The sequence below is a fragment of the Rutidosis leptorrhynchoides genome, chromosome 5, assembly GCF_046630445.1.
Source record: "Rutidosis leptorrhynchoides isolate AG116_Rl617_1_P2 chromosome 5, CSIRO_AGI_Rlap_v1, whole genome shotgun sequence".
In the NCBI taxonomy this organism is placed as follows: Eukaryota; Viridiplantae; Streptophyta; class Magnoliopsida; order Asterales; family Asteraceae; genus Rutidosis; species Rutidosis leptorrhynchoides.
In genome coordinates, this window is record NC_092337.1 from 109,023,080 (window position 1) to 109,095,168 (window position 72,089).

General features: G+C 33.4%; 4 protein-coding genes across 4 annotated transcripts; all 4 read left to right on the top strand.

Annotated features, from left to right (window-relative positions):
* Positions 1–25,788: 25,788 nt before the first annotated feature.
* Positions 25,789–27,385, top strand: LOC139848920 (uncharacterized). The gene is made up of 3 exons (XM_071838600.1): positions 25,789–25,960; positions 26,131–26,935; positions 27,052–27,385. Exons 1-3 carry the CDS (start codon positions 25,789–25,791, stop codon positions 27,383–27,385), a joined length of 1,311 nt encoding a protein of 436 aa, XP_071694701.1.
* A 2,081-nt stretch (positions 27,386–29,466) lies between these two features.
* Positions 29,467–29,778, top strand: LOC139848921 (uncharacterized). Its single transcript, XM_071838602.1, has one exon. It carries the CDS (start codon positions 29,467–29,469, stop codon positions 29,776–29,778), a length of 312 nt encoding a protein of 103 aa, XP_071694703.1.
* A 484-nt stretch (positions 29,779–30,262) lies between these two features.
* Positions 30,263–33,584, top strand: LOC139847510 (putative methylesterase 11, chloroplastic). The gene is made up of 5 exons (XM_071837180.1): positions 30,263–30,641; positions 31,712–31,948; positions 32,210–32,353; positions 32,435–32,566; positions 33,018–33,584. The coding sequence occupies exons 1-5, from the start codon at positions 30,297–30,299 to the stop codon at positions 33,327–33,329; spliced, it is 1,170 nt and encodes a 389-aa protein (XP_071693281.1). The 5' UTR covers positions 30,263–30,296; the 3' UTR covers positions 33,330–33,584.
* Positions 33,585–34,972: 1,388 nt separating this feature from the next.
* LOC139847524 (uncharacterized) lies at positions 34,973–43,854 on the top strand. The gene is made up of 10 exons (XM_071837205.1): positions 34,973–35,153; positions 35,236–35,365; positions 40,986–41,124; positions 41,204–41,416; positions 41,541–41,679; positions 42,382–42,532; positions 42,632–42,741; positions 42,834–42,931; positions 43,217–43,286; positions 43,422–43,854. Exons 1-10 carry the CDS (start codon positions 35,061–35,063, stop codon positions 43,515–43,517), a joined length of 1,239 nt encoding a protein of 412 aa, XP_071693306.1. The 5' UTR covers positions 34,973–35,060; the 3' UTR covers positions 43,518–43,854.
* The last annotated feature ends 28,235 nt before the right edge of the window (positions 43,855–72,089 follow it).

A 72,089-nucleotide genomic window follows, 5' to 3' on the forward strand; every position in this document is an offset into this window, starting at 1 on the left:
ATGATCATGCATATTTTAACCATAGAAGTAATATGCCTGCTCAACGCGTAAAGTTAGGTTTAAGGATCTTAGAACAAGGCTCTCCGGTCCGGCTACCGTGAATAACCCTGGCCGACATGATGATGTCAGCGGGGTGGCCAAGTGATTAAGTCCACCTTTAATGACGATCGTCGATTAGAAGGCCCCAAATAAGGTCGTAGGTACTAGTTAATCAAGAAACTAACCTGTTAACCGTTGGAAGATGCTCGGCAATGTTGGTTATGTAAGACGTGTATTAGATGATGATTACGTAAGGTGATTGTGTTTAGAATGATAGTTAGAGTTTGTATATATAGGCAAACCCTAATTCTAGAACCATCCGAGATAATGGCAATCCTTTCCATAACGAACTCCCCCAAATCACGGATGTAATTATGGAAAAGATATTTACTTGATAGCCAAGTAATCGCTGTATCGGGAACAAAGGCATTAGATACGAATCCGCATACCGCATAACGCACATGAGCACACGCATACGCACACTAGTGGGTGCCCGCATACATATGGGGTGCGCATGCGGGTTGCGGTATCATTATGTCCCCCCAGTTTGATGTTATATGGTACAAGACATATGATATCAAACTATTAAGCGGAAAAAACAAGAAAACGGCTAGCATTCTATGTTCCGCGTGCGTTTCGAGGTCATTTAATGCCTGTCACTGTCGCAGAAGCCCATTTGGCTGACCAGACGTAAAGTGGCAGTTGGCAGGCGCGTGTCAGCCACGTGCTCATAGGTAACAATACCCAACTGACATCCACGCGCGCACTGAAAATGCAACCCGTTGATCGCGTAACACGTGTACAGCCACGATCACACCATTCCACCCCATGACTCCAAATCTTCACTATAAATAGCCCCAATTCACACACATTTCCATTTTTCTGCTTCAATCTTTCCCAATACGCTGCTATATTCAATTACGATCAAATCCTAAATACTCCGGCCACCGTCTAAAGGTTAGTAATTCTCCAATCACTCTATAGAAAATGACTAAGGCTAACGAGACCTATGTAGATAGTGTTAGATCGATTATAGAGCAGAAACACATTGATCACTTAGTTAAACAATACCCACCATTAGCAAAGTACAATCCGGTGCCACCCCTGCCCAATCAACGTGCTCACGAGCTACCGGAGAAGAAGGTGGCCATCTACGAACATGCGTTCAAGCATGGCAACTTTAGGGTTCCCCCCTCCAACTTCTTCCTAGGCGTACTAGATCACTTCAGAGTGGGATTAGGGCAACTACACCCTTATGCCATAGGTAAAATAGTACTGTTTGAGATGTGGTGCGCCGCACTCAACAAGGTACCGTTGGTGAAAGTTTTCTGTCATCTATACCGCTTAGCCAATCACCACAAATCCTGGTTCACCTTCTTCGCTCGACAAAATTTCACCAAGACCCCAAAGTCGAATGCGGGTAACTGGAAAGAAACTTTCTTTTACATTGACCAAACTGTAGTTGGTACCAATTTTCCGCAAACGCTTATATGGTGCGAGAAGGTGGAGAAGGATGTGAACAAAACCCCGGTCCTCGATGACGAGGAAACAAAACTATTGGCGGAGGCGACTGCGGCGGAAACAAAAACCGCCCTGATTTTGACCCTTAACCGCACTTCGCGAAGAAAAATTTATTTCATGCTCCCCTAACTCAACAGCCCATTTAGCCATTCGGCCAGAGATTTCAGGTTTATACAGCACCTGAAACATAAGATGATTGCGTTAGTCAATGCGGTATTCCCAGTCATTACCGCAAATTAGGTTTTTACCAACCTTCTTGATCGGCTGATCAGTTAGAACCACAACTGGTTGTGCTTGAAAATATCGGCGCAAACGCCGCGCCGTGTGGACTAGCGCATATACTAGCTTTTCTATTGGCGCATAGTTTACTTCGATTGCTGTCAGCATCTTACTTACAAAGTAGACCGGCATTTGCATCTAAGAAAACCTCAGCATTAATTGTATACGAAATAAATAATTCATAAGCAAAAGGAAATGGATTACCTTTCCGCGATCTGCGATAAGAACCGAGCTGATAGCTTCTTTGATGCCGCAAGGTACAGCGTAAGCGTTTCTCCTGTTACTGATGCGGTAAGTGTTGGTAATTCAGCGAGCACCTTCTTCATCTCCTGAAAGGCTAATTCTGCTTCCTGAGTCCATACAAAGTCTTTTTTCTTTAAACAATTCTTCAAAGTATTGAAGAATGGCAATTGCCACTCTGCGGCCTTCGACAAAAACTGCGTGATTGCCGCAAGCTTTCCGGTGAGACTCTGCACGTCTTTCTTTGTCTTCGAAGATGGCAAACTATCAATGGCTTCAATCTTTTTGGGATTTGCCTTGATTCCCCGCGCTGTCACCACATGACCTAAAAACTTGCCTTCCTCTTCCCCAAAACTACATTTGAGCGGGTTAAGCTTCATGTTTATCCTGCGTAGAGACGCACACGTTTCTAGGATGTCCGCGAGCATTTCTTCTTCAGTGTTGCTCTTAATTACCAAGTCGTCAACGTACGCTTCAAGATTCCTACCAATTTGGTGTTTGAATGCCGCATCAATTACGCGCTGATAGGTTGCGCCAGCATTTTTTAATTCGAAGGGCATCTTCGTATAACAGTAAATACCCTGCGGCGTATGGAAAGCAGTATTGTCCTCATCTTCCGCAGCCATTAAGATTTGGTGATAACCCTTGTACGCATCTAGAAAACACTTGTACCGGAACCCTGACAGTGATTCCACCTTCCAGTCTATTTCCAGGAGAGGGTAGTTGTCCTTAGGACACGCTTTATTAATGTCTTTAAAATCAACGCACATCCGCCAATTGCCATCAGCCTTTTTGACTAACATAGGATTAGAAACCCATGTCTGATACCGCACCTCCCGCAGGATGTTTGCTTTGACAAGATTATCTACTTCTGCGCATAACCAATCACTGCGCTCAAGAGCCATATGCTGCTTCTTTTGTCTAACGGGCGTGAGTGATGGGTTAACATTCAATTTATGTTCCGCAATGTCTCGCGGTACCCCCGTCATGTCTGATTCACGCCACGCGAAAACATCTGCGTTGGCGATCAATATTCCGTGCAATTTGGCCTTTGTTTCGGCTGACAAGCCTGCGCCAATTTTAATCCGCTTATCCGAATGTAAACAATTTGCTATGACCGTACTGCTTGCGAGTTGTTCTCCCATGCTGGAAATGTTTACAGGCACAACAGAACCACACAACTCGGTTGTTTGATGTGACGCAATTGTGGCAACCCCTCCCTTCGTAGGAAACTTAATCAAACCATGCACCACCGACAGTATAATGTTAAAACGCCGTATGAAATTTCTCCTAAGCAGCGCGTTGTACAGCGAAGTTGAACGAACCACATAAAAGTCAACTAACTCATGTCTGACCAACTGCGGATTATTATCATCTACGAGTTCTATCATTAGCTCTATCCGGCCTAGCGGCCATGAGCTTTTTACAGAGAACCCAGATAACGTAATATCTAACTGACGTAGCTGCGTTTTGACTTCTGCAGGGAGAAAATGATAGCAATGCTCGTACATAATGTCGACACCACTCCCGGTGTCAACATGCATGCGTTTAATTTGTACACCGCAAGCAGGGATGTGACACTTGATGATAATGGGCTCGTTAACTGCGTCGATGGACATTACAGGAGGAAATGCGATCGAGAGAAGTTCCCAGTCATGGTGATCATTGTACTTTCTCCGCTGGCTAACTTTCTCTGCGTCGACCATATTAATGGTTAAGTCGGATTTTTTTGTTTTATCGACCTTTTGCCATGCAAAAGTTTTAGCCTTCGACCCTTCCTCTGTGGATTTTCCCTTGTCCTTCTTAGGTGGCTTTAGGTGATCCAATTTACCTGCGCGTAGCGCTTCAAGTACTCTTTCCATCAAGTTTTTGCATCGATTAGTGTCATGCCCGTAATCGTCATGGAATTCGCAATACTTTGTTTTATCCCGCTTACCAAATTCTGTAAGCGGAGTTGGAACCGCAAAGGTCGCGCACACTGGTTCGGTTGCCAAAATTTCTTTTGGCATTTTAGACAAACTTTTAAGCAGCGCATAGTTCTGATTATTGATGCCGCGCTGATTATTGTTTCGATAATTGCCACTTGATTTCCCTTTATCATTCCTGATAGGACCACCGCTAGGATACCTTCCGCGAGAGTTGTTGCCACGATTTTGATCACGCGAACGATCATCATCGTCTTTCCTCTCGTTGCGTGAACTAGCTGTTGGAATATCATTATCTTCGCCACTCCGCATATAGTCATGGCATTCATTAAGCGCTTCAGCATAAGTTGTTGGGACCGTATGGCGCAGACGCCTTACCAGTGTTGGATGACGTTCTGAGTTTATACCATGTATGAGTCTGTAAATCTGTTACTCTGGCTTGAGATCTGGTATGTGCAGACACTCATTAGTATATCTTGTGAGAAATTCACCCAAAGATTCCTTGGATTTCTGCACAATATCATGACATTCGATATGAGTGCGTTTGCGTGGCCTCTGATTCTGATATTGCAGCAAGAATTTCATCCGCAGATCCATAAACCATGCTATACTACCCGCCGACAGTTTATTAAACCATTCACGAGCAATACCCTGCAGTGTCATTGGAAATATCTGACACGCAACCGGATCCACCCAACCTTGAGTGCGCATTGCGCCTTCAAAACGCTGTAAGAAGTCATCTGGATTAGTTAAGCCATTGTAAGTACCTAACGTATGAGGTATCTTTGGCGCAGATGGAAACGGATATGCGGTTATATGCGGAGGAAACTTATCAAAAGTAGTTGGTAGCTCAAAAGGTGGTTTAACAGGGTCACCTTTAAGCCCTGCGAAGAAACGCCTCATCATATCCTGAACAAAATTAGGTTGTGAAAATAGGTGGACCATGTCAGGAGGTGCCGCCTACATAAATTGGCTTGCGAGATTCGCCTGCCCCTGGATATTTTTCCAGGGCTGCTCTGGCGTCTGCGGATACAACCAAGGCTGATGCGTTGGAAAAGAGGGCAGACTTACCGGCGTAGAGTATACGGGTAGCTGAAAAGGTGCCGAAACCTGTGGCGCAGATGCCTGCGAGACCTGAGGATATGCCGCTATAAGCCCAACCGTATGCGCAGTGCTTTTCTGTTCTGCGGTTATCGGCGTCCAATGAGAATTGGCATCCGGAATGACACCGAACCCCCAACTATTTGTAGTGACCCAAAATTTTCCATGTTTATATATATATTAAATGAAATTGTTATTTACATGATTAAGTGTTTCCAACATGTTAAGCAATCAAACTTGTTAAGACTTGATTAATTGAAATAGGTTTCATATAGACAATTGACCACCCAAGTTGACCGGTGATTCACGAACGTTAAAACTTGTAAAAACTATACGATGACATATATATGGTTATATATATAGTTAACATGATTTTATTATAAGTATGTATCTCATTAGGTATTTTAACAATGAGTTATATACATAAAAATGAGACTATTAATTTAAGAAACTCGAAAACGATATATATAACGATTATCGTTATAACAACGTCTTACTAGGTACATATGAATCATATTAAGATATTGATACACTTGGTTAATTATGTTAAATGATAAGTAAATATATTATTAAGTGTATTAACAATGAAATACATATGTAAAAATAAGACTACTAACTTAATGATTTCGAAACAAGACATATATGTAACGATTATCGTTGTAATGACATTTAACTGTATATATATCATACTAAGATATATTATATATCATAATATCATGATAATATAATAATTTAACATTTCATTTGTTATAATAAACAATGGGTTAACAACATTCAACAAGATCGTTAACCTAAAGGTTTCAAAACAACATTTACATGTAACGACTAACGATGACTTAACGACTCAGTTAAAATGTATATACATGTAGTGTTTTAATATGTATTCATACACTTTTGAAAGACTTCAAGACACTTATCAAAATACTTCTACTTAACAAAAATGCTTACAATTACATTCTCGTTCAGTTTCATCAACAATTCTACTCGTATGCACCCGTTTTCGTACTCGTACAATACACAGCTTTTAGATGTATGTACTATTGGTATATACACTCCAATGATCAGCTCTTAGCAGTCCATGTGAGTCACCTAACACATGTGGGAACCATCATTTGGCAACTAGCATGAAATATCTCATAAAATTACAAAAATATGAGTAATCATTCATGACTTATTTACATGAAAACAAAATTACATATCCTTTATATCTAATCCATACACCAACAACCAAAAACACCTACAAACACTTTCATTCTTCAATTTTCTTCATCTAATTGATCTCTCTCAAGTTCTATCTTCAAGTTCTAAGTATTCTTCATAAATTCCAAAAGTTCTAGTTTCATAAAATCAAGAATACTTCCAAGATTGCAAGTTTACTTCCAAGTTTTCTAAATCCATTCCAAGTAATCATCCAAGATCAAGAAACCTTTGTTACTTACAGTAGGTTATCTTTCTAATACAAGGTAATAATCATATTCAAACTTTAATTCAATTTCTATAACTATAACAATCTTATTTCGAGTGGAAATCTTACTTGAAATTGTTTTCGTGTCATGATTCTGCTTCAAGAACTTTCAAGCCATCCAAGGATCCTTTGAAGCTAGATATATTTTTCTTATTTCCAGTAGGTTTATCCAAGGAACTTGAGGTAGTAATGATGTTCATAACATCATTCGATTCATACATATAAAGCTATCTTATTCGAAGGTTTAAACATGTAATCACTAGAACATAGTTTAGTTAATTCTAAACTTGTTCGCAAATAAAAGTTAATCCTTCTAACTTGACTTTTAAAATCAACTAAACACATGTTCTATATCTATATGATATGCTAACTTAATGATTTAAAACCTGGAAACACGAAAAATACCGTAAAACCGGATTTACGCCGTCGTAGTAACACCGCGGGCTGTTTTGGGTTAGTTAATTAAAAACTATGATAAACTTTGATTTAAATGTTGTTATTCTGGGAAAAATGATTTTTATTATGAACATGAAACTATATCCAAAAATTATGGTTAAACTCAAAGTGGAAGTATGTTTTCTAAAATGGTCATCTAGACGTCGTTCTTTCGACTGAAATGACTACCTTTACAAAAATGACTTGTAACTTATTTTTCCGACTATAAACCTATACTTTTTCTGTTTATTTTCATAAAATAGAGTTCAATATGAAACCATAGCAATTTGATTCACTCAAAACGGATTTAAAATGAAGAAGTTATGGGTAAAACAAGATTGGATAATTTTTCTCATTTTAGCTACGTGAAAATTGGTAACAAATCTATTCCAACCATAACTTAATCAACTTGTATTGTATATTATGTAATCTTGAGATACCATAGACACGCATACAATGTTTCGACCTATCATGTCGACACATCTATATATATTTCGGAACAACCATAGACACTCTATATGTGAATGTTGGAGTTAGCTATACAGGGTTGAGGTTGATTCCAAAATATATATAGTTTGAGTTGTGATCAATACTGAGATACGTATACACTGGGTTGTGGATTGATTCAAGATAATATTTATCGATTTATTTCTGTACATCTAACTGTGGACAACTAGTTGTAGGTTACTAACGAGGACAGCTGACTTAATAAACTTAAAACATCAAAATATATTAAAAGTGTTGTAAATATATTTTGAACATACTTTGATATATATGTATATATTGTTATAGGTTCGTGAATCAACCAGTGGCCAAGTCTTACTTCCCGACGAAGTAAAAATCTGTGAAAGTGAGTTATAGTCCCACTTTTAAAATCTAATATTTTTGGGATGAGAATACATGCAGGTTTTATAAATGATTTACAAAATAGACACAAGTACGTGAAACTACATTCTATGGTTGAATTATCGAAATCGAATATGCCCCTTTTTATTAAGTCTAGTAATCTAAGAATTAGGGAACAGACACCCTAATTGACGCGAATCCTAAAGATAGATCTATTGGGCCTAACAAACCCCATCCAAAGTACCGGATGCTTTAGTACTTCGAAATTTATATCATATTCGAAGGGTGTCCCGGAATGATGGGGATATTCTTATATATGCGTCTTGTTAATGTCGGTTACCAGGTGTTCACCATATGAATGATTTTTATCTCTATGTATGGGATGTGTATTGAAATATGAAATCTTGTGGTCTATTTTTACGATTTGATATATATAGGTTAAACCTATAACTCACCAAAATTTTTGTTGACGTTTAAAGCATGTTTATTCTCAGGTGAATACTAAGAGCTTCCGCTGTTGCATACTAAAATAAGGACAAGATTTGGAGTCCATGTTTGTATGATATTGTGTAAAAACTGCATTCAAGAAACTGATTTCGATGTAACATATTTGTATTGTAAACCATTATGTAATGGTCGTGTGTAAACAGGATATTTTAGATTATCATTATTTGATAATCTACATAAAGCTTTTTAAACCTTTATTTATGAAATAAAGGTTATGGTTTGTTTTAAAAATGAATGCAGTCTTTGAAAAACGTCTCATATAGAGGTCAAAACCTCGCAACGAAATCAATTAATATGGAACGTTTTTAATCAATAAGAACGGGACATTTCAGTTGGTATCTGAGCGTTGGTCTTAGAGAACCAGAAAATTTGCATTAGTGTATCTTATCGAGTTTGTTAGGATGCATTAGTGAGTCTGGACTTCGACCGTGTTTTCTTTAAAAATGATTGCTTAACATTTTTGTTGGAAACTATATATTATTAACATGTATATATTATGTGATATATAAATCTCTTAACATGTTTGATATTGTGTGATAGATATCTACCTCTAGCACAAATCCCATTGACTCACCTAATGATAACGAAGAGTCGAATATATATTGGACTGATTCACAAGTTCCCGAAGAAGAACCGGAAGAAGAATCAGAACCGGAAGAAGAATCAGAACCGGAAGAGGAGGAACCGGAGGAGGAAATAGAACCGGTGGGGGAAATAATAAAACGGTTAAGTAAAAGAAAATCCTCAACCAACCGACCAAGGTTAATTATGGTCAATGGTGTTTTCGCCAAGGAAGCAAAATATTGGGAGGATTACCAATTCTCCGATGAATCGGATTCCGACGAGAATTCCGATGATGTTATAGAAATTACCCCAACTGAATTTAAAAAGGCAAAATAAAATAATAAGGGAAAGGGCATAAAAATAGAGAAATCTAATTCCAACCCCGATGAACTTTATATGTATCGTCAACCCCCGAAGCCCTTAAGTTGTAACAATGACCCGGGAACCTCTAAACCACCAGGTTTTTCTAAACCGTTGTGGAAAACCACAGTTCGTATTAGGGGAACATCATATATCCCTAGAAACTTGGCAAAACGAACCAAAACCGAAGAAGAAGAAATGAGCGAGTCAGAATAAGATAGTTGTATTCATGTGGTGTAATATATGTAATATAGTGTGCTTATGCTTTATGATATATGTAAAAATTGCTTGTATTAATAAGTATTTTTTTTATGAATCTAACTCTTGTCTATTTTACAGTATAATAACACAAAATGGATAGACAACCCAATATTTTAAGAGACCTACCCGGAGACATGATTGATGAAATCTTTTCTAGAGTCGGTCAGAATTCTTCGGCACAACTATTTACGGTGAAATCAGTTTGTAAGACATTCGAAGAACGTTCCAAGAATATCTTGGTTTATAAGAGACTTTCGTTTGAAAGATGGGGGATATCACATTGGGAAACCCATAAGTTACGATGTGTTTACTTTGACGCATATATTGCGGGGAACCCAAATGCTATTTTACGCAACAGGTTAAGAAATTATTTTGACTCAATGTATCCGAATATAGGACTTCATGATTTAGAAAAAGCGGCTAACATGCAACATAAAGAAGCATGCTATGCTTACGGGTTAGTAATGTTCGCTTCTCACCAAAGTGAGAAAAAGAACATCGCGCTACAACTATTAAACAAAACGTTCCCACAAGTGACGGAGTCGGTAATTGGGGTAAGAAATGAGGTTTTTAGGTTATTACGAGACTTTTGGTCATTACGTAACCCTCGTCCCTTTGATGACGTTACAACACGCTGTCTTATCAACGGCCATAACGGTTATGTTCCACAAGACCAAGGATGGGAAGTAGTCCTAGTAAAACCAGAATGCATGACTTGTTTCTGGACGTATGAATTACATGTCTTTATTGCCTTTACTGAACGACTTGTGTACTAGCTAGAATTATCTTCACAACTATCTTGTATCAAAGTTATTGTGTGCTATATTTCATGCTTTATGTAAAATAAGCGGTATTGTAAGTTTGTAAAATATTGTATAAAAGTTTGAACGCGAAATATTATTACAATCAGTTTTTCATATAGAATTGTAGTAGTTGAATTGTATATTAGCTACTAAGTATGAACTTAACGGGTAGGTACTACCCGAATTTAAACTTATAAAACGCTAATATGAAGAAAAAGCTTTTATAAATGAGTTCATATTATGCTACAAAATACTATTAACTACTCTTAATATTCTGTATGATTAACTTGTTCCATTTGACTATTTTGAAGGAAATGGCACCGACTACTCCACACACCGTGAATATGAATGAAGAGGAATTCTGTACTTTTCTAGCTTCAAACATAGCTGCAGTACAGGCTGCGCTACATACCAACAATAACCTTGGATCTAGCAGTACAGGAAATCGTGTAGGATGCACCTACAAAGAATTCACTGCCTGCAAACCTTTGGAATTTGATGGAACCGAAGGACCGATCGGATTGAAACGGTGGACCGAGAAGGTCGAATCGGTGTTTGCCATAAGTAAGTGTACTGAAGAAGACAAAGTGAAGTACGCTACGCATACCTTCACAGGTTCTGCGTTAACATGGTGGAATACCTATCTAGAGCAAGTGGGACAAGATGATGCGTACGCACTACCGTGGTCAGCATTCAAGCACTTGATGAACGAGAAGTACCGTCCCAGAACCGAGGTCAATAAGCTCAAGACAGAACTTAGAGGGTTACGAACCCAAGGATTTGATATTACCACGTACGAAAGACGATTCACAGAATTGTGCCTATTGTGTCCGGGAGCGTTCGAAGATGAGGAAGAGAAGATCGACGCGTTTGTGAAAGGATTACCGGAAAGAATCCAAGAAGATATAAGTTCACACGAGCCCGCCTCCATACAACAGGCATGTAGAATGGCTCACAAATTAGTGAACCAGATTGAGGAAAGAATTAAAGAACAGACTGCTGAAGAGGCCAATGTGAAGCAAGTCAAAAGAAAGTGGGAGGAAAACGGTGATAAGAATCACCAATACAACAACAACAGCAATTAAAATAATAATCGCAACAATTATCCCAACAATCGCAACATCAATCGCAACTACAACAAACGGCCCAACAACAACAACAACAACAACAACAACAACAACAACAACAACAACAACAACAACAACAACAACAACAACAACAACAGCAACTACAACAATCATCCCAACAACAATAACAACCGCAACAACAACAACAATCAGAAGCAGCTATGCCAAAGGTGTGAAAAGTATCACTCGGGGTTCTGCACCAAATTTTGCAACAAGTGTAAAAGAAATGGTCATTGCACGGTGAAGTGTGAGGTCTACGGACCAGGGGTTAACAGAACGAAAGGAACAAATGGTGTCGGAACGAGTAATGGCGGAGCAAGTAGTGTCGGAGCAAGTTATGCCAATGTAGTTTGTTATAAATGTGGAAAACCATGCCACATTATTAGAAATTGCCCGAACCAGGAGAACACGAATGGACAAGGCAGCGAAAGAGTTTTCAATATTAATGCGGCAGAGGCACAGGAAGACCCGGAGCTTGTTACGGGTACGTTTCTTATTGACAATAAATTTGCTTACGTTTTATTTGATTCGGGTGCGGATAGAAGCTATATGAGTAGAGATTTTTGTGCTAAATTAAGTTGTCCATTGACGCCGTTGGATAGTAAATTTTTACTCGAATTAGCAAACGGTAAATTAATTTCAGCAGATAATATATGCCGGAATCGAGAAATTAAACTGGGTAGCGAAATATTTAAGATTGATTTGATACCAGTAGAGTTAGGGAGTTTTGATGTAATAGTTGGCATGGACTGGCTGAAGAAGGTGAAAGCAGAGATCGTATGTTATAAAAATGCAATTCGCATTGTACGAGAAGAAGGAGAACCCTTAATGGTGTACGGAGAAAAGGGCAACATGAAGCTACATCTTATTAGTAATTTGAAGGCATAAAAACTAATAAGAAAAGGTTGCTACGCTGTTCTAGCACACGTCGAGAAAGTACAAACTGAAGAAAAGAGCATCAATGATGTTCCCTTCGCAAAAGAATTTCCCGATGTATTTTCGAAAAGAATTACCGGGACTACCTCCACATCGATCTGTTGAATTTCAAATAGATCTGGTACCAGGAGCTGCACCAATAGCTCGTGCTCCTTATAGACTCGCACCCAGCGAGATGAAAGAACTGCAAAGCCAACTGCAAGAACTATTAGAACGTGGTTTCATTCAACCAAGCACATCACCATGGGGAGCTCCTGTTTTGTTTGTCAAGAAGAAGGATGGTACATTTAGGTTGTGTATTGACTACAGAGAGTTGAACAAACTTACCATCAAAAACCGTTATCCACTGCCGAGAATTGACGACTTATTTGATCAACTACAAGGCTCGTCGGTTTATTCGAAGATCGATTTATGTTCTGTATATCATCAAATGCGAGTAAAGGAGGATGATATTCCAAAAACTGCTTTTAGGACGCGTTATGGTCATTACGAGTTTATGGTTATGCCGTTTGGATTGACTAACGCACCAGCTGTGTTCATGGACCTTATGAACCGAGTGTGTAGGCCATATCTTGACAAGTTTGTCATTGTTTTCATCGATGACATACTTATTTACTCAAAGAATGATCAAGAGCACGAAGAATATTTGAGAAAAGTGCTAGAAGTATTGAGGAAAGAAAAACTATACGCTAAGTTTTCAAAGTGTGCATTTTGGTTGGAAGAAGTTCAATTCCTCGGTCACATAGTAAACAAAGAAGGTATCCAGGTGGACCCGGCAAAGATCGAAACCGTTGAAAAGTGGAAAACCCCAAAAACTCCGAAGCATATACGTTAATTTTTAGGATTGGCTGGTTACTACAGAAGATTCATCCAAGATTTCTCCAAAATAGCAAAACCCTTGACTGCATTAACGCATAAAGGGAAGAAATTTGAATGGAAGGATGAACAAGAGAAGGCGTTTCAATTATTGAAGAAAAAGCTAACTACGGCACCTATATTGTCATTGCCTTAAGGGAATGATGATTTTGTGATTTATTGTGACGCATCAAAGCAAGGTCTCGGTTGTGTATTAATGCAACGAAGGAAGGTGATTGCTTATGCGTCTAGACAATTGAAGATTCACGAACAAAATTATACGACGCATGATTTAGAATTAGGCGCGGTTGTTTTTGCATTAAATACTTGGAGGCACTACTTATATGGGGTCAAAAGTATTATATATACCGACCACAAAAGTCTTCAACACATATTTAATCAGAAACAACTGAATATGAGGCAGCGTAGGTGGATTGAATTGTTGAATGATTACGACTTTGAGATTCGTTACCACCCGGGGAAGGCAAATGTGGTAGCCGACGTCTTGAGCAGGAAGGATAGAGAACCCATTTCTAGTAAAATCTATGAATATAATGATTCACACTAACCTTACTACTCAAATAAAGGAGGCGCAACAAGGAGTTTTAAAAGAGGGAAATTTAAAGGATGAAATACCCAAAGGATCGGAGAAGCATCTTAATATTCGGGAAGACGGAACCCGGTATAGGGCTGAAAGGATTTGGGTACCAAAATTTGGAGATATGAGAGAAATGGTACTTAGAGAAGCTCATAAAACCAGATACTCAATACATCCTGGAACGGGGAAGATGTACAAGGATCTCAATAAACATTTTTAGTGACTGGGTATGAAAGCCGATGTTGCTAAATACGTAGGAGAATATTTGACGTGTTCTAAGGTCAAAGCTGAGCATCAGAAACCATCAGGTCTACTTCAACAACCCGAAATCCCGGAATGGAAATGGGAAAACATTACCATGGATTTCATCACCAATTTGCCAAGGACTGCAAGTGGTTTTGATACTATTTGGGTAATAGTTGATCATCTCACCAAATCAGCACACTTCCTGTCAATAAGAGAAGATGACAAGATGGATAAGTTAGCACGACTGTATTTGAAGGAAGTCATCTCCAGACATGGAATACCAATCTCTATTATCTCTGATAGGGATGGCAGATTTATTTCAAGATTCTGGCAGACATTACAGCAAGCATTAGGAACTCGTCTAGACATGATTACTGCCTATCATCCACAAACTGATGGGCAGAGCGAAAGGACGATACAAACGCTTGAAGACATGCTACGAGCATGTGTTATTGATTTCGGAAACAGTTGGGATCGACACCTACCGTTAGCAGAATTTTTCTACAACAACAGTTATCATTCTAGTATTGAGATGGTGCCATTTGAGGCACTTTATGGTAGAAAGTGCAGGTCTCCGATTTGTTGGAATGAAGTGGGGGATAGACAGATTACGGGTCTGGAGATAATACAAGAAACTACCGAGAAAATCATCCAAATTCAACAAAGATTGAAAACCGCCCAGAATCGACAAAAGAGCTACGCGGACAGTAAAAGAAAAGATATAGAGTTTGAAATTGGAGAAATGGTCATGCTTAAGGTTTCACCTTGGAAAGGCGTTGTTCGATTTGGTAAACGGGGGAAACTAAATCCAAGGTACATTGGACCATTCAAGATTATAGATCGTGTCGGACCAGTAGCTTACCAACTGGAGCTACCTCAACAACTCGCAGCTGTACATAACACTTTCCACATCTCAAATTTGAAGAAATGTTTTGCTAAAGAAGATCTCACTATTCCGTTGGACGAAATCCAAATCAATGAAAAACTTCAATTCATTGAAGAATCCGTCGAAATAATGGATCGTGAGGTTAAGAGACTTAAACAAAATAAGATACCGATTGTTAAGGTTCGATGGAATGCTCGTAGAGGACCCGAGTTCACCTAGGAGCGTGAAGATCAGATGAAGAAGAAATACCCGCATTTATTTCCAGAAGATACGTCCACACCTCCAACTGCTTAAAATTTCGGGACGAAATTTATTTAACGGGTAGGTACTGTAGTGACCCGAACTTTTCCATGTTTATATATATATTAAATGAAATTGTTATTTACATGATTAAGTGTTTCCAACATGTTAAGCAATCAAACTTGTTAAGACTTGATTAATTGAAATACGTTTCATATAGACAATTGACCACCCAAGTTGACCGGTGATTCACGAACGTTAAAACTTGTAAAAACTATACGATGATATATATATGGTTATATATATAGTTAACATGATTTTATTATAAGTATGTATCTCATTAGGTATTTTAACAATGAGTTATATACATAAAAATGAGACTATTAATTTAAGAAACTCGAAAACGATATATATAACGATTATCGTTATAACAACGTCTTACTAGGTACATATGAATCATATTAAGATATTGATACACTTGGTTAATTATGTTAAATGATAAGTAAATATATTATTAAGTGTATTAACAATGAAATACATATGTAAAAATAAGACTACTAACTTAATGATTTCGAAACGAGACATATATGTAACGATTATCGTTGTAACGACATTTAACTGTATATATATCATACTAAGATATATTATATATCATAATATCATGATAATATAACAATTTAACATCTCATTTGTTATAATAAACAATGGGTTAACAACATTCAACAAGATCGTTAACCTAAAGGTTTCAAAACAACATTTACATGTAACGACTAACGATGACTTAACGACTCAGTTAAAATGTATATACATGTAGTGTTTTAATATGTATTCATACACTTTTGAAAGACTTCAAGACACTTATTAAAATACTTCTACTTAACAAAAATGCTTACAATTACATCCTCGTTTAGTTTCATCAACAATTCTACTCGTATGCACCCGTATTCGTACTCGTACAATACACAGCTTTTAGATGTATGTACTATTGGTATATACACTCCAATGATCAGCTCTTAGCAGCCCATTTGAGTCACCTAACACATGTGGGAACCATCATTTGGCAACTAGTATGAAATATCTCATAAAATTACAAAAATATGAGTAATCATTCATGACTTATTTACATGAAAACAAAATTACATATCCTTTATATCTAATCCATACACCAACGACCAAAAACACCTACAAACACTTTCATTCTTCAATTTTCTTCATCTAATTGATCTCTCTCAAGTTCTATCTTCAAGTTCTAAGTATTCTTCATAAATTCCAAAAGTTCTAGTTTCATAAAATCAAGAATACTTCCAAGATTGCAAGTTTACTTCCAAGTTTTCTAAATCCATTCCAAGTAATCATCCAAGATCAAGAAACCTTTGTTACTTACAGTAGGTTATCTTTCTAATACAAGGTAATAATCATATTCAAACTTTAATTCAATTTCTATAACTATAACAATCTTATTTCAAGTGGAAATCTTACTTGAAATTGTTTTCGTGTCATGATTCTTCTTCAAGAACTTTCAAGCCATCCAAGGATCCTTTGAAGCTAGATATATTTTTCTCATTTCCAGTAGGTTTATCCAAGGAACTTGAGGTATTAATGATGTTCATAACATCATTCGATTCATACATATAAAGCTATCTTATTCGAAGGTTTAAACATGTAATCACTAGAACATAGTTTAGTTAATTCTAAACTTGTTCGCAAATAAAAGTTAATCCTTCTAACTTGACTTTTAAAATCAACTAAACACATGTTCTATATCTATATGATATGCTAACTTAATGATTTAAAACCTGGAAACACGAAAAACACCGTAAAACCGGATTTACGCCGTCGTAGTAACACCGCGGGCTGTTTTGGGTTAGTTAATTAAAAACTATGATAAAATTTGATTTAAAAGTTGTTATTCTGGGAAAATGATTTTTATTATGAACATGAAACTATATCCAAAAATTATGGTTAAACTCAAAGTGGAAGTATGTTTTCTAAAATGGTCATCTAGACGTCGTTCTTTCGACTGAAATGACTACCTTTACAAAAACGACTTGTAACTTATTTTTCCGACTATAAACCTATAATTTTTCTGTTTAGATTCATAAAATAGAGTTCAATATGAAACCATATCAATTTGATTCACTCAAAACGGATTTAAAATGAAGAAGTTATGGGTAAAACAAGATTGGATAATTTTTCTCATTTTAGCTACGTGAAAATTGGTAACAAATCTATTCCAACCATAACTTAATCAACTTGTATTGTATATTATGTAATCTTGAGATACCATAGACACGTATACAATATTTCGACCTATCATGTCGACACATCTATATATATTTCGGAACAACCATAGACACTCTATATGTGAATGTTGGAGTTAGCTATACAGGGTTGAGGTTGATTCCAAAATATATATAGTTTGAGTTGTGATCAATACTGAGATACGTATACACTGGGTCGTGAATTGATTCAAGATAATATTTATCGATTTATTTCTGTACATCTAACTGTGGACAACTAGTTGTAGGTTACTAACGAGGACAGCTGACTTAATAAACTTAAAACATCAAAATATATTAAAAGTGTTGTAAATATATTTTGAACATACTTTGATATATATGTATATTTTGTTATAGGTTCATGAATCAACCAGTGGCCAAGTCTTACTTCCCGACAAAGTAAAAATCTGTGAAAGTGAGTTATAGTCCCACTTTTAAAATCTAATATTTTTGGGATGAGAATACATGCAGGTTTTATAAATGATTTACAAAATAGACACAAGTACGTGAAACTACATTCTATGGTTGAATTATCGAAATCGAATATGCCCCTTTTTATTAAGTCTGGTAATCTAAGAATTAGGGAACAGACACCCTAATTGACGCGAATCCTAAAGATAGATCTTTTGGGCCTAACAAACCCCATCCAAAGTACCGGATGCTTTAGTACTTCGAAATTTATATCATATCCGAAGGGTGTCCCGGAATGATGGGGATATTCTTATATATGCATCTTGTTAATGTCGGTTACCAGGTATTCACCATATGAATGATTTTTATCTCTATGTATGGGATGTGTATTGAAATATGAAATCTTGTGGTCTATTGTTACGATTTGATATATATATGTTAAACCTATAACTCACCAACATTTTTGTTGACGTTTAAAGCATGTTTATTCTCAGTTGAATACTAAGAGCTTCCGCTGTTGCATACTAAAATAAGGACAAGATTTGGAGTCTATGTTTGTATGATATTGTGTAAAAACTGCATTCAAGAAACTGATTTCGATGTAACATATTTGTATTGTAAACCATTATGTAATGGTCGTGTGTAAACAGGATATTTTAGATTATCATTATTTGATAATGTACGTAAAGCTTTTTAAACCTTTATTTATGAAATAAAGGTTATGGTTTGTTTTAAAAATGAATGCAGTCTTTGAAAAACGTCTCATATAGAGGTTAAAACCTCGCAACGAAATCAATTAATATGGAACGTTTTTAATCAATAAGAACGGGACATTTCACTATTAAGTAATGCCTGCGCATCTGCAGGAGTCAAAAACTGCGAAATTGGACGCGGTGGTTGCCAAGGTTGCAACGGTGTAAACGATGAATTCTGCTGAACACTCTGCGTCTGCAGAGGGATTGAAACCGTGGTACTATAAATAGGTACCTGGCCGCAGCATACCACGTGTGGGCCTACTGTTTCACCGCTAGTGCCTACCAAGATGACCCTTGGATCCACCACGGAAAATTCTAACCGCGTGATGGTAACTGGCGAGTTTGCCCTTGGCGGTGTAATCCCATCTGGATATATCGGCTTATACCTCTGAAAAGGCTCGCCGGATACAGGTGGAAGATATGGCGCGTATCCCGCCCCCGTAGTCATAGCTTGCGTCTGCTGATTACCAGACGGCGTGTTTTGATTATCTGTTTGAGTACGTTTCGATGATTCCCCGGAAGTCATGTTACTGTTAAAGAAAAAATTCAAAAAATTTTGTGAACAATAAGCCTTATAATTCAAAACTTTAAAAGAAAAAACAAATAAACATGTCTTGAATTAGTTCAGCTCTCAATGAAAGCACCACTTGATCATGCATATTTTAACCATAGAAGTAATATGCCTATTCAACGCGTAAAGTGAGGTTTAAGGATCTTAGAATAAGCCTCTCCGGTCCGGCTACCGTGAATAACCCTGGCCGACATGATGATGTCGGCGGGGTGGCCAAGTGATTAAGTCCACCTTTAATGACGGTCGTCGATTAGAAGGCTCCAAATAAGGTCGTAGGTACTAGTTAATCAAGAAACTAACCTGTTAACCTTTGGAAGATGCTCGGCAATGTTGGTTACGTAAGACGTGTATTAGATGATGATTACGTAAGGTGATTGTGTTTAGAATGATAGTTAGGGTTTGTATATATAGGCAAACCCTAATTCTAGAACCATCCGAGATAATGGCAATCTTTTCCATAACGAACTCCCCCGAATCACGGATGTAATTATGGAAAAGATATTTACTTGATAGCCAAGTAATCGCTGTATCGGGAACAAAGGCATTAGATACGAATCCGCATACCGCATAACGCATATGAGCACATGCATACGCACACTAATGGGTGCCCGCATACATATGGGGTGCGCATGCGGGTTGCGGTATCATTAAATAATATGTTATAATTCAGTAGGCTTATAACTACCTTTAGTGGTTTGATTATGTTATAATTCAGTAGGCTTATAACTACCTTTAGTGGTTTGATTCTTGATTAAGAATACTAATAATGAAGTGTAAGAACAAAGATGATAATGGAGAGAAAGAAAGAAACACTTTGTAAATGTGAGAAATGGTGCAAGTTTAATGTTTGCATTCAAGAGTATTTATATCCTAAAATTTCAATATAAAAATACATACTTTATGTACCAAAATTGACTATATGTATACTAGTTTATAATTTTATTTTTAGTCAACATAAGGATGTACTAGTTTATATTTTCCTTTTTATTTATTTATTTATTTTTAGTCAACATAAGGATGTATTTGTTTAGGATTCTTTTTAGTCTCATTATTATTATTATTATTATTATTATTATTATTATTATTATTATTATTATTATTATTATTATTATTATTATTATTATTATTATTATTACATTTACTACATGATAAGTATTATTTTCTTTTTACTAATTCATTACATTGAAATATATATATATATATATATATATATATATATATATATATATATATATATATATATATATATATATATATATATATATTCATTTCGAAATATATATTTGAAATATTTATTTAATATTTAGTTTTTTTTTTCAAAATCAATTATATTTTAAAGTTTATTTTAAAATCGTTTAAATAATAGAAATTATTATAACACGTAACATTTTTAATTAATATATATATATATATATATATATATATATATATATATATATATATATATATATATATATATATATATATATATATATATACACACATAAAATTGTTCGTGAATCATCGGAATCATATAAAAGTTAGGTTTAAATTTAGTCGGAAATTTCCGGGTTGTCATAGCTCTCCACCGTAAGCCCTATACATAACCTCAAAAGACATAACATTCTTCGAGGCCAAAGGATGAAAGACAGAGATACTCACCTTAAAGTAATCTAAGACACTAGGGAAAAAAGAAGAGATATTAACCCTAACATTACATTCTGTAAACAATTGGGTGTACACACCAACATAACCCTTAGGAGGTTGTAAAATATGCTTGTCACTAGCAGGAATAAGCATATCAACAGGTTTCAAACCAAGCATTTGAAGTAGATACGATAGCAAAGAGGGTTTAACATCGCTAAAAGAAGCCTCAATACCACGTTTTGACATGGTAAAAATAACAAAAAGGAGAAGAAAGAAAATAATTGATAGAAATCTGTAAGTACCTTAGTGTGCGAGGATGAAAGATTTCTAGAAAGACTAAGTTTTTGAAAAAAGACGGGTGAAAACAGAGGGAGAAGATGCAAGTTTTTACCCTTAAGATAGATGAAGGGGTAGCCGTCAAATCAAATATGCACAAAACCCTTAGTAACCGGAATTTATTGGACGATCGTACCCTTGGCAGCAAAGAGCAAAAGATTCCATCATTAAGGGTGTAACGGTAATATTTATCGACAAGAGCTTTAACTGGCGCAGTTAAACGTCAAATCAAAGTGGCAAAAATGATTACTAATAAGTTTAACTTCACGAAGCTTATATGTCGATAGTAATGCTTCGTCAAATTAAACTGGGGGGCTTGATAGTGTACCTCACCTCCGGTTCGTACATAATAGCTTCGCAGTTTACTTCGGTGGAATTTGCCACAATATATAGTACGAAGGAAACATCATCTACAATTAACGAGGTTCAGAAACCAGAGCAAGAATAGTGATCTTGGAGCCCAAAAACCTCGGTCAATTACAAAGTCAAGCTAGCTGAACTATTCCTAGCTCGGCTGCACGCTCGTACAGCAAAGGAAAGGGACAGGGTTGCTTTCCTCTGCAGGCATACGAATAAGGAAAGGTCAACTAGTATTCCAAAAGCATTGGGAACTAGTGAGCCGGTATGGGAAGCCGCTCCAATTCGCATATAAATAGAAAAAAATGCATGATACACTCCTCATTCAACATTCACTCTCATTCTAACATCACATGTTACATTACTTACCTCGGTGACGTAAAACAATCACTTGATTGTTACCTTCGAGGAATCGCCAGCGAACAAAGCAAAAACCATAATCACTCCATTCCACATCTTAGTGACTTGGATATCCCCATATCAATATAAGATCGCCGGTTATTGTATAAACACTAATCAACTGTTGCCCTCATCTATTATGATCAAGGATGATGATGGTCACCTAATGAATCAAATAATCAATCAATTCACTTGTTTAAGACTGAATATTAGTGACGTAAATGAATGAATGATACATATGAATATTGAATGAATATAAATGATTTGTTGATTGAATATGAATAATAACTTAAAGGACGTGTATGGTTTCAAAAGAAAAAATATAGTTTTACTTTTATAGTTATAAATATAAATATAAATATAAATATAATTATAAATATAAATATAAATATAAATATACTATATATATATATATATATATATATATATATATATATATATATATATATCATTATTAAATATGGGTAATAAAATTAAATATAACTTTTAATATACTTTATATTATATTATTTATATTTATATTTATATTTATATTTATATTTATATTTATATTTATATTTATATTTATATTTATATTTATATTTATATTTATATTTATATTTATACTATATATTAAAAGAAATGCTTAATAGAACAATTATTTATTTTAGAAACTTTTAATTATTGGATTGGGCAAATTACAATCGATACTCTTATAATATAGCCATCTAATTAAAAAATTTAAATTTATAGTGCTATAACAAAAATTTACAATTAATCTATCAAAAATGCTTTTATAAACAATTAATTTCCTTATAAAACGTAGTATTAAGTTTGGAAAATATATTACATCATCATGATGTATATCCTACGAAACTTTAAAATATACAAAATCTATATTCAATTAGTTAAAAGCTTTAATTAATACACCGTAAATCTTTTTATCTATATCAAAATACATACATACATACATACATACATACATATCTATAAGTTAGCAAAAACTTCTATACTAATTTTCAAATTTTAATTAAATATTAACAAAAACGATAATTCTTTGAAAATATGAGAAGAATACGATGGATTTTTTAATTTAGAATTATTTAATTACTTTTAGCTACATAAAAATAAAAATAATAAATTAGTCATTTAAAAAAATATAAGAATAATGTATACGGTATACACATATTCAATTGTATCTCTACACAAAAGCTGCATATGGACTCTTCTATTCATAGTCATCAATAAAATGTAAAACAACATTATAATAAGTGAATTTGTAATTGATCGTTTTGTCATACAGCTATCGTATGTAATACGTTTTTGTTGCGATAAATTTTGTAATTAGTTAAATAGTATATAATATTTACAACATGAGGGTTTGTTCACCGATTGTGGTATTCGCGGGTCACGGACAATGCCAAAAAGTTAAATCATTGAAGGTTACACGAATAAGGAAAAAATTAATGTGGACGTGCTGCAAATATAAGTGTTCGTACCAGACGCGGAGCCAAAAATTCAAGATAAAGGAGGCTTGAATTATTTATATATCGTAACTTATAACAAAGGAACATGGTCACATCTTTTGAACAATAGTAAATATTGTATGTTACTGAATAAAAGAAGCAAAAATCATAACAATTACCGATTATTTTTTTCATATTACAGAGTATTTTTTTAACATTAAATCATCCCAAACTAATATAACTTGTACTAAAATTATGGATTAATAATAGTTAAACTTTGGTTGTTGAGGGTGGCGGAGCACCACCCTGTCCCCCCTGTCTCCGCCTGTCCCCCCTGTCTCCGCCATTGGTCCGTACCCATTACACACAAATGTCACTCATATACACAATTAATAACAACGTATAATGGATTGTTATATTTTATAAACGTAATATAAACACTTTAGGGAGGTGAGAGAAAATGAGGAGAGAGAAAGTGAGGAGTGAGGAGTTTGCAGGCTATGGCGGAGCTACAACGATGCGAACAAGGTACAACGGGCGACTACAGGATCGTTTAACAAGATTATTCGAATTCAATTGACTTCGTACATGTTTTTCAACTTCCCAAAATGTTGGAATGTTGAGGAACTGTGGAAATGTTTCACAACGTTCGGTGACTTAAGAGACATTTGTGTGGCGGGAAAAAGGCTAAAAAATGGGTGCAGGTTTGCGTTCGTGAGATTCGGTAATGTTAGATGTTCTAATCGTCTACTTGAAGAATTGGAAAAAATCTCGTTCAATGGCAATCCTATCAAGATATTCAAAGCCAAAGATAGAGAAGATGAGAACCATAATCAGATGTACCAGAAGAGAGTGTTCAGGAATGAAAATCAAAGTTACAATAATGCCTTCGTAGACAACCGGCGGTTCTGTGAAGTTGCACAAAATCAAAACCACCAACAAGACCTGAGGGATAAACTCAACTCCAAAAAAGAAGATCTGTGAACGAAGATTTCGAAAACTTTGAATCGAAGCAGGAGCTTAAGTATACTGGCCAAAGAACGGTCACTGCCAGAACGCAAAATCATAATCTAATGGGTAAATCCATTATATGCGAACTGAAAGGTGTAGACCTATTCTTGCAACTTGAAGAACTTTGCATGCAGAAGGTCTTAACAATGTTCAAATCAAATATTTAGGAGACCCATCAGTCCTTTTGATTTGTGATTCGCAAGAGGTAGCAAACAACTTGATCAATCATACAAGTCACTCCATTCACAAATGTTGTAGCGATATAAGAACCCTTGCTAATACTTATCGAGCTCCGGGAAGGTTAATATGGGTTAACATTAGTGGGGTCCCTGTTATTTGCTGGAATGAAGACACTTTCAAGTTAATTGCAGGATGGTGGGGCAGAATATTGGATATGGAGAATTGTAGTATTGAAGAAGGCAACCAAAATCTTCTTCATGGAAGAGTGTTAATTCATACCCGAAACAACACAGTCCAATATGATGGTTGGGTCAATATATTCGATTGAAATACAATATATTATGTAAGTATTAAGGAAGATATGAATAGAACAATACAATTTGATTTTGGTTCAATGAAAAAAAGCGAATGGAGCAATTCTGAAAAATTAGACTGACGAGTACGTGGATGACTCCTTTGAAGTCTCTAATGACGAAAACTTCTTTAACTTCGATCATAAAAATGAACAAGGAAACGCGGGGTTAGATGGAACTGCTGGAAGAGATCATAACCATAGCCAAAATGGAGAAAATCAGATTGAAGAAGATGAAAATTCAGGTAACGGAGGAAACTCCGGCAATCATACAGGTTACCGAGAAAATCCTATAACCGAAGACGAGGAGTCTGGGTGCTGCAGTGTCAATCATCAGTCTCGAGACAACAATTATGACGCGTGCATTGAAGAAAATGAAAACCCTACTCCCAAAAATCTAAGCGGGCAATTAGATGGGTCCCAAGGTACGGCGCCGTATAATAATGATGCTACTTTTAATGAAGAAAAATTGGACAGTCCAACATCACTTGGACAACTGCAAAGTGAACGAAACAAGTTGGGCCAGACTAGCCCATTGCCCAACAGCCCAAATTCGGGAAATAATAAAAAGGATCTAACTGGGCTGGAGTCTTCTAAATCTGCTAAATCTAAGATAATGGATCATGGTGAATTGGGCAAGCGAACCTCAAGACCCATTGACACATTATCTGATCCTATCAATGGGGCCAAGATCTGCAAATCCAAATCATCAACAAAAGTCAAGCCGCAAAAGAAACAATTGGGAGAAAAAAATGGCACAAGCACAAAAGGAAAACCTAAAAAAGATTGTTGTTGGACGGGGATTTAGAGCTGGAAGTCATCTTCAAGGATGATGAATATCAAGTACAATGCTAGGAAACCCAGAACAGAGAACAACCATATACGTTCCAATTGCACCTCCTGCGTGAATAACCTGAACCAAGCGTGCTCTTCTAACACAGAAACCCAGACTTCGAAGCAAAACAAGAGGCTAGATGAGGGTACAAGTAATATTAAAGATTTAGGTACTAATTCATATGCGTCAAAAAAATTTAATACTGATGGGGTGTACGAATTTGGTTGTCAGCTGGGTTTAAAATGGCAGAGGAAGCAACCTGCCAAGTAAGTTTGTTGTTTCCATTCCCTTTCAATATGTTTGTTTTAATGATTAAGATTTTATCATATAACATCATAGGGTTCGGAATCGGGAAGGAGAGTAAATTTGGGCCAACAAAAAGGTTAATTTTGAAAGAGAAACCAATTGTTTTAGCGTTACACAAAGCTAAACTTCACACAGTGAGTAATACGTGGATACACAATTTATGGGGTTCTGTGGATTGCGAATTCATTCAACGGGAGATGGTCGGGAAATCGGGGGGACAACTCCTAATTTGGGACATTAACTATTTTGAGGCAACTGATGTAATCTCTTTTGATTGTGTTCTTGGTATTCGAGGGAAATGGAAGAGCAATGGAGAATCTCTTAACGTTGTCAACGTCTATGGCCCCCATGATGACGTGAGAAAACAAAAATTATGGGATTCTCTAGCTAAACTAGTAGAGGATCTGGAAGAAGCTTGGGTGTTGTGCGGGGATTTTAATGAAGTCAGAAATCAAGCGGAGTGTTTCAATTGTAACTACATTGATAGTAGGGCAAAAAGGTTCAATGACTTCATCCTTTCAAACAATATGATAGATATCTCAATCGGAGGCAGGTTTTTTACACGTGTTAGTGACGATGGCACAAAATTCAGCAAATTAGACCGCTTTTTGGTCTCAGAAAAATTCCACGCTTCTTGGGGCATTTTGACAGCCATAGCCATGGAACGCACAAGTTCTGACCACTGCCCAATTGTACTAAAAAATGAGAATAAATATTTCGGGCCTAAACCTTTCAAAGTTTTTGACGTTTGGTTAGATGTAAATGGTACTGAGCAGGTCATTTCGGAGGCATGGAATAAGCCGGTTACGGTTGGTCATCGCAAAGACTGTGCATTCATGTATAAATTTAAAAAAATGTGAAAATGCACTCAGAGATTGGAGCAAGAAGAATTACGGGCAGCTGGACAATGACATAGAGTTGCTCAAACACAAAGCGACATCTCTGGAACTAAAGGTTGAGACAGTTGTACATCCACATCAGAGTTAGACGAATGGAAAAATGCGAGGAAAAATGGTTAGAATTGGAATCGTCTAAATCTAGAATGCTAAAGCAAAAGGCTAGGCTTAAATGGTGTCTTGAGGGAGATGAGAATTCGAGATTTTTTCATCCGGTTATACGTGATAAATACAACAGATGCAATATAAGAGGTTTGGACATTAACGGAAGCTGGAACGAAAATCCCAAGGATATCAAAGACGAAGCTTTCAACCACTTAAATTTTTTTTTCCAAGAACCTGATGCTATGCGGCCATCCTTGGAAGACCTTTTTTTACCCCAGTATTACTGAGAACGAGGTAGCACTCTTGGAGAGTCGTATTTTAGAAGATAAAATTCGAGAGGCTATAAATGATTGTGGGAGCACGAAAGCACCTGGACCGGATGACTTCAATATGCGGTTCTTCAAAAAAAATTGGGATATAGTAAAGTTTGATCTTACCGAGGCAATAAATTGGTTTTGAGAAAATGGAGAAATTTCGAAGGATGCAATGCATCTTTTGTTACTTTAGTGCCAAAAAAGGACTCGTTGGGTTTAAGTGATTACAGGCCGATAAGCTTAATTGGTAGTTATTACAAATTTTTGTCAAAAATTCTATCAAATCGATTACGAAAGGTCATTCCATCGTTAATTGGGTCGGAGCAAAGTGCATTCGTCAAAGGGCGTTTTATCTTAGACGGTGCGCTAATCGCAAATGAAACCATTGATTTTCTTGAAAACAATCGAAAAAAGGTATTGTGTTTAAAGTAGATTTTGAAAAGGCTTTTGATAGTCTCAATTGGAACTTCTTATCGGATGTGATGAAATGCATGGGGTTCGGGTGTAAATGGAGAAAATAGATCTCTACATGTCTTCAATCGGCTTCAATTTCCATCCTAGTTAATGGAAGCCCAACAAATGAGTTTTCACTTGGTAGAGGCGTGTGACAAGGGGATCCACTATCCCCGTTTCTTTTTATTTTGGCGGCCGAAGGTTTAAACATCCTCACAAAAGGGGCATTGGATAAAGGGCTAATTAAAGGGATAGAAGTAGGCACTGATAAGGTTATAGTTTCACACTTGCAATATGCGGATGACACTATATTATTCGGGGAATGGAGCCGTCTAAATGCCTTAAATCTAAGAAACCTTCTTAAGTGTTTTGAGTTAGCGTCGGGTTTGAAAGTTAATTTCAAAAAAGCTACATTTTCGGAGTTGGGGTTGCTCATGAGGAAGTTAGTCTTCTAGCTAACTACTTGAATTGCCAAGTGGGTAAATTCCCCTTCACTTATCTCGGTCTACCTATCGGTTTAAAAATGAACAAACTAAAAGATTGGCAACCGGTGATTGACAAATTCAACTCAAGACTTTCGGGGTGGAAAATGCGTTCGTTATCTTTTGGAGGAAGATTAGTGCTTATTAAATCGGTTCTATCTAGTCTCCCGTTGTACTTTTTTTCACTCTACCGTGCTCCGCCATGCGTACTTAAAACTCTCGAGTGTGTAAGAAAATCTTTCTTTTGGGCAGCTCGGGTTCGGGTTCAAAAATTTCATGGGTAAAATGGGAAAATACAATTAACACTTACGATAACGGGAGGGTTAAACATCGGGTCTTTAAAAAGCAAAAATCTCGTGCTTTTGGGAAAATGGTGGTGGAGGTTCAAAATCGAAACCAATTCTTTACGGGTTAGGGTCATTCGTAGTATTTATGGCTTATGCGGAAACCTAATGTTGGGGAGTGACTCCGGTCGCCCTCCAATATCCGGGACTTGGCATAATATTATTTCTATTGGCTCTGTGATTGACGAAATGCAAGTGCCCTTTAGAAGTTCATTCGTCAAATCCATTGGAGATGGCGGAGAGACTTCTTTTTGGCACGAGCATTGGGTCGGCGGGGACAAATTACACGTTCGTTTTCCTAGATTGTACAGGCTTGAAGAAAATAAAACTGCTTTGCTAAAGGACAAAGTTACTTTTGATGATGGTGGCATTACCTGCGCTTGGAATTGGTATCGGGAGCCAACTGGTAGAACGTCGAGTGAACTGGGAAATTTGATTAACCTGATCTCATCATTTTCGTGCAACAGAAATAGCAGGGACTCTTGGAAATGGAACTTATCTTCTAACAGGCTGTTTACCGTTAAAAAGCTATCCTCCCTTGTTGATGAACAGTTGCTTGGTCCACACGCTTCATCACACAGCTCTCTACGGAATAATCTAGTTCCTAAAAAGCTAGAGATCTTCGCGTGGAGGCTTAAAAAAAAGCGTATGCCCGTGCGGTTGGAACTTGATAAAAGAGGGATAGACTTACATACGGTTCGTTTCATGTGACGATGATACTGAGTCGGTGGATCATATCTTCATCTTCTGTAAGCATTCACGTGACATTTGGGAAATGGTAATTAAATGGTGGAATTTGGGAACCTATTCAACTTACGACATCTCGGATATTCTAAGTGATAGTGCCCCCACGACATCCTCAAGATTTGGAATCAAAGTTTGGCATGCTCTCAAATGGGTGGTTGCTTATTTGATATGGAGGAATCAGAACGACATGGTGTTCAAAGGTAAATCTTGGAGTTTTCCCGGTGCGTTAAACGAGATCCAAATTATTTCCTTCGAGTGGATTTCATCAAGAGCAAAGGGTAAGCATCTTGATTGGTTTACATGGCTCTCCAGCCCTTCGACATATCTCAGCAGCTCGTGATCTCTTCTTAGTTTTGTAGGTTGCTTCCTTCGCAACCGCTTTGTGTAATTATAGTCTTTTGGATTTTGTAGTTTTGTAATTGTTCGTGGTATGGTTTGGGTATTCCAACTTGAAGGTTGCTCAAGGCTGCTTACGTTTTTCGTGTACTTCGTTTCGTGGTAATGATATATTTTTTGCCTTTCAAAAAAAAAAAAAATAAAAAAAAAAATAATAATATAAATTACGATTATTAAAGCCTTCATATAAAAGGCTACTTCAACGGACTTACAACACAAAGTTAAAGTCAGTTTTGAGTTATAAACTTACTTAAATTAAATATTAAATAATATTAGATTTAAATAAAAAGTTTTTAAAAGGGTCCCCAGTTTAGTTTACTTTTATTTAACGTAGTTAAATGCGGCATCTAATCTTATTCTTACTCATAACCAGTTAGTTGTTCATCACCACTACCACCTTCTCAATCTCATAACTTACGTCACCTTTTTTGTATTACAAAAAAAAAAAAAACAAAAACAAAAATGGGAATATGTTTATCAAAAAAATCAACCAGAAGAACAAGATTCAACTCAAATCGCATTGCACATCAATCCAGTACAACTTCAATTAATCGATGGTCTCGTTTTCGATCATCATCTGTCAACAGTGATAACTTTGATGACGCTGTTATTCGCGGTCAAGCAATTGCAGCTGCTCTTCTTTATCAGCAACACCAGCAAAACGGCGACGTTTTGAATTTTGATCGATCGGTTTCTGTCCGACGTCATTCCGGTAGACCAAAAAGTCTGCAGAGTGTTTCTCGGAGTCCGAGTACTCAGCGTCGTAATTCGCTTATTGATCCTACGCAATTTTCTTTTAGTTATCAGGTATGTTATCTGTCTTCCGTTAATTAGTATTCAGAGTGTATAAATTTTCGCAAATGATGATGAATTTGGAGTTCAATGTATGTGTTTTGAGATATATTGATCGAAATTGGGGAAAAATGTTAATTAATAAATGTAGGTTGTTGACGAGTTGAGTTGCATATGATCGAGCTACTCGAGTTCGAATTCGTTTAGCTTGTTCAGCAACTTGAACATGATATATTCATTATGATAATATTCATATAATTAAACGAGCATCGTATTTAAGCTCGAACAACTCGAAAACAGTTATTAGCATTTATTTGAGTTCGAGAGTCCAGTGGCGGATCCAGGATTTTTTTCACCGGTAGGAAAAAAATTTTAAAACCGCAGCAATTTTTTTGGGCAAAAATGGAAGTTTTAAGGCAAATTTTGGAGGTTTTAGGGCAAAATTTGAAGGTTTGTAGGCAAAATTTGAAGATTTTGGGGTGGAGAATTTTGGGCAAAATTTGAAGGTTTTGGCGACTTGACTAACCTTAGAGCTTATAGTAAATTTCAGGCAGGATTTAAAATCCATGGAAATTTAATTTTACCATTTCCATGACGTCTCTATTTTATTTTAATTTTATTTAATTTTATTTTTTTAATTCTTTTTTATTCTTAAATTATAAATTTTCTACTTTTTGGTCGGAGGTCAACTCGGAAGCAATCTCTCTATCCGTCGAATATAGAGAGGGATGACTTTCCTTACTTTGAGAGTTTTACACTGGGTAGAGAAATGACTTGTCTTTACTCTCGGATAGAGGAAAGATTGTCTACATCTCACCTCCCTTATACACCACCTAGGTGGTATTGGATTTTGTTGTTGTTGTTGTTGAAGGTTTTGGCGGAAAAAAAAAATCCACCGGGGGTAAAGTCGACAAATCCAAAATTTTTACACTGAATCAGATCTTTAACAGCTCTAAATGCATGCTACGATGTAGTTAATTAGTTTGATGATGATATTTTAGATTGATTGCATCGTATTGGACTATAATTATAGGTTTCAGTTTATGATGTAATTCGTGAACTTATAATGTAAGTTTGTTTAACAGGAGCTAAATCATGATGAATTGGAGACTAGTCATATCGTTCTTGTTCATGGAGGTGGTTTTGGAGCTTGGTGTTGGTATAAAACAATTGCACTTTTACAAGAATGTAAATTTAAAGTAACTGCAATTGATTTAAGCGGCTGTGGAATCGATTTAGTTGATCCAAATAGCATCAAAAGTTTGTCACATTATGTGAAGCCACTTACAGATTTTCTTGAACACCTTACAGATGGAGAAAAGGTTATTTTTCTATCTATTGCATATTTCATTTGTTGTTGTTGTTTCGCGTTTAATTATAGAAGGTTTACAATATGAAGATTGGTTATATGCTTTATAAAACCTAAATGTGCTGCAGTTACTCATAATACACTTTCATTTTCTGTTTTGATACATTACTACTTTTGTGAAGCAGTGGTCTTGGAAAAATGCGGTTTTACTTTTTGATACTTCATCGAATCATTTTGGAAAAATATGGATTACGAATCATTGTTGATTTTGTAGGTAATTTTGGCTGGACATGATTTTGGTGGTGCTTGCATATCATATGCAATGGAGCTATACCCAACTAAAGTTGCGAAAGCTATCTTCATTGCTGCTTCAATGGTGAAAACAGGACAAAGTACTCTTGATATGTTCTTTAATAAGGTTTACCAAATTTAATATCGACGGAATTAGTATTTTCTTGAATGTTATTGGAGGTCGAATATGTTTATATTAATGTTACAGGAAAACACTAACGATCTAATGAGGCATGCTCAAAAGTTTTTGTATGCAAATGGGCACAATCAGCCTCCAACTGCTATAGATCTTGATAAATCGCTTTTGAAAGACCTTTTGTTCAACCAGAGTTCTCCAAAGGTATGAATTTCAGTTAGTATGATCGTAGTCCTGCTAATATGTAAATCTGTTACATCTATCTGGCTAGTTCGAAGTGGCAAAATGGGCAGGTTGGATAACTATTTTAATATGTTTGGGTTGAGATTTTTAATGCTGGTTGGGTTGTTGCTTCACAAACACTTTTTATCAATGTTAAATTAATTTTTAACAATAATTAATTCTGGTGTTATATATGATAACAAAAATAATATTATTATTACAATTAAAATTTAAACTTTAGATAAATCGTGTTATGAGATTTTATGCTTTATAATTACACTTTGAGCAACTTTCGACCCATTTGACTTGTCTGATACTAGTATAATTTAACAGCCTATTATGACCCACTCTAATGAGTCAAAATTGTCACTTTTACTGTAAGTACAAACACAGTTATTTAATAAACTATTGCATTCTTGGTTACAATCTGTAGGATGTGGCTTTAGCGTTGGTCTCAATGAGACCGATTCCCTTTTCACCTGTTCTTGAAAAGCTCTCGCTTTCTAAGTCAAACTACGGGTCAATCAGACGTTTTTATATAGAAACTGCGGAAGATAACGCCATACCAATCGCTCTCCAACAAATAATGATAGATGAAAGTCCACCTGTAAAGGTTTTTCGTCTCAAAGGTGCTGATCACTGTCCATTTTTCTCCAAGCCGCAGGCCCTACACAAGCTGCTAGTCGAGATTGCAAAAATTAATAAAACCGAACAACTTTTGCCCGATAGCAAAGATGACTTTTAGTTTTATTTTGTTTGAGGAATTGTGTACAAGCGTATACCAATCGAATTTGGTATGAACTGCAAAAAAGTAAGATAGTGGAGAGAGGTTTTGATCAAATGGAGGTTTTTTTTTGTTTAATGCAAGTTTTGAATGTGGTTTTAAATTGTTCATGTAAAATGTAAATTATAAGTTGAATTGAGTGCTTTGATTAGTTACATTTGGGAGACTCTGTTAGTTAACTACTTAAACAAGTGGACATAAAAAATGTTGATGCACCTTACTTCCATATGCTAGCAGGATTGTAATTGATTATTCAATCAAAATCAGTTTTTAATACAAATGCCCTTATGAAAATCAAAGTTAGGTAGTACCACCCAGATTCTTAAAAGACATCATTTTGATTTATCTCACCATCATCAATTCTAATAACTTTGCAGGAACTAATTAGTTTAAGTGTTTGAGATATGTTATTATGATGAAATAATTAGGTATAAGGTATTGATGGGCTTGATATTGTTTTTATTTATTTATTTTATTTATTTATTTATTTTTTTCAAAGATTTTTGATGTTGTCTACGATTAATTTGACGCTTTCTTGTGTTGTTGCACAATTGCAATTTCAGATTTGTTTGATGATGGTTTGGATTATTTTTATCATCCTTTCTATTTCTCAGTATCCAGTTACTTTTTTCCAATATAAAGGATTTAAGTTTACAAATTTTATTTAACTAATTCAAAAGTATAGATATATTCATTTTTAGTATCCACTTTACTTCTATAAGTTTGATATTAATATTATTCATAACAGTTTTGAGTTATAAATATAATATTTATGGAATGTTTAAGGGTAGCCTATATTTATCATTGTTCTATTATATCTAAATAGATAGATAGATATTGTTTAACTTCTTATTACGTGAATAAATAAGAGAATATAGTTTTTGATAACAACAACAACAAAACTTAATTTCACAAAAGTGGAATATGGGGAGTTAACACCTAGACAATTCTTCTCTTATCCTAGAACAAAGAGAAGTCATTTTTTCACCCAGAGTGAAATACTCAAAGAGTAGAGAAAGTCAACTCACTCAATGTTCTATGAATAAAGAGATTATTTTCGAATGAACCTCCAGCCAATAAGTAGGTTAAGGAACAAAGAAGTGTGAGACGCCATAAAAATAGTAAAATCAATTTTTCATGAATTTTAAACCTGTCGAAAGTTCAATTTAGCTCTAAGCGACAATCAAGTTTTTTGATAAGTGATATGCATATACTTAATTGGCTATTAAATGAAAGTAGAGGTGGTGAGTGGTTAAAATTTAAAAGAGCACTTCTACTTCTTACTTAATGGTTATTAAACGAAAATAGAGGTGCTTAGTACTTAGTAGTTACAAGAGCACTTCTATCTATTTCTGATATGAATACTTCAACACAATACACGTATACTTTTATCGTGGTAACATTATTTGTATTCAGATTCAGACTTTAGATTGTTGGACAAAATTCACAAAACATGCAAAAAAAAAAAAAAAAAAAAAAAAAAAAACGTAGAGGGACTTTCCGAAATTATGAAAAACTACAGGGATCGTTTATGTAACTTACACTTCATTTACCAGTAATTTAATATCTAGGGTTTTTGCTATATGCTATCGCTTGCCCCCAATTGCTATCGACTTCCCTAAAACATCGACGGTTTTCACGGTCGACGTAATAACTACTACCACCACCACTGCTACCAGAACCGGCGCAATAATGACGACCGTCGTACCTACGTCGGAAGAAGATCCGGTACTCACCGTCGTTCGTTTCACCGCTGATATGTCCTGGGCAGAAGCCGGTCCTGAGGTAACAACCCTAACAATTTGAGTTAACATCTTTTTAATTTCTATTTAATTTGTTAATTTTGTATTAAAATTTGTGCTCTTAGGTAGCTGAACCACAAGTGACTAGTTTATGTTTAGAAGCTCAGGAATTTGTAATTGGTGGTAGATGGTTGGATTTGGCTTCTCTTATGATTACTTCTGCTGATTTAGTGTTCTCTAAAGCTTCCAATAAAGGTAATTGTATACACTTATAAGTGTATATATTCTTAGGTTTTAATGTATTAATGTGTAATGTGTATATGTTACTAGACTGACTTTTGCTGTTGAAAACTTGAAATTACTAAGGTACATTATACGTATTTTGCTTTATACCATTGAGACACTTGTTGTTTACTAGCTTGATAATGTTAGGTTAAGATCAGATTAAACGTTTAACAAATTATCATTCAGTTTGCATACTATGTGATTTGAAATTTAACAACAGGAACGTATGTTGTACTGTACTTAAGACTAGTGACTAGCTTATGCTTTGAAGGCTGTTCTGATTTGCTCTACGGTCTATTGTTTGTCGGCCTGCTGCTCTGATTTTTAAGAATTAAAGGCAAATACATGAATACCACTATACCAGTTTAGGCCATCATATCACACTGCCATGAAACTTTGTAACATCTCTTCGTGTAGAGACTTTATCAAAATAAACACCGCTATTGAATTCTTTGCGGAAGATGTACTTTAGTTTAGTGTGTTATGATATGCGTGTGCAGTGTGCTCTATAGGTAGTTAAAAAATCAGGTACTATAATGTCAAATTTTAAGTTTCATAACGTATTGTTATTTACATTTCTTTTGGTCTTTCTTCTTTGTATTATATATATGAATATATTATACTAATGTATCATATTAATGAAATCTGTATTGGCATTCATTTTGCTTCTAAACTCACATATCACGTTTGCTTCTAAACTCAAGATAGCTTTGCTCCTCTTCTGAGAACAAAAAAGCAACTTTCTAACGTCTTTTTCCTCTCTCTCTGACTTGCTCCACCCCAAAAAAGCAAACAACCACCTCATACATTTTGAACACATTTTGCTCTTAGATCCGATCGAATTGGAAGTCGAAATCGTCATCATTATACTCGCAGCAATTTTCCGAACCTGAGAGTACAACTTTCGCCGACAAACCTCTCTCCACGCGCCGCCACGCGCTGCCTGTCAGGTCGCCGGAATAGTACTCCGGTCACCTTTTTTTTTTTTTTTTTTTTTTTTTTTTTTTTTTTTTTTTCAGGTTTTTTTGCAGGGAATATTACCGAGCTTGGAGCAAAAGTCCTTGCGAACCAGAAACCTCGCTAATTTGCTATCTGCTCTGCTACCTCTGTGCCGCCGGTAGCCGCCGGTTGCCGGAACTCCCTTGTTCTTACAAGGCCGTGTTTGTTTTCTCTGACCCTTAACTTTTCTGTTCTACTACCTTTTTGCACCTAACGGTGCTGTTTACACTTCTATTTGATTCTTCATTACATATAACTACTTATTATTTTTAGTTACAATTTTTTCCCATATACCTACTGTTTTTTTTTTTTTTTTTTTTTTTTTTTTTTTTTTTTTTAGCATTATTCTTTATTTATAATTTATAATATAGATTCCTTTAAAAAAAAAAATTTTGAGACCCCACTTACCCTGTATTTGTTTTTAACGGGTTAAGGGTACTACTTACCTTTGTTTGTAACTAGCTGCTTCGTTTGGTTAGAAGGTTAGTGGTTAAATAGCTTTGATTTTCAACCTGTAGGAATCCTGTTATTCCTGTTACTACTTATTACGGTATTTGTTTTTTTTTTTTTTTTTTTTTTTTTTTTTTTTTTGCACTCTTGCTATCGTTAGCGTTTTTGCTAGTTGTTTCTACTTTGTCTTTAGCAACTCTTTTCTACTTAGTGCGCTGTTTATAGGGTAAGATTAACTCGTCACATACGCATGGTTACTTGAGGTCATGTCCTATTAGTTTAGGGGCGGGTAGGTCTAGAGGGAGTAGAGATACTCGCGTTAGGATTAGAGTAGGTAGTTGGAATGTAGGAACTTTGACTAGCAAAGCCCGTGAACTTGTAAATACGCTACGTAAGAGTAAAGTGGACATATTGTGTGTTCAAGAGACCAGATGGAGGGGTGAAGAGGCGGTTGACGTGGACGACTACAGGTTGTGGTTCTCGGGTTCTAGAGTAGCTAGAAACGGGGTAGGGATCCTTATAGGACCCCTTTATAAGGATAATATTGTGGGTGTGGATAGGTGTAGCGATAGGATTATGTCGGTTAGGGTAGTTATCCAGGAGGAGACTTACATGGTCATTTGCGCTTACGCACCCCATGCTGGTTTAGGAGATGATGAAAAAGTTCGCTTTTGGGAAGCGTTAGATGAAGTTGTGAGGAGTTGCCCCGCCGACCATCGATTGGTTATTGGGGGAGACCTTAATGGTCATATAGGAACGATCTCGGACGGATATACGGGTGTCCATGGGGGCTTTGGGTACGGAGTTCGGAATGAAGAAGGACGATCTATTCTCGAATTCGCTGTTGCCCACGAACTGGTTGTTGCAAACTCCTTCTTTAGGAAGACGGAAGCACAACTAGCTACTTTCCACAGTGGGGGACATAGTACCCAGATTGACTATTTGCTGCTTCGCAAAGGGGACCTTAGAGCTTGCAGAGACTGTAGAGCCCTGACTACCTGGACTTGTTCCACCCAACACAGATTATTGGTCATGGACTTGGTGCTGCAGAGGCGGGTTACTAAAAGAGTGAGACCCGTCCAACCTAGGATCCTTTGGAAGAATCTGATTGAAGGGAAAGCCGAAACTTTTAAAACTTCAGTGTTGGAAAGAGTAGAGGCAGGAATGGATACCGTTACTCAAGTGGACGCAGATCAGATGTGGAATAGGATGGCATCTGCTATTAGGGATGTTGCCAAGGAAACCTTAGGTGTGGCAGTAGGGACATCGAGAGGACATAAGTCTAATAGAGAATCATGGTGGATTAGTGATGAGGTTCAAACCAAAATCGCACTTAAGCAACAGAGGTTTAAGGAACTCATTACATGCCGGGACGGGACACGTGAAGATAGAACTAGGGCAGAAGAGAGGTATAAAGAAGCCAACAGAGAAGCTAAGAAGGCCGTTGCCCGTGCAAAAGATAAAGCGTATGAAGACTTGTATAGGAAACTAGACTCCAAAGAAGGAGCAAATGATATTTACAGGATTGCAAAAGCTAGGGAGCGTAGGAGGAGGGATATAGATAACATCAAGTTTATCAAGGATGAAGCCGGTCAAACCTTAGTGAAGGAAGAAGAAATTAGGAAAAGATGGGAAGGGTATTTCTCAACTCTTTTCGTGGGTGAAGGACCTGGGCGCCAAGAAGTGCCGCAGGACTTGGGAATAGGACAATTCCGGAACAACAGTTTCTGTAGGAGAATCAGGAAGGAAGAAGTAAGTTCGGCACTACGAAAGATGGGTAGAAACAAAGCTGTAGGACCAGACCAGATCCCAATAGAGGCGTGGCGGTGCCTGGGCGAGGATGGTGTCAGGTGGTTGACGTGTCTTTTCAATAAGACGCTTAGAAGTTATAAAATGCCTACGGAATGGAGACTCAGCGAGATTATCCCTATTTACAAAAATAAAGGGGATGCCCAAATCTGCGGTAATTATAGAGGCATAAAATTACTTAGTCATACTATGAAGCTTTGGGAGAGAGTGATTGAGACTAGACTTCGACGCGAGACTACGGTTTCAGAAAACCAATTTGGTTTCATGCCAGGGCGCTCTTCGATGGAGGCAATTCATATTTTAAGAAGCGTTATGGAGAAGTATAGGGAGAAACAAAAGGGCCTAGAGATGGTCTTCTTAGACTTAGAAAAGGCCTATGATAGCGTACCGCGAAAGCTGATTTGGAAGACACTTAATGTTAGGGGTATCCCAAGTAGATATATTAGAGCTATTATGGATATGTATGATGGGGCGAAGTCCTGTGTCAGGACGCCTGTGGGAAACACAGAGTATTTCCCGATAGAAGTAGGCTTGCACCAGGGATCGGCCCTTAGTCCTTTCCTTTTCGCTTTGATTCTCGACGAGCTGTCTCGAGGAATACAAGAGAACATCCCTTGGTGTCTGATTTTTGCCGATGATATCGTGCTTGTATCAGAATCAAATGAGGAGCTTAACAGAAGACTAGAACAATGGAGGGAGGCCTTAGAACAAAATGGGTTACGGATCAGCAGACAAAAGACAGAATATCTTAGGTGCGAATTCGGTAGGACTGAGGATGAATTAAATGGTGGAGGGATTATCAACATTGGGGACCAGATCTTGCACCCACAAGAGTCGTTTAGATATCTAGGTTCGGTCCTCCACAAATCGGGGAGGATAGACGAAGACGTGACTCATCGTATTAAGGTAGGTTGGTTGAAGTGGAGAGCGGCGAAAGGGGTCTTGTGCGACAAGAAGATCCCACTCAAATTAAAAGGGAAATTCTTTAAAGTAGCTATTAGACCTGCCATGTTGTACGGATCAGAATGTTGGCCAATGACGAAGGCCCAAGAGAGAAGGATGGAAGTAGCAGAAATGAGGATGCTTAGGTGGACGTGTGGTAAAACCATGTTAGATAGGATCCCAAATGGTGTGTTTAGGGAAAACCTTGGAGTCTGTAGCATCATCGACAAGCTAAGGGAAGAACGGCTTCGATGGTTTGGGCATGTGATGAGGCGACCTCGTATTGCCCCGGTAAGGAGAGTCGAGGCACTCACGGTCGATGGCGTAAGGAGAAGGGGTAGACCTACACGTAGGTGGATGGATAGACTTAGGCTCGACATGAGGGAGCTTTCGCTGACTGAGGACATGACTTCTGATAGGGGTGCGTGGAGGGCTAGAATTAGAATAGTCGAGTAGGGTTACGTCCTATTATGTTATTTTTTATTTTTAATAGTATTTCTCATTAGGTTTCTTACTTTTGCTTTTTTTTTGCTTTTTATTACTTTTTTTATTATTATTATTACTATATTTATTATTATTATTATTATCTCTATATTATTATTGTTAGTTTTTATTATTATTATTATTTTTATTATTATTATTTTTATTATTACTATTATTTTTATTATTATTATTATTATTATTATTATTATTATTATTATTATTATTATTATTATTATTACTATTACTATTAGTATTATTTTTATTATTGTTACTACTACTATAATACTCTTTGTATTACTAGTACTGGTACTATTACGACTACTACTATTACTTTTATTATTATTATTTTTATTATTATTATTATTATTATTATTATTATTATTATTATTATTACTATTATTGTATTATGGGTGTGTTAATATTAATTATTATTAATATTATTTGTGGTATTAATATTATTACTATTGCTTTTAACTATTTTTTACTAACACTAGTACTAGTATTAGTATTTTTATTTTTTAGCCGCTTAGAGCCTAAATTGATTTTCAGGGAGACTTTTAAACCCATGAAATTTTGATTCTATCATTTTCATGGCGTCTCAATATATATATATATATATATATATATATATATATATATTTTTTTTTTTTTTTTTTTTTTTTTTTTTACTATTTTTATAAATAAATAAAAAAAAGGCCGGAGGTCCACTCGGAAGCAATCTCTTTATCCGCCGAATAAAGAGAGGGATGACTTTCTCTACTTTTCTGGGTGGAGAAATGACTTGTTTTTTATTCTCGGATAAGGGAAGGATTGTCTACATCTCACCTCCCCCATACACCACTCAAGTGGTATTGGGTACTGTTGCTGTTGTTGTTGTTGTATTGGCATTCATTTGTTCTTACGTTAGACCTTGAGTGTATCTTCACGGTTATCTGCAATCTTGTCAAGAAACCTGAAAGCCTTGATGAAGTGTTAGAGATGGCAAAGCTTTTATCCACAAAAATTGTTCAAAAACCAAATGATAAGCCTGCGCTACGATTGAAAATGTAAGTTTTGGGACATTATTATAAGTTATAACCATTAGCATCATGAATTTTTCATCATGTCTCAGTTTTATCTTTTCAGCCTGTTCAATCTGTACAACCTTTTGGAGAACCCTTACTGTCGGTTTTATGTTTACATGAATGCTCTTAAACTGGCGTTGAGTGGAAAGGTCATAGAACATGTTATACCATCTTTTAAAAAGATAGACAGTTTCTTGAAAGAATGGGATCTAGGTGTGCAGGATCAAAGATATCTTTTCTTGGCCATCGCTAATATATTGAAAGAACATAAGAGGTATGATGGATACGTATACAACGTTTTAATATCTTCTGTTTGTTTGTTTGGCCTTTTTGTTCTAATAATCCAATCAATTCACTAAACCACGCATCTCTTGTGTGGCTCCTTGTTGACATGTCAGCGATCCTAAGGAAACCCTTAAGTTCTTAACAAAGTATTTGGCAACATTTTCTGGTGAGGATACAGATGTTATGGAGGAGGCTAAAGAAGCAGCTGCTAACACTATCATTGAATTTATCAAAGCATCTGACATGTTTCAGGTATACTTGTTTTTAATTGAACGCAATATGAGGTTTGATATAGTGATGTTTGAGACTTCATTAAAGCAATGCGTTGTGCGCCATGAAACATATGTATTAATCACATGCAGAATAAGTACTAAATATAGGTTATCGTGTATGAAATCTAAGCTGTTAGTGACATACAAGATTTTTTTATTTTAAGTTACATGCTGATGTTTTCTAAAAGAGGCAAATTGCACTAGAAGTTTTTGTTCATAAAATCACCATACTTTTGTTTCCTACTTCTTTTCCAGTCTACCTATTTGCCCACTAGTACAATATATTGATGAAATTGTTTGTGATCCACATGTTTTTTTTTTCTTTTGTTGACGTGTTGCGTTAAGGGACATTTTTGGCATTTGATCGAATTATCAACTTTATAATTCTGTAATTCTATCAATAACGTCACAAACACGTTCAAATTGGGGCATATAACATGCTTAACTTGATGAAGCAACATAATGGAGTTCATAAGGCCACATCTAGCTAAATTATCTAAACCAACATAAGTTCATGCCACACCACTCACCTGGGAGAGTAACTGCAAGCTATTGACATGGATACAACTTTTTGAAAATGCTTTGCTGTTAGGGAAATTATCTCATTTTGGGTGAATTTGGTCTACTGATTCTTTCTCGAAACGTGAACTAAAGCTAATCATCTCATTCTTAAACATGGCAGAACGATTTGCTTGATATGCCGGCTGTAGCACAATTGGAAAACGACACCAAATATGCATTAGTGTATCAGCTCCTGAAGATATTTCAGACTCAGAGGCTAGACGCTTACATAAGTTTCTACACAGATAATTCATCATTACTGAAAGACTATGGTAATTATCATCCATCATAACATATGAGTTTTAGATTAGATTAATCCGTCTTCCAAATTATGATGTTTATAACTCTATTCTTTTTGCTATATGGTGTAGGTCTTGTACACGAAGAATGTATAGCTAAGATGAGGTTGATGTCGTTAGTGAATCTTGCTTCTGATGAATCTGGCCAAATTTCATATTCTTTGATCAAGGATACCCTTCAGGTAAATACAATTTACTCATATACCACACTTCACCTACAAGCACCACCAAAAACCCCGTTTCGTTAAACACTTCATGGTTGCGTTTCTTGCAGATAGAGGATGTCGAGGTGGAACCATGGGTGGTAAAGGCTATTACTGCTAAACTGATCGATTGTAAAATTGACCAAATGAATCAAGTCATCAGAGTGAGGTGTGTAGCAACTTTATGTGGTTTCTAGTTCAGTAGTTTCCGTCTAGAAGTGGAAAAATGGTCAGGGTGGGTAACGGGTTAAAAACAGGTGTTAATTGGTACTGGTCAGGTTGGGTTGACCCAAAACAGTTTATATCTGCTTATGGTAACTATTTATTAATAATGATTTTGAAAAATGTATAATTTTAATAAGGATCTAGCTTTCATATATGTGCAAGTCATCTTAATGAAAATTAGATTATTAATCGTTACTGTTAGGACTGATATTATTTTACGTTTGTTTAGTCACTGCGTTGAGCGAGTTTTTGGGCCACCACAGTGGCTAGGTTTACGAGAAAAGCTGGTAACATGGAGGGTAAATTTTCTATTTTATTTTATTTCATTTTTTATATATTATATATTATTTATTATTTATCAGCCTCATGTAACTTCATATAATAAGCATCATTTTCTGTTTTATATATGTTTATTATCATCTGTAATTTTCCAGGGTAACATTGCAAATGTTATAACTACCATTCAAGCAAACAAGGTCACCGAAGAAGGAACTCAGGCACAGGCAATTCAAGGTTTAGCGGTACGATAGATATTGGTTCGTATTGTCAGCCATCATATTCGTCAGCCAGTGAGATATTTCGGTGTCGGTGTCGGTGTCAAGCACACGGTCTTGTTCTTGTTGCTATACACACACTTCGGAAGTTTTGTTTGCATCAAGTCATTTGAGTCCTAGGTTTTACAATCTTCGGGATTAAATTTGTAGCACCCAGGTTTTATATTATATGTGCTTATGAATTATAATATTTCATTTTTAACCTTACCCCCAACCCTTATAACCTCAAGATATGCGAGGACTGAACCAACACTGGAGTTTTGTTCTGGGATGATTTCTCGGTTTTGGTTCGTTAGAACGCACCGAGTTACTGTATATGTGTCACTAACCTAACAAACAAAACATCTCGTAGACTTGTACTGTTGACTTGAAGGTTGATTGCAATCAGGTTTTCAAACATCAAGACTTTGTCAAAGATCAAGAACCTGAAGCCAAGAGTGATTGCGTTTGATAAAACAGACTAATTAAGTGTGTAAATGCTTTAAACATCTGAATACTTTAAAGGTTCCAATTGAATTCAACCTTTTACATGATTATATCTTAAAAAAGGAGGTTTGATAACTCTTGTAGATGTATATAATATAATTTATAATTTATTTAAATAATATATCAAAGGAAAATTAAGGTACTGAATAGTTTAGAAATTAATTAAACTCTCAATGGTTTGGTACATATTTCGTGTCATTAAGCGTCACCTGCCATTTATTGTTCATTCGTGAGTTATAAACAAACGTACTGAAGATATGATATATATGATGGTTTAACAGAGGGGGGGGATATAACTTTGGCTCGAGAGTTATAACTTTGGCTTTTGATTAGGATTTTGTTTGTTCATGTTTTGGTTCAAGTCTAGCTCCTTTTTTGTTTGTGTTTTCTTTCTTTTAGTTAGCCCACGACATAGTTCGGTTTGAGTTAGTGTGTAGGGTCATCTCGATCAGGTTTGTTTTCTACCATTGAGCATTATGTTGTGGCGTTCCTTTGTATCTCGGTTTTCTTGTCTCTTATTGGAGATTAAGATGTATATATAGTTTTTGTTTTTTTGCCAAAAAAAAAAAAAAAAAAAAAGGGTGATTTATTGATATACGCTTGTACTCATCTGCATGTTCAAAACTCATCTGAAGAACTAGAATAACATTAATCTCTTGGAAAGGCCCAAAGCTAGTTATAATAGATATCTAAGATTCAAGAAGGCATACCTAATTTCATTGTCCAAAACAAGAAACTCATATTCTAAATTCAAAACATCAAAAAAAGGAATAACACAATCATATGGTACATTGAAAAATCAACAAATAGAAGTTCTTGGAAGCCATTAAAATGCCTTCTGTTAACCACCTTCTTCCTCTTCACATTCATATTCATTTCCATCGTCGGTTAATATTAAATTTTAACTCATCAGACAACTCACACTCCTTGCATTACCCAACCATCAAGATAGTTTGCTTTTTAGAATGTGAAAGGCCCAAAGAGATCTCCAAATATGTAACAACCCTGCTTTTTCGATTCAATATTTTTACCATTCGACGTTGGAATTCTAAAACTTGACATATTAAAATTATTCATGAGTCATTTAGAATATATATATATATATATATATAGTGGTAGGATCAAGAGGGAAGTAAATAATCGGGGGGAAGCAATTTTTTTTTTTTCGTTTTTAGAAAAAACTTTATTCACGAATATTATAGATTGGATGAAAATAAGAACATTTAGAAAAGACACTTCGTGATGAATGTTATTATTTTGGCGGAAAAACGCTCGAAGAAGTAATATATATAACAATTATCGTGTTTTTCGAGCGTATGTTGAGGTTTTAGACATTAGGGTTTAGATATTAGGGTTTAGATATTAGGGTTTATAGGATTTAGATATTAGGGTTTAGAAATTTAGGGTTTAGGGTTTAGATTTAGGATTTAGATTGAGTTTTTAACACGAACGGTTTAGAGTTTAGGGTTTAGGGTTTGGTGTTTTGGGTTTATTTCACAAAACATGAAAAAAAAACATGAACAATAGTAAATCGGGCTAAATTTTACTTCACAAAACATGAAAAAAAAAACGTTAACATTCTTCACGAACAATATTATCTTGAATGTTATTTTTGTCGATCGTTTTCCCGCCAAAATAATAACATTCATCAAGAAGTGTCTTTTCTAAATGTTCTTATTTTCATCCAATCTATAATGTTCGTGAACAAAGTTTTTTCAAAAAACGAAAAAAAACAAAATTGCTTCCCCCCGATGTTTTTTTTTCATTTTTTGAAAAAACTTTGTTCACGAACATTATAGATTGGATGAAAATATGAACATTTAGTAGAGAAACCTTGTGATAAATGTTTTTATTTTGGCGGGAAAACGCTCGAAGAAGTAATATATTACAATTATCGTGTTTTTCGAGCGTATGTTGAGGTTTTAGATATTAGGGTTTAGATATTAGGATTTATAGGGTTTAGATATTAGGGTTTAGAAATTTAGGGTTTAGGGTTTAGATTTAGGGTTTAGATTTAGGATTTAAATTGAGTTTTTAACACGAACGGTTTAGAGTTTAGGGTTTAGGGTTTAGGGTTTAGGGTTTGGTGTTTTGAATTTATGGAATAAACCCAAAACACCAAACCCTAAACTCTAAACCCTAAACCCTAAACTCTAAATCGGGCTAAATTTTACTTCACAAAATATAAAGAAAAAAAAAAGCGTTCGCATTGTTCACGAACAATATTATCTTGAATGTTATTTTTGTCGATCGTTTTTCCGCCTAAATAATAACATTCATCGCGAAGTGTCTTTTCTAAATGTTCATATTTTCGTTTGATATTGATGCCGGAAAAAAAATTCAAAAAAAAAACGAAAAATAAAAAATTTTGCTTCCCCCCAATTGGTTACTTCCCCATTGATCCTGCCCCTATATATATATATATATATATATATATATATATATATATATATATAGTGGTAGGATCAAGGGGGAAGTAACCAATCGGGAGGAAGCAATTTTTTTTCGTTTTTTAAAAAAACTTTGTTCACGAACATTATAGATTGGATGAAAATATGAACATTTAATAAAGACACTTTGTGATAAATGTTTTTATTTTGGCGGGAAAATGCTCGAAGAAGTAATATATAACAATTATCGTGTTTTTCGAGCGTATGTTGAGGTTTTAGATATTAGGGTTTAGCTATTAGCGTTTAGATATTAGGGTTTATATGTAGTGACCCGAACTTTTCAATGATTATTCCATGATTATATATTAAATGAAAACTATGTTTGCATGATTAAATGTTTCCAACATGTTAAGCAATCAAACTTGTTAAGACTTGGTTATTTGAAATGAGTTTCATGTAGACAATTGACCACCCAAGTTGACCGGCGATTCACGAACGTTAAAACTTGTAAAAATGACATGATGATATATATATGGACATATATATGGTTAACATGAGATTATGATAAGTAAGTATCTCACTAAGTATAGATATACATAAAAAATGAGAATATTGAATTATGAAGCTCGAAACGATATACATAACGATTATCGTTATAACAACGTCTTACTAAATACATATGTATTATATTAAGATATTGATATACTATATTTAACATGATAAAATGATAATTAAGTATATCATTGAGTGTATTAACAATGAACTATACAAGTAAGATGAGACTACTAACTTAAGGATTTCGAAACTATATATATATATATATATATATATATATATATATATATATATAACGATTATCGTTGTAATAGTATTTTAGCATATATATATGATGTTAAGATATATTCATACACCATGTTATCATGTTAACATAACAATTTAACATGTCATTTAAGTATAATAACAATGAATTAATTACATCTAACAAGATCGTTAACTTAAAGGTTTCAAAACAACACTTACATGTAACGACTAACGATGACTTAACGACTCAGTTAAAATGTATATGCATGTAGTGTATTTAGATGTATTAGTACACTTTTGAAAGACCTCAAGACACATATCAAAGTACTTCTACTTAACAAAAATGCTTACAATTACATCCTCATTCAATACTCGTACAATACACAGCTTCTAGATGTATTTACTATTGGTATATACACTTCAATGATCAGCTCTTAGCAGCCCTTGTGAGTCACCTAAATATGTAGGAACCATCATTTGGCAACTAGCATGAAATATCTCACAAAATTACAAAAAATATTATAAATCATTCATGAATTATTTACAAAAAAAAAAAAAAACAAACTTACACATCCTTTATATCTAATCCATATACCAATGACCAAAAACACCTACAAACACTTTCATTCTTCAATTTTCTTCATCTAATTGATCTCTCTCAAGTTCTATCTTCAAGTTCTAAGTGTTCTTCATAAATTCTATAAGTTCTAGTTTCATAAAATCAAGAATACTTTCAAGTTTACAAGTCTACTTCCAAGCTTTCTAATCCATTCCAAGTAATCATCTAAGATCAAGAAACCTCTGTTATTTACAGTAGGTTATCATTCTAATTCAAGTAATATTCATGTTCAAACTTTGATTCGAAATCTATAACTATAAACTATCTTAATTCGAGTAAAAATCTTACTTGAACTTGTTTTTGTGTCATGATTCTACTTCAAGAACTTTCAAGCCATCCAAGATCCTTTGAAGCTAGATCAACTTTTGTTACTTCCAGTAGGTTTACCTACTAAACTTAAGGTAGTAATGATGTTCATAACATCATTCGATTTTTATATATATATATATATATATATATATATATATATATATATATATATATATATATATATATATATATATATATATATATATATATATATATATATATATATAACTATCTTATTCGAAGATTTAAACTTGTAATCACTAGAACATAGTTTAGTTAATTCTAAACTTGTTCGCAAACAAAGTTAATCCTTCTAACATAACTTTTAAAATCAATTAAACACATGTTCTATATCTATATGATATGCTAACTTAATGATTTAAAACCTGGAAACACAAAGAACACCGTAAAACCGGACATACCCCGTCGTAGTGAAACCGGGGGCTGTTTTGGGTTAGAAAAATAAAAACTATCTTAAACTTTGAATTGGAAGTTTATTTTCTGGAAAAATTATATTTCATATGAATATGATACTATATCCAAAAATCATGGTTAAACACAAAGTTTAAGTATATTTTCCAAAATGGTCATCAAGATGTCGTTTTTTCGACGGAAATGACTACCTCTTTAAAAAATGACTTGTAACCTGTATTTCCGACTATAAACTTATACTTTTTCTGTTTAGTTTCATAAATTTCAGTTCATTATGAAACCATAGCAACTTGAATCACTCAAAACGGATTTGAAACGAAGAAATGACGGGTAAAAACAAAATTGGATAAATTTGCTAGTTTTAGCTACGAAAATTTTGTAACAAATCTTGACTAGCCATAACTTAACTAACTTATATTGTATTATACATGTATTCTAACATATATTATGTAATCTTGGAATACCATAGACATGTATATAATGTTTTGACATATCATATCGACCCATATATATATATTATTTGGAACAACCATAGACACTCTATATGCAGTAATGCTTGAGCTAGCTATACAGGGTTGAGGTTGATTCAAAAATAATATATATACTTTGAGTTGTGATCTAGCCTGAGACTTGTATACACTGGGTCGTGGATTGATTCGAGATAATATATATTGATTTATTTCTGTACATCTAACTGTGGACAACTAGTTGTAGATTACTAACGTTGGACTGCTAACGTAATAAACTTAAATCATTAAAAGGTAATAAAAAATGTTGTGAATATATTTCGATCATACTTTGATATATATGTATATATTTGTTATAGGTTCGTGAATCGATCCGTGGCCAAGTCTTAAATTTTCGACGAAGTAAAAATCTGTGAAAGTGAGTTATAGTCCCATTTTTAAAATCTAATATTTTTGGGATGAGAATACATGCAGTTTTATAAATGTTTTACAAAATAGACACAAGTATGCGAAACTACATTCTATGGTTGGATTATTAAACCGAATATCGCCCTTCAAGTCTGGTAACCTAAGAATTAGGGAAATGGCCCCTAATTGACGCGAATCCTAAAGTTAGATCTATTGGGCCTAACATGTGATGACCCGAGAATTTCTGACCAAATTTAAACATTAATCTTTATATGTTTCCGACACGATAAGCAAAGTCTGTAATGTTGAAATCTATATTCATGTAATCAATTACCCTTTTGACTATCCTCGACGATTCACGAACTTTTAACTGTAAACAGAAATATATGTATAAATAACCATATATGTAAATAGTTATATATAATAAACTAAATATATTAATGTACTAGTATGTGATTTAGTTATTATGAACAATAACTTAAAATGATTGAAACTTATTATTTTGAATATAGAGAGTAGATTGAATATACATAAATTATCAATGATAACAAAGTAATTAAATGTCATACTCATATATTATTTGTTTCAATATATATAATTAATATAATTAATTACTTAATACTTAAAACATAATTGTATATATGGTAGTATATATATATAAATGAATTTTACTCATAATTGGTAATTGTATGAATATAATTGTTGTGGTAGTATTAGTATTACTTTTATTATTACTACTTTCATTAAAATCAATATTAGTAATATTAATAAATATTAAATATTAAAATTTTAATAAATTTAATGTTATGATTATCAAAATAAAACATTTCATAAAACTAATATTTTTATCGTTTGATTATTATTAGTATTATTACTATTAATTATTATTAATATACATAATAATTATTATTATGATGAGTGATATTATTATCATTATTGTTATCCTATTATTATTAATATCATTATATTATTATTAATATTATTAATTATTAATATTATTTATATAAAATCAAATAGGTACTGATTTAGAATTAATTCCGTTTGATGTAGCAATAAAACTGTATCCAGATTTTGTCCCTGTCTCTAATTCAGTACATATCAAATTCTATCACAATTACATAACACAAATCGTACGAATCAATCCCTGTAAGATCAAATTTGTTAACAATCACTTTCACCTTATTTTTTTATTTTAATTGTGTACTGGGTGAGCTAAAGTTGTCGACAAAATTTGTTATTAAGCCATCGATCCTTTGTATTTATGGAACCAGTTTTCAAACATCAATTATCAAGTATTAATTGTAACTTCATTTTTTTAACAGAAAAAGAACCTAAACCCAATTATTTCTTCTTTGTTCTTGAACTCAAATGGCAAAGGATCGATTTCGTATTGTTTTATCAAAATCTAATAATCCACGAGTATTACAAATCATCCAATTAATCTTTCTGTAAGTTTGCTTGCTTCAATTCCTTACATTAAACATGAATTTCGAAGTCAAACTTTAAGAATAAAAAGTCAAACGATTTGTATATTGATAAATTTGAATTCGTTATGATGTTTTAAGTTCAATTGATGTTTGATATAGATTCTAGGAATGACTTAAAACTTAATTCGTGTTATAACGATTGTCCAAAACGTCCTAAAAATCAAATTCAATTTAATTTTTTTTAAACCGCTACAGTAGCAGCAGCGACAAGCTGTATAATTTTTTTTTATTTTTTTCTATTTATTGTTTGATTTAATTAAACTATCCAACTCAGGTTATATATAATTAAATTTCAATTCCTAAATCGATTAGTTAATTTGCTGTTATGAGTTGGTTTAATTTTTTTTTATTTGATTAATTATCTATTGAAGGAGATGAAGAAGGACAACTATGTTATATGGGTTACATAATTTATCTGTTAGAACAAATCAGAAAAACCGTGGACAGACGAGTGGTTTGTGGTGTTGGGTGAGCGAAAGGTCCTAGGTTCGAAACTAGGCCATGGCGTTATTTTTTTCTTTAGTAATATAAGTCATGGTTGGGCCATCATGGTTCTTTTCTAGTGGGCCGTGAACTGTTTTGTTATCGGGCCATTAATTGATAATTGGACTAGTGCAAATTTGAGTTTAGTAAACTGCTGTTGGGCCGGGGGAAATTGGGCCACGTTATAGAGATGATACGGGCTATATAGATATATGTCGTGTATTAAGACAAAATTATAGAAGCAGAAGAGTGGCAAGGTGTTGGCTTGGGTTTACGAGAGATCGCGGGTTCGAGTCCCGTCGCGGGCAGATTATTTTCTTTTTAATGCTTCTAAGGTATAATTTGATATTTTAATTATTATTATTATTATTGTTATTGTTAGTACTAATTATTATTGTTATAATTGTTATTATTACTAAAGTTATTATAATTACTTAGTATCATTATTATTATTAAGTATTAGGATTATTATTATTATTATTATTATTATTATTATAATTATTAGGAACATAATAAAACTTTCATTATAAACATTATAATTAGTGACAAAATAATACAACTTATTATTATTTTTGTAAATATTGGTAATTGTACCATTTTTAGTAGTAGTATTATTATTATGAATATGTTTAAGATTATTATTATTGTTATAAAACAATACAAGTTATTATTACTCTCACTAATATTAGTATAAATATCATTTTCATAATTATTAGTTTTACTATTATTATTATTAACATATGTATCAATTTTAACAATATCGTTATTTATATTAGTATTATCAATATTAAGAAAGTTATTATTATTAGTAAATTATTATTATCAAAACTATTATTTTCGTTACAAATAAATATTTTGTACCTAAAATATACTTAATACATATATTATAATCATATTAATAGTTTATATATCACCTACCAATTATAATAACATTATTTATATAAAAACTCATATATAATGAATTAAGAATATTTCCATATAATACTAACTATATATATATAGAGAGATATATTAATATAACCAAATATATAGATATTAAACATTTAAAAAATATATACAAACTAAATAAGTATAATATATAATGGTATGTCTGTCGTCAACTTTCGATGAAATGAAAGATTGTCTTTTCAAAAACGAATGCAATGTTTGTAAAATGTATCATATAGAGGTCAAGTACCTCGCGATGTAATCAACTGTTGTGAATCGTTTATAATCGATATGGACTTCGTTCGGATGGATTAGGACGGGTCGCTTCAGTTGGTATCAGAGCGGTGGTCTTAGTGAACCAGGTCTTGCATTAGTGTGTCTAACTGATAGTCGTTAGGATGCATCAGTAAGTCTGGACGTCGACCGTGTCTGCATGTCAAAAGTTTTGCTTATAATTTTTGTCGGAAATCATCTGTTTATCATCCTTAGGAAATTACCTGCTTATCATTCTTAGTCTAGACACATCTTACTGCAATGATTGCATGAATAATATATAGACAAAATTCGTATCTTAGCGTATCTGCTAATTCATATCTTAGCATATATGTTATTGTTATCTTTGCCTGACAGCTTCTGTAGATTCCTCCGTAACTTATGGGATTTCAGTATTATATGCATATGTAAATTATGTATTGCAGGGTACTAATCTACATCCTATAATCTATTTCTTATCGAAAATCCTCCATATGATCGTACGAGATGGATCCCTCAACCAGTTCGAATTCCTCGGATTCCGACAGCTATTCCGATATGAATTTCCACTCGAGCTCCGAAAGCAGTGTAACCGGAATGAATCAACCAATTAGCCATCATCTATTTTGGATGAATTGGAGATGGGTTCGTAGACGACTTAACTGATGGAGACGCGCAGAAGGCGATCCCTTCCACTAACTGAATTCACCTCTTGGCGACGAACCTGAAGCACTTACCGGCGAAGCTATACGAAACACCATTTTCAGCCTCATTTCCAGAGTATCTCATCACGACTATATACTATCTCAAATCCTAGATCTTATTCATTCGCTCGTTCCGACCGACAATCATCCCGGAGTAATATAAGAAGTCAACGAACTTCACGCTCGAGTAATCAATTTAGAGAATATCGTGCAAAATGTACCAGCTTCAGCAGCATCATCGGCACCAACAGTACCACCAACATCAATACCAGTATCACCAACAACCCAAATTTCAACATCACACGCCTCAACATCTCACTATGTACGCCGAGCATAATCATCATTCTACGTATCATTTTACATCAATTATCTTCGTTCTTCATGGCGATTATGTAATCTCTAATGTTTTAGAGATTATGTATTCTAGTTATAACGGTAAATCAAATGAGATTAATATTATATTAACTCATTGAATCTATGATTACATCTGAAGAATATATATATATATATAAATATAATTTCATAAAGATTGTGATTAAAAATTCTTTCGTACAAACTGTTAATGGTGAAAATATTTTAACGGGTAGGTAATACCCGAGGAATATTTAGATTTCACATTAATAAATTACATTGTACATTCTTCGAATCTGATCCAACAATCATTTACTATCCTACTTACAACCACCGATATACGTATCCGTTCACCGTAGAATAATCATTTTCATTCAATTTCATATTTGGATTTTAACCTATCAGAATCCAGCAAGTGGCATAATGAAGAAAACATTTGGCAAAATAAAATTTGTTAGAAACTGACAAATTAATTATGAAGAATTTTGTTAAGAATTCACGCTAACAAAATCCTAGCTAACTGTTCCTAGCTAACTGTTAATTCCGTATTACATTTATTTATCGCAATTTAATTATTGCAATTTTAATTCTCGCAATTTTATTTATCGTCATTTAATTTTTGTTATTTATTTTACGCACTTTAAGTATTGGGACACGTATACAAGGTTTTGACATATCATATCGACACATCTATATATATTATTTGGAATCACCATAGACACTCTATATGCAGTAATGATCGAGTTCTCTATACAGGGTCGAGGTTGATTCTCAAATAATATATATACTTTGAGTTGTGATCGAGTCTGAGACATGTACACGGGTCACGATACCTATTAATTAATTCGAATATTATATATTAAACTATATATGAATTATTGGACTGTTAACTGTGGACTATCGACTGTGGACTAAAAATATTGGAAAATTAAAATGAATTAAAATACTAATTATAACATATGAAACTAAACATTTCTTCAAGTTTGTCACTTGATTTCATCTTAAACCTCATTTGTATCTTGACGATTACAATCTGCGTTCAAACCTTTTATAATTCTTGAAAACACCTCAATCGAGAGGATGAACCAACAGCATTTCATCTACGTAAGAAGAGATTGATGCATATAGTTATGCACTTGAAAACTCTTGGAACCTGAGTAAACGTTAAACACGTATCTGTGTTAACTCTTTTGGCATTGTTATTACCGAAAATAACTTTGCTATTCCTATCCAAAATTAGTCAATTTTGTCACAGCTCCAGCAAATCAACTTCGACTTTTCGTTCGAAACAACTTTATTATAATCTTGATATATATGCGTGCTCTTTTATTGTTACCGGGGAACCTTTTATATTTCCATCATATTATCAGCAGACGTACCAGCAACCTCGTTGCTCCTTGGCTTAAATCTCTCCGATAAATCACTATATTTATCTATTGAAGTCTCATCATGTACTCATCTGCATCTTGTAACCAGAATTGCCATACCAATTACCGGAAATCAGCAATCGGTATTTTGAATCTCGTAGTGTTTCTACATCAACAATTATATGTATAACATTTACCTCTTAGAATCATTATCTTTCATTCTGAAATTCTAAAAAGCACTCAGTCTACAAATCAATACTCTGAATGTTGAAAAAGCTGAATGAAGCAGCAGAAGCCGTAGACAACCGTAAACGACCTTAATCATCAGAAGTTTGATGATAAAGAATTGTATGTTGGCAAAGCTCAGAAAAAGTTGATTGAGCAAACTACGAAGGAGTCTCTGAACAAATCACAAGGACTAAACTTGTACATTAAGAATCCTGATGATTCTGTTTCTGATGAAATCTTTAGCGAATACCTTGCTTATGACTCCAAACTCTTGCAGACAAATTTTCTTCACCATCCTTCGATATTAAAAATTCCAAGATATCATCGTATCTTTCATTATAAATATCCTCCATATTTCTGATGATATTTTTATAACTATTCTTATATGAAATCATTAAACTCTTCGTGCTATCAGTGTTACATCATATAGAAACTGTTAGTTTCTATATTCTGTAAATCTTCGAATTTAAAATATGAATGTTTTGAAGTAGTGTTGGAAATTGATGCATAAGTTAGTATAATATAATGACACTTGATCAACGTGATTATATTACAGTAAGTCATGCTGAATTTCTAAATGGGACATGATAATTCACAGATTATAACATCATCATGTGTCATATTACATAACTCTTTCATTCTGATTAACTTCTGAACATATCAAGAAAATATATTCTTGATAGTTCTATTCTCTGTAATTTTGATAATTTGGCAAATCAAATCGTGCTATTACATTCTTTCGTATCTAGGACATAAAGTTCATTCAAAACTCCGTACTTACGAATTCTGGACCGTTACTCGCTTTACTAGAGGCCAAGAGTAGAATAAAAATGCAAAGAGCTCCAAAATATAAGAGAAAATATAAAGCCCAATAACAACATGGAGGTTACAAACTGTAGATACTAATACGAATAGCAATATAAAGACACGGTATAATTAAGAATAGTATCATCCCAAGAGCATAGTAGAAGTAAACAGATTCCTCCGGAGGAAGTTAGAAAAGGAGAATGATTGTTGCGATATTAAGGATAAGGACAAGGATCGGAACTGGATTAAGTATTCTCACAATCTTTTAAATTTGGGAATTGAGTATAGAAATGGTGAAAATAATGGAACGAAAGAGGTTCATTTATAGTGGAAATATCAGACAAAGCAATCGAGACAGATCATCGCATTTAATTAAAGAGATCCTAATTTCCTTAAATCTCGAAGAATCGGATCTTATAGATTTCCAAGATTTTCTTTGAAATTCCTTGAATTCCGGAATTTAACCATGACTAGTCAAAAGTTATGATGAATCATGTCTTTATTATTTCACTCTTCCGTGATAGCTTCACTCGTACGCTTCGAATAATAAAATTGTTTATTCCATATTACTTAATGATGATAAAACTCTATTTATCAACTCATATTCATCATGAAAACATTTTTATAGTTAGCCATGACGACCTCGATCAAATTTCGGGACGAAATTTCTTTAACGGGTAGGTACTGTGATGACCCGGAAATTTTTGACCAAATTTAAACATTAATCTTTATATGTCTCCGACACGATAAGCAAAGTCTGTAATGTTGAAATCTATATTCATGTAATCAATTACCCTTTTGACTATCCTCGACGATTCACGAACTTTTAACTGTAAACAGAAATATATGTATAAATAACCATATATGTAAATAGTTATATATAATAAACTAAATATATTAATGTACTAGTATGTGATTTAGTTATTATGAACAATAACTTAAAATGATTGAAACTTATTATTTTGAACATAGAGAGTAGATTGAATATACATAAATTATCAATGATAACAAAGTAATTAAATGTCATACTCATATATTATTTGTTTCAATATATATAATTAATATCATTAATTACTTAATACTTAAAACATAATTGTATATATGGTAGTATATATATATATAAATGAATTTTACTCATAATTGGTAATTGTATGAATATAATTGTTGTGGTAGTATTAGTATTACTTTTATTATTACTACTTTCATTAAAATCAATATTAGAAATATTAATAAATATTAAATATTAAAATTTTAATAAATTTAATGTTATGATTATCAAAATAAAACATTTCATAAAACTAATATTGTTATCGTTTGATTATTATTAGTATTATTACTATTAATTATTATTAATATACATAATAATTATTATTATGATGAGTGATATTATTATCATTATTGTTATCCTATTATTATTAATATCATTATATTATTATTATTATTATTATTAATATTATTAATTATTAATATTATTTATATAAAATCAAATAGGTACTGATTTAGAATTAATTCCTTTTGATGTAGCAATTAAACTGTATCCAGATTTTGTCCCTGTCTCCAATTCAGTACATATCAAATTCTATCACAATTACATAACACAAATCGTACGAATCAATCCCTGTAAGATCAAATTTGTTAACAATCACTTTCACCTTTTTATTTTTATTTTAATTGTGTACTGGGTGAGCTAAAGTTGTTGACAAAATCTGTTATTAAGCCATCGATCCTTTGTATTTATGGAACCAGTTTTCAAACATCAATTATCAAGTATTAATTGTAACTTCATTTTTTTAACAGAAAAGGAACCTAAACCCAATATTTCTTCTTTGTTCTTGAACTCAAATGGCAAAGGATCGATTTCATATTGTTTTATCAAAATCTAATAATCCACGAGTATTACAAATCGTCCAATTAATCTTTCTGTAAGTTTGCTTGCTTCAATTCCTTACATTAAACATGAATTTCGAAGTCAAACTTTAAGAATAAAAAGTCAAACGATTTGTATATTGATAAATTTGAATTCGTTATGATGTTTTAAGTTCAATTGATGTTTGATATAGATTCTAGGAATGACTTAAAACTTAATTCGTGTTATAACGATTGTCCAAAACGTCCTAAAAATCAAATTCAATTTAATTTTTTTTAAACCGCTACAGTAGCAGCAGCGACAAGCTGTATAATTTTTTTTTATTTTTTTTCTATTTATTGTTTGATTTAATTAAACTATCCAACTCAGGTTATATATAATTAAATTTCAATTCCTAAATCGATTAGTTAATTTGCTGTTATGAGTTGGTTAAATTTTTTTTTTTATTTGATTAATTATCTATTGAAGGAGATGAAGAAGGACAACTATGTTATATGGGTTACATAATTTATCTGTTAGAACAAATCAGAAAAACCGTGGACAGACGAGTGGTTTGTGGTGTTGGGTGAGCGAAAGGTCCTAGGTTCGAAACTAGGCCATGGCTTTATTTTTTTTTAGTAATAAAAGTCATGGTTGGGCCATCATGGTTCTTTTCTAGTGGGCCGTGAACTGTTTTGTTATCGGGCCATTAATTGATAATTGGACTAGTGCAAATTTGAGTTTAGTAAACTGCTGTTGGGCCGGGGGAAATTGGGCCACGTTATAGAGATGATACGGGCTATATAGATATATGTCGTGTATTAAGACAAAATTATAGAAGCAGAAGAGTGGCAAGGTGTTGGCTTGGGTTTACGAGAGGTCGCGGGTTCGAGTCCCGTCGCGGGCAGATTATTTTCTTTTTAATGCTTCTAAGGTATAATTTGATATTTTAATTATTATTATTATTATTGTTATTGTTAGTACTAATTATTATTGTTATAATTGTTATTATTACTAAAGTTATTATAATTACTTAGTATCATTATTATTATTAAGTATTAGGATTATTATTATTATTATTATTATCATTATTAGGAACATAATAAAACTTTCATTATAAACATTATAATTAGTGACAAAATAATACAACTTATTATTATTTTTGTAAATATTGGTAATTGTACCATTTTTAGTACTATTATTATTATTATGAATATGTTTAGGATTATTATTATTGTTATAAAACAATACAAGTTATTATTACTCTCACTAATATTAGTATAAATATCATTTTCATAATTATTAGTTTTACTATTATTATTATTAACATATGTATCAATTTTAACAATATCGTTATTTATATTAGTATTATCAATATTAAGAAAGTTATTATTATTAGTAAATTATTATTATCAAAACTATTATTTTCGTTACAAATAAATATTTTGTACCTAAAATATACTTAATACATATATTATAATCATATTAATAGTTTATATATCACCTACCAATTATAATAACATTATTTATATAAAAAATCATATATAACGAAGTAAGAATATTTCCATATAATACTAACCATATATATATATATATATATAGAGATATATTAATATAACCAAATATATAGATATTAAACATTTAAAAAATATATACAAACTAAATAAGTATAATATATAATTCAAGTTATAATATATAAACTTGTTCGAATACGATTATACATTTTAATATATATACAAATGATATAGGTTCGTGAATTCGAGGCCAACCCTGCATTGTTCAGTTTGACTAATGTTGTCATATGTATTTTTACTACAAAATACATTAGGTGAGTTTCATTTACCTTTTTTACTCTTTAAATTTTTGGGCTGAGAATACATGCAAATGCTTTATTAAATGTTTTACAATATTTATATGCGCGAGTTTCATTACTCCATTTTTAAATGCTTTTGCAATATATATTTTTAGGACTGAGAATACATGCGCTGCTTTTATAAATGTTTTACGAAATAGACACAAGTAAACGAAACTACATTATATGGGTGAATGATCGAAATCGAATATGCCCCTTTTTATTAAGTCTGGTAATCTAAGAATTAGGGAACAGATACCCTAATTGACGCGAACTCTAAAGATAGATCTATCGGGCTCAACAAGCCCCATCCAAAGTACCGGATGCTTTAGTACTTCGAAATTTATATCATGTCCGAAGGAGGATCCCGGAATGATGGGGATATTCTTATATGCATATTGTGAATGTCGGTTACCAGGTGTTCAATCCATATGAATGATATTTTTGTCTCTATGCATGGGACGTATGTTTATGAGAAATGGAAATATGAAATCTTGTGGTCTATTAAAATGATGGAAATGATTATTTATGTTAAACTAATGAACTCACCAACCTTTTGGTTGACACTTTAAAGCATGTTTATTCTCAGGTATGAAAGAAATCTTCCGCTGTGCATTTACTCAACTTTGAGATATTACTTGGAGTCATTCATGACATATTTCAAAAGACGTTGCATTCGAGTCGTTTCGTTCATCAAGATTGTTATTAAATCAATTATAGTTAGATATATTATGAAATGGTATGTCTGTCGTCAACTTTCGATGAAATGAAAGATTGTCTTTTTAAAAACGAATGCAATGTTTGTAAAATGTATCATATAGAGGTCAAGTACCTCGCGATGTAATCAACTGTTGTGAATCGTTTATAATCGATATGGACTTCGTCCGGATGGATTAGGACGAGCCGCTTCATAACAAACCCCATTCAGGTTATGGATGGCTTTAGTACTTCGAGATTATTATACAGACGAGAGGTTCTGTTTGGGGATATTCTATGCATTAAGTTAATGTCGGTTACCAGGTGTTCAACATATGAATGATTTTTATCTCTATGCAGTTTGCGAAATGCCTGATATGAGATGTGTTTATAAAAATAAAAATCGTGTGGTCTATTATTATGATTGATAATTATATAGGTTAAACCTATAACTCACTAACGTTTTTGTTGATGTTTTAAGCATGTTTATTCTCAGATGATTGTTAAGAGCTTCAGCTGTTGCATACTAAATTAAGGACAAGATTTGGAGTTCATGCTTGTTTGATATTGTCTAAAAACTGCATTCGAAAGTTTTCTTTGTTGTAACATAATATTTATTGTAAACCATTATGTAATGGTCGTGTGTAAGCGTGATATTTTAGATTATCATTACTTAATAACCTAGGTTATGTCCTTTAAACCTTTGTCGATAAAATAAAATAAAGGTTATGGTTTATTTTAAAAACGAATGCAGTCTTTGAAAAACGTCTCATATAGAGGTCAAAACCTCGCAACGAAATCAATTAATATGAAACGTTCATAATTATTATGAACGGGACATATCATTATAGGGTTTAGATATTAGTGTTTAGAAATTTAGGGTTTAGATTTAGGATTTAGATTGAGTTTTTAACACGAACGGTTTAGAGTTTAGGGTTTAGGGTTTAGGGTCACATGAAAATATGAACATTTAAAAACAGACACTTTGTGATGAATGTTATTATTTTGGTGGTAAAACGCTCGAAGAAAAAAAATGAAAACATTCAATGCATTGAATGTTTTGATTCTGAGTTTTTTTAAGGGGTTAGAAATTAAGGTTTAGAAATTAGGTGGTTAAAAATTAGGGTTTAGCTATTAGGGTTTAGAAATTAAGGTTTTGGGTTTAGAAATTAGAGTTTAGAAATTAGAGTTTAGATTGAATATTTTAACACGAACGGTTTAGAGTTTAGGGTTTAAGGTTTAGGGACTAAACCTAAAGCATTAAACCCTAAACCCTAATCTCAATACCCTAAACTCTAAATCGGGCTAAATTTCGAAAAAACACTTCACACAAGATGAAAACAAAACGATGCAAATAAACACAGAATCAAAACATTCAATGCATTAAATGTTTTCATTTTTTTCTTCGAGTGTTTTACCACCAAAATAATAACATTCATCACAAAGTGTCTTTTTTAAATGTTCATATTTTCACCTAAACTTGATGTCTGAAAAAAAAAATTCGAAACAAAAGAAAAAAAATTTGCTTACCCCCAAAAAAGTGATCCCTTCTTGATTATGACAATATATATATATATATATATATATATATATATATATATATATATATATATATATATATATATATATATATATATATATATATATATAGTGGTAGGATCAAGGGGGAAGTAACCAATCGGGGGGAAGCGGGGGGAAGCAAAGTGTTTCCCTTTTTTTTTTTTTTTTTTTCGTTTTTTGAAAAAACTTTGTTCACGAACATTATAGATTGGATGAAAATATGAATATTTAATAAAGACACTTTGTGATAAATGTTTTTATTTTGGCGGAAAAACGCTCGAAGAAGTAATATATAACAATTATCGTGTTTTTCGAGCGTATGTCGAGGTTTTAGATATTAGGGTTTATATGGTTTAGATATTAGGGTTTAGAAATTTAGGGTTTAGGGTTTAGATTTAGGGTTTAGATTTAGGATTTAGATTGAGTTTTTAACACGAACGGTTTAGAGTTTAGGTTTTAGGATTTGGGGTTTTGGGTTTAGGGACTAAACCCAAAACACCAAACCCTAAACCCTAAACCCTAAACCCTAAACTCTAAATCGGGCTAAATTTTACTTCACAAAACATGAAGAAAAAAAACGTTAACATTCTTGACGATTAATATTACCTTGAATGTTATTTTTGTCGATCGTTTTTCCGCCTAAATAATAACATTCATCACGAAGTGTCATTTCTAAATGTTCATATTTTCGTGTGATCTTGATGCCTGAAAAAAAAATTCCAAAAAAACGAAAATAAATTTTTTTTTTTTTGCTTCCCCCCGATTGTTTTGCTTCTAAGTTTTTTTTTAAAGGGTTAGAAATTAGGTGGTTAAAATATATATTACATAAATGAATCTTAAGGGGTCGGACTCACGAGATATAATTGATATCACAATGTGACCTAGTGTTAACATCATGATATTTTCACAAATGTCACATTTTTATCTCACATTTTTAGACCTCACCAGTACACATTTTATGATGACAAAAAAAAAATTAAAAAAAATAAAAAAAATCAGAATTTCATGAGATTACTTAATTACATTTGTTATATCGGACATAAAATATTCAGGCATTCTTTGTATCGCAATGTTCTACAAGAAGTAGAAATGAGATAAAGCTGGAAAGGATTGACTGAATGTTAATTTTAGGCAGCTTTCGGTCTCTGTAAACTTAATGCAATATCTCTTACACAAGGAAAAAAAATAGTTCTCTCCATTTAAGGTAAACAAGGATACCCTTTTCAGTTTTCAGTTTACTCATATGTTAAATTTACATTGTAATTTACTGTATAAATCTATTCCTAATCAACTAACTGGGTCATGTTTTAGATCACTCAGGGTTGTTATAGGAAGCAATATTTCTACTTTATTGATGTTGAGTTATCATGGATGTCATGTTCTTTCTTCATAAATCGTAAAATGTATTAATAATAAAAACAAAAATCAAAGAATTGCTTGAAGTGATCTACTCTTCTGTTCGGCTGAAACTCCTTTCGGTTCGGTTTAAAGAGACGTCCAAGATTAAGCAGCTTTGAATTGCTTGGAAGATTGATTAATGCTTAGTTATTTAGCTATTGCTTTTTGTTTGCCTTGTTTGTGTTAGGCTTGGTTGGTTTCTTGGCTTTAGGGCTCTCCTAAAGCAGTTGTGCTTTTTGTTCTTGTTTCCTATTCTTTTATTATCTTTAATATTTAATAAAAGTTCGTCGGGTAACCTTTTACCAAAAAAAAACAAAAATCAAAGAATTGATGGGCTTTTGGGTAATGCATAAATGGTAGTGTGACAACGATGCAAAGATTTTGAAGCACAAAATTAGATTTGTGGACCATATTTGTGGGCTTTGTATGCTCCAACCAAATAGACTTCTCATAAAGCCCATATATCTTGCAAGTATTGTTTTCTATAAAGCTAATCATATTATATCAACAAAGCTAGTTTTTATCACTAATTCACTATCGTATTTAACACTAATATCTGATTGATAAATTTTTATATTCATCATTCCACTCTTATATGTACATGATAAATAAATTATATATTATACATATAGTTTTATAGTACTAAATGTTGTAAAGGATTCTTTGTTTCGGGTAATTTTTAAGATTTATATTTTTATCTAGATATCAAATACTAAAGGGTCTGGTTGAGAGTTCAAGTTTACGGTGTTTACCTTTCAAATATGGATATCAAATATTATTTTTACCAAATATTATTATCTTTTACGAGAGAACACCCAACCTAGGTATATAAATATGAGAGGGACCTATTAAACAAGTCTTTGTGAGTTTTTATTAGAAGCAATGAGTGTAATTACTCGTAATTATAGATAATATGTTGAATGTGATTTTGGTTACTAGACACTGTTATAAAATAAATATTACTCGGTTTTACATCTCAAATATATAATATCGACCGTACTTAAAGAAGATCATATACATTTTAACAATTTTTTTTTTTTATTTTTTTTTTATTTTTTTAATGATTTTATACATTTATTTAAATTTGGCTTTTGTTATATACTGCGTTGGTCAAATTAATTGGCAATGTAGTCAAATAGAGTCGAGCATTACTAGCCAAAAGTATTAAAGCCTAATGACGTAGTTATTTAAACTGCAACGTATAAAGTAATTAGGATCGTGGATTTGACTTGAGTGAGGGGCATGTGATTATGATTTTGCTAAGATTAGGTTACAGTATTTATTTTTTATAATCTAAATACCATATATACTAATATCAACCAAGTTTTTGGTCGTATTATATCTTGATTCATAGTAGTTTTGGCTAGGGAAGACTCATGTACAATGGACTATATTTAAAGGATAGAACATGTAAAAATTTTGGGGTCAAATTGGTATGAACAAAAACTTGAAGGCTTAACATGTAAGCTTTCAAATTAATATAATAATTACTAAATAAAATCCACCAAATTTTTTGACGGTATTTATCTTTTTTTCGTCGCGAGCCAGGTTTCTCCGTCATCACCATTTAACTCGAAGGGTTAGCATGTAAGCTTTCAAATTAATATAATAATTACTAAATAAAATCCACCAAATTTTTTGACGGTATTTATCTTTTTTTTCGTTTCGAGCCAGGTTTCTCCGTCATCAACGTTTAACTCGAAATAATTTTACGAACAAAACGCAACTAACTATATTCGAAACGGAGTTTTTTATTATATATAATAAACAAACTTAACTAATTATATCAAATGGATGAATAAAGCAAGTAGTAAGTTTTTGTATTTCTAAGGAAAAAAGACCCGAGTTCGAGTCCCCTGCCCCTTTTTCATTTGTTTGTAATTTTTTTATCTCAATTTTCGCTCAACTTTAATTCATAAAAGACGTTAGAAATGTTCCACCGTATTTGATTTTGATAGAAATAAGAAGAGAAAGTATTAACAAAAAGAACATTACTTTCAGAATTATCGTGTTTTCAAAATTTTCAAATTTATAACATTATATATGTATGTAATAAGTAGTAAACATATGTAGGAATTCTGTATATAAATATCGTGTGATACTACAAACAGATACCAAGCAACGTATATCCAAATGCAACCGCCGCAACGCGCGGTCCGAACACTTTCTAGTTTAATATATCAACAAACAAATGATGTCACTTAATACTGCGGAGTAATAGGTAGGAAGCACCCGTGTTGAGACGAGACAAACATTTTTTTTTTTTTTTTTTGTTTAAAAGAATTGAAGAAAGGTAATAAAATAGTTGAACTCGGCACCAGCTACTGGTCACTTGAGTTTGTACCAGCTACTGTTCACTTAAGTTTGTATTTTAACAAAAGTGATAAACCAATTTAGAAGAAAAGTTCGTATGAGAGTACTAGTTGTTTATATATGAAAAAATACGGAGCAATACATAGTCAAAATTAATGCAGTACTTGAAGGCATCGTTAACATATAATATGGTTTTTCTAACGAAAGTTATTAAAAGTTATCGTTAAGATACATAATGTATTGTACATAACGGTTAATATTGATATTTTTGTTTCAGTTATTACAACGTATAATATTTTAGCTTGACTATCATGTGTCCTAAAAACACAAATACACTCGAACTTTCATTTTATAATAATATAAATTATTATACTTATTTATTCATAGTGTTTAATCACAGTTTAAAATTAATTTTCAAAATTTTACTTCATTACATTTGATTGACAATTAACAAGTGATCCAAGGGCACAAGTTAGTTTTTTTTTCATAATATATCTATACATTTTGTCGATAAAACCTTAAGATTTTTTGTTAAAAAAATATACAATAACTAATTTTATGAGCCCGTCTATTACACGAAAATTGTAAATTTTTGTTTTCGCTAATGTAAATAACGATTTTGAGCCCGTACATTATACGAAAGTTGTAAATTTATGTTTTCGCAAATATAAATATCAGACTTTGAGTCCTTGCGTTGCACAATTATTAATAAGCGGGAAAGGTATACGTGTAATTATATCGAATGATTAAAGTATTTAAATGAATATGCAGTTACACTGTTCGATAACCTCTATTGGTATCATTGACGTATCAATTATAAAACTGACTATATTTGAAATTTATTAGTAATAAATTCAACCATATATATAATTTAGACATACTAACGGTGATTCATATAAATATAGGGAGTTCGGCAAAGTGAAAGTTTAAGAAAACTTCTAATGACATCCTTAAGGATTGTCATTAAAAATTAAGACATGCTTAATTAAATTGTACATCAATATTAATCACCACCCCATGAAAATAACTAGCACCAACTATCAAATTGTACTACTTTTTTTATGTATTAATTTACTCGGTACTCCTAGTGACAACCCCAAGGGTTGTCATTAGATAACTTCTTAATTTAATTAATGATGGTAAAAGATGTGTATAAATAAAGAAAAAGTTAAATACTAACCATAATTTAAAAAAAAATCTATACTATCATATAAATCTATAAAATGATGATCTCATAAATAATAATAATTATTCAAGTTTAAAAAAATTTCAAAAAAATAATTCTAAACCCCTCATGATTATGTCATTAAAATAATTAATTATTTATAATATAAATATTAACATGTTAATTGTATAATATATGAAGCATTATGTACTATCTTTTACAAAACACCCAATGAACACATATACAAACTTTGAAGCATATTGTACAACCTTCATATAATAATTGTATCTTAGTTTTTTAAAAAAAAATTAAAGAGACATTTGTTATTACTAATAATTATTATTGAAAATATAAATACTCAATTTTAGAGCAAATTTTATAATTATTATATCATTATTATTGTTTAAATATAGGTTCTTTTTACGGGATTAATTACGTTACATATATATATGCGAAATACACGTCTCAATAAAACGTTGTAATGTAGCTTTTATGACTAGAAAAAATAATATGTGTATTGAAAATTGAAAGAAAGTGGTGGGAGAATATATGTAGTTCATTTACTTTAACTAAGTTAAATATATCAATATTTTTGCAAAAACAGCGACATGTTTCTTAGTCAGAATCTGTGATTCCACGGGTCATTAAACTAAATGACTTTAGCATTTACGTTCACTTAATACCTAAACATATCATTAAAATATTTCGTTTAAACAAACCCGTGATTCCACGGGTCATTTCACTAGTAAAATGGCAATTAACGAAACACGTGATATAACGTATAGAAGATAGATAATAATATCTTTCAATGTTACCTTTACATCTCATTGACAACGTTAGTTTATAAGAGGGGTGGCACACAAATTTAGAATAGTAGAAACAAGTTATATGATTTATAATGGTGTATCATAAGGGATACATGCATAAAAAACATCGTTTTATACAAAAGAAAAGATCGAAAAGCATAAAAAATAGTAATTTTGGACCATTTTTAGCATTATCCTTCCAGCGCTCAGAAGCCGCCTAGCGTCATGAGTAAGCCCTACAGGCAGCTTCTATGCTTAAGCCCTTTGATTAGACGCGTGAGCGGCACACAGCCACGTCAGCCCACGCCAAAGGCAGTTCCGGATATATATTGCCTAACTAAATTAATCAGCATTTGACACGTGTTTTCGAGAATTTGGGACATTTTACGCCTATAAATAGACCCCTTGGGTCACCACATTAAACACCTGAACTTTGGGAGCAGAGAATACACTTTCTCTCTCACACAGTACTTTCTCACTCTAAACTTTAACCGCTTAGCAACAGAACGCTACACGGACCAACCTCAGCTTGGTCCAAAGACTGATTGAGGTCATTTCACGGATTTCTCATCCATGTTTTGGGTCTGCAGGGATCCAATCCCGAGTGCAAACATCAGTCGACAATATATCGCTCAACGCTAGGCTGTTATAGTACTGTACTGGTACCTTTCACCAGCTATACGAAAAATAGTACCAACATATGGCGCCATCCGTTTTGAAGAACACCAAGAACGCAAAAGCAACTGACATGACTTCAACACGAACACCACTTAACCCAATTACTAAAACCTTATCGAGAACATATCAGTTAACCAATTAACTTTGGAAGAATCTTCAATTGAAGAAGAGGATCAAGTGAATGCTGATGCACCAGAAGAACATGTTAATGAAACAGTAACACGATTGCTAGAAAACATTACTGGATAACTCCAAGGGGAGAGTGTGGAAAGCAAGGCGGGGGAAGCACAACATCTCTTTTAAAAGAACATCCGATGTAAACACCAAGCATACAAGTAAAGGGAAAGCAATTTCCAAACAATAATTGTCCAATCTATTCAATCAGTTAAATACTTTGGTGGATGATTCTGAGCATGAGTGTAATGATGAAGGTTTTCTGGAAAATACATGAGCGGAAGAACAACCATTCATGTTCGAGGAAATGGTAGGAAAGTTGTTGGATGGGATCTTGACAAAAACGGCGCCATTGAAATACAAACAAAAGCTAGCGCAGCCTGCCATCCGTTCAATGGCAGTGGATAAGTTGTTTGCTTTAATCACTGGAAAAGAAGCTATTAAGCCTCCAGCTATGGCAGAATCAACTCAGTGTTTTTTCACTCGAATTACAGAGTATCCACTTCCAAGAAACCTAGGGATACCATCTATTGGTGTTTATGATGGAATGACTAATCCAGATGATTTCCTTACTATGTTTGAAGGAGTTATGAGATTGCAACATTGGGAGGATGAGGTTGCATGTCATATGTTTCCCTATGATATTGCAGAAGATGGCAAGAGGAATGGTTTGCAAGTCTTCCGCCCAGGAGCATTACCAGTTTTCTTGATTTAAGAGCCAAATTTGTTATGCAATACCAATGTCTGAGGAGTTGCACATTGTCACATCTAGATGCGTATGAAATTACTATGCATTAGAATGGGTCTCTAAGCAACTTTATGAAGCATTATACTATTGAATGTCAGAAAATACCTGATATACCAGAATCTCAGCTTGTATCTGGTTTCATCTTCTGCCTTGACCAGCGTCGATTTTTAATTTTGGTTCACGCATTACGATATGATGTTCCAAAAACATTACATCAAGCGTTGAAAGTAGCACATAAACATTTGAGAGCTAGACAAATGGGACATCCCCGAGTTGAAAGGAATTACAGGCAACAGAACGGAGGACGATATCCGAATGACAACTACCAAAGACATCGTGGTTATGACAATGGTTATCAAAGGCAACAACATGGTTGGAGGGGCAATAATCACCCAAATGATAGCTATCATCATCGCAGACCATTAGAAAGGCATCCGCTCATCATGGCTTTAACAAAAACACCAAGAAAATTGTGTTCACTTAACTTATCAAAGAAATTTTCAATCCACCAGCACCAATAGAAAATTTCTAATGACAACCCCAAGGATTGTCACTAAAAATTAAGACATGCTTACTTAAATTGTACATCAATATTAATCACCCACCCCATGAAAATAACTAGCACCAACTATCAAATTGTACTACTTTTTTATGTATTAATTTACTCGGTACTGCTAGTGACATTAGAAAACTTCTTAATTTATATAATGATGGTAAAAGATGTGTATAAATAAAAAAAAAAGTTAAATACTAACCATAAAATAAAAAAAATCTATACTATCATATAAATCTATAAAATGATGATGTCATAAATAATGATTATTCAAGTTTAAATAATTTTTTAAAAAAATTCTAAACCCCTCATGATGATGTCATTAAAATAATTAATTATTTATAATAGAAATATTAACATGTTAATTGTATAATATATGAAGCATTATGTACAATCTTTTACAAAACACCTCAGGAACACATATACAAACTTTGAAGCATATTGTACAACCTTCATATAATAATTGTATCTTAGTTTTTAAAAAAAATTTAAAGAGACATGTGTTATTACTAATAATTATTATTGAAAATATAAATACTCAATTTTAGAGCAAATTTTATTATTATTATTATATCATTATTATTATTTAAATATAGGTTCTTTTTACGGGATTAATTACGTTACATATATATGCGAAATACATGTCTCAATAAAACGTTGTAATGTAGCTTTTATGATGTGTAATGAAAATTGGAACAAAGTTATGAGAGAATATATGTAGTTCATTTATTTTAACTAAGTTAATTATATCAATATTTTTGTAAAAACAGCGACAAGTTTCTTAGTCAGAATATGTGATTCCACGGGTCATTAAACTAAATGACTTTAGCATTTACGTTCACTTAATACCTAAACATATCATTAAAATATTTTGTTTAAACAAACCCGTGTTCCACGGGTCATTTCACTAGTAAAATGGCAATTAACGAAACACTTGATATAACGTATAGAAGATAGATAGATAGATAGATAGATAGATAGATAGATAGATAGATAGATAGATAGATAGATAGATAGATAGATAGATAGATAGATAGATAGATAGATAGATAATATCTTTCAATGTTACCTGATATGGCTGAAACGGACGGTTTTTATTTGCGCGGTGTCGTTAGGCCGCGGCTCGCCAGGATCAGCCACTCGTGGGCGAGGGTACAGTTTTAAATTTATATTTAGCGGGGCCTAAATCTTACTACTCCTTATGAGTAAGGGAAGTCTGACCTAGAGTCGTATTTTTGAGATATCAGTAACATCGAACCTATATTTTAGCCTAAGATAGTTAGGGAGTAGTAAATATTTATTTTGGGATTTTCTAGTTTAAGATAGATAAAGTAAATGCGATAAAATTTGTAATTCAGCTAAGGTTAAAGTAAGTGCATACTATGACTTCATCATTTATTCTGCCGAGATTATGGAATGCTGGCTCATGAATAGGCAGAGGCCTTGTATTCATTACACTAGTCCTAAACGCCCCTGTCATAAGACATGGCACTGGGTACTGCGTTAGGCTTGAAGATTCTGAATAGACAGCAACGTCCCTTACCCCCGACGCCCGTGCAGTCTGACTACACTCATACACGTTCAGACTGCTCATCCAATTGAGCGACTCGGTTGGGTGACGTATTAACATTCCAAAATGGTCTAAACTTTCTTAAGCATAATAGAATACATGGTTTACCATATCCGAGAGACGTGATGTGCTTCAATGCTTTCGTTAATGATTGGTAAAAGATAGTTAGACCCTTAAAAAGAGTTCAATCATAAATAACACCATGGCCAAGTCTAAATGACTTCCATGAACACGTTCGGTTATCCTCACGGTCCAATCCTTTATGTGTCTAAACAAACAGTTCCTTAATTAACTAAGAATCCCTCAAGCGGGGTGCAATGCTTGAGACCGCGTTATGGTGCATGTGATGACCCGGGAATTTCCGACCAAATTTAAACTTAAACTTTATATGAAATTGACATGATAAGCAAAGTCTGTTATGTTGCGTCTTAAAAATTCTTGAACTATTTAGATGGATTCAATTGACCCTTGAATATTCCCGACGATTCACAAACAACTAATTGTAAATATATATATATATATATATATATATATATATATATATATATATATATATATATATATATATATATATATATATATATATATATATATATATATATATATATATATATATATATATGAAATTTGATATGTACAAGTAATATTAATATTACTATAGGAACATGTAA

Coding starts and splice junctions, on each gene's coding strand:
- LOC139847524 (XM_071837205.1), top strand. CDS start 35,061: ATGACGACCGTCGTACCTACGTCGGAAGAAGATCCGGTACTCACCGTC. Junction 42,742..42,833: donor TGATCAAGGATACCCTTCAG/GTAAATACAATT, acceptor CGTTTCTTGCAG/ATAGAGGATGTCGAGGTGGA. Junction 43,287..43,421: donor AAAAGCTGGTAACATGGAGG/GTAAATTTTCTA, acceptor GTAATTTTCCAG/GGTAACATTGCAAATGTTAT.
- LOC139848921 (XM_071838602.1), top strand. CDS start 29,467: ATGGTAATTAAATGGTGGAATTTGGGAACCTATTCAACTTACGACATC.
- LOC139848920 (XM_071838600.1), top strand. CDS start 25,789: ATGAATATCAAGTACAATGCTAGGAAACCCAGAACAGAGAACAACCAT. Junction 25,961..26,130: donor AAGTAATATTAAAGATTTAG/GTACTAATTCAT, acceptor ATAACATCATAG/GGTTCGGAATCGGGAAGGAG. Junction 26,936..27,051: donor CGCAAAGACTGTGCATTCAT/GTATAAATTTAA, acceptor CTGGAACTAAAG/GTTGAGACAGTTGTACATCC.
- LOC139847510 (XM_071837180.1), top strand. CDS start 30,297: ATGGGAATATGTTTATCAAAAAAATCAACCAGAAGAACAAGATTCAAC. Junction 30,642..31,711: donor AATTTTCTTTTAGTTATCAG/GTATGTTATCTG, acceptor TTTGTTTAACAG/GAGCTAAATCATGATGAATT. Junction 32,567..33,017: donor TCAACCAGAGTTCTCCAAAG/GTATGAATTTCA, acceptor TACAATCTGTAG/GATGTGGCTTTAGCGTTGGT.